This window comes from Chenopodium quinoa, unplaced genomic scaffold (assembly GCF_001683475.1).
Source record: "Chenopodium quinoa cultivar QQ74 unplaced genomic scaffold, ASM168347v1, whole genome shotgun sequence".
NCBI lineage: Eukaryota > Viridiplantae > Streptophyta > Magnoliopsida > Caryophyllales > Amaranthaceae > Chenopodium > Chenopodium quinoa.
The window spans coordinates 977667-1048218 of record NW_018743196.1 but is presented as its reverse complement, the minus strand read 5'-3'; the positions used below and the strand labels follow the sequence as shown (position 1 = coordinate 1048218).

Below are 70552 nucleotides of genomic sequence, written 5' to 3'. Positions count from 1 at the left end.
CTTGATTATATCTATCAGAACACTGGCGGTACGTTTTTTCCCAGGAGGAATAGTCGGCATTGGGGAAGAGGCGGCCCCAGGTCATGCGCTGGATTTGAGCAGAGTCTTCCATCATCTCCCGGACCAGCTCTTTCTTTTCTTGCTCGGCCTTTTCCGAGAGCTCCTGAGTAAGATTATTCTCCTGGGTCACCAGGCGTTCCTTTACGTGCGCCAAGGATTTCTCCAAGGTGTCGTATGAGGACATTTTTTGGCGAAGAGGTCTCAGCTCGGCCTTGAGATTGTTGATGGTCGCCTCCAGCTCGCTATTTTTCTTCTGGGCCGCCTCTAACTGAGCCCGGATGGCAGAAGTAGCCTGCGCCTGATAATAAAGAATGTCAATTGTCAGAACTTCATTTTGGGCAATTTGAAATATTGCCTTATCACAGTCAGAGGCGGCCATAGCTTTTGCAGCCTTTACCTCTTTGTTCTTCCTGTCAAGCGGCTTGCGGAGGCCGTTCACTCGGAGCAGGGCCTAAGTAAAAAGGGAACAGGCGTCAGTTTCCAAATAAAAAACAGGCGTCCTGGAATTCAAATAACCAAAAATATGCTAAGTATACCTCAGCAAGGACCCCTGCAATCCCGTCTAGGTCAAGGGTGCCGACACCCCTGACCGCCTCCCTTTCAGCTGGAGGAACGACCTTGATCATAGACTTGGCCACCTCGACCAAGTCAGGCTCCTGAGGGCCGGCTGCATCAACCATAAGAAAACGAGTTAGACCTAGTAAAGAAGGGAGCAAGTCTAAATTCACACAGACAGCTTCATACTTCTAGGCGGCCCAATTGGAGTTTTAGAAGGAGTGGCCGGCTGTTTCTCAGCCGCCGGCTGTTTCTCAGCCGCCGCATGTTTCCTGGCAGAACCAGGAGAGCTCGCAACAGTCGTCCTCCGGGTCTTGGAGTCCGGCTGTTGGGAAGAAGAAGCTCTTGGAGCACCCGTCTGAAAAAAAAAAAACAAACAAAAAAAAAAAAACAACATTCGGTCAGTATATGCATAAACCCAACTCCAAAAAGAGAGTGAAAGGTTCGAAGCTCACCAAGGGCGCCCCCTTGTTGGGGGAGTCGGTTGAGGACTGTTGCATGATGGAGGCCCGCAACATGGCCGCCGCAGTCTTGGAGGCGGTAATTTTGCTCATGGCGTCCGCTGCAAAAACAAATAGCAAAGTTAATAAAAAGTCATAACAGTAATGCATGGAAAAACAGAGTATTCGACAGGCCGGCTACTTCTTGAGCACCGACTGCTGAGGCCACAGGCGGCCAAAAAGTACTCGTCGTAGAGCCATTTGAAGCTCGGGACGCAGTGCAGGGGTACTTGCTCTCGTACCCCTGAAGTAGAGTCGACCCTCGACTCTACTTTAAAGAGTCCTTTATCCAGGATCTCTTTCTTAGCTTTGGGGGGAACAGGCGGCATGCTGCGGCCGCCTGCAAGAAGAGGCGGATTCCTGTTCCACCTGTTGAAGCGCTTGTTCAACTCTGTGTCTGAACTCTCAATGATAAGGAAGGTGCTTCGCCAGTCCTTCCACTTGTTTGCTTTACCTCTTGTCATGAGGTAGCCTCTGTGGCTTGTCAATTGATACCAGCCGGTACCGCCTGCTTTAGGGGTCCGGCTGAGGTAGTTCATGTGGGCGAAAGCCTCGAAGTTTGGCTCCACCCCGTGCAGTTCGCACCCGGCCACATAGCCGAGTACGTTGACCCAGGAGTTCGGGGCTAACTTCCATCACCCCAACTCATACCCATCCAAGATCCGCTGAACAGCCGGATGTAGTGGGAAGCGCAGCCCAGCCTTGATGGCCGCCTCGTAGCAGCCAAAGCAGGCGCCATCATAGCTAGTACCAACCGGCCAGACGACTGTGTCTTCTGGATCCGGCACGAACACTAAAAATCCGGGGCCCATTGTGTGGTTCGCAATAAAGCTCCCCACTTTCTCTTGCATGGCCGTGATCCGGCCCCGTGGGACAGTGCAGTAGTAGGGGGTATTTTGCTCTCGGTAAGAGGCGGATGGCTCCGCCCAATTGTCCCCCTTCTCAACTGCGTGAGAAAGCCTCGCCTCTTGTAGGCGACTGTTTTTCTCTTCTGTGTCCAGAGAAGCATGGCCAGAAGAGCTAGACTCGGATTCGTCCTCTGACGAGTCCGAAGAGGACGACTCCTCCCCTCTCCCAGAGGGGCCCGCCTCCTCTCCTTTAAAAGGAGCAGGAGAGAATGTAGACTTGTCAACTGTAAAATTGGAAGGGGTCACTTTGACTCCTCCCTCAGAACTGTCGGCTTTCAAGCCGCTTTGGTTCACTTCCACATCTGGCGCCTGGTCAGATGTTTCACTAATCGGCACCCTGTGGGAGGAGCCGTCTGAGTTCGAAATTCTAGCAGTTCTTTTCGTTCTGGCCATCATGTTCTGCATAGACACAGAGATAGTCGGACTTTGTATAAAGGGCAAAGATGGGTCCGGAAAAGGGCAGGCGGCACTCCTAGTCCTAGATTCAGCCGTCCCCGGTGACCGGCTGATCACTAACCTAGGTCGTGTCGTGTGCTTCCGTGGTGCCATTTCAAAAAAGAATAAAATAAAGAGAAAATTAAGAGTAAGAGAACCGACGGTTACCTGAACGAGTGACGTTGATGGAGATCTGAAAATCCTTTGCAGTCGGCTTGTCAGAGCAGGCGGTAGGCAGAAAGGGTCCAAAATGCCAGAGCAAGTTCAGGGGTCCGAATGTTCTCTCAAAAAGTTCTCAAGTGTGAAAATGACTGAAGTCAACACTCCCTTATATAGGCGAAGTGAAAAGGCGAAGGGTCACTTCCAGAATTCACAATTTGGGCGGGATATTCTCTCGGCCTTTCGCCGAGTGACACCTGTAGCAGGTCGTCGCCTGTTACAGTGCGACACCTGTCACAGGTAACACGTGACCAGTCACGTGCCACCTGTGAGGGGCAAATGATTAGGGGATTTTGCTCCCACCAATCGGAATGCGTCACGTGGGCCAATCAAGTCCTGCCAAGTGTCCCCCAGTTGGAACTATCAGGGCTTTCCACGTGGCACACGCTTATTCGTCCACCCTGGACCTATTATGTCATGACACGTGGCATACTCCATGCCTAATGGAGAAACCGGCCACCCAGGCCCAACTTCCGAGGGAAGCCCAATCAGCCCTAGGTTAACCTAAACCTAGGATTGGCACGTTTCCCAAGGTTATAAATACCTCCCTTAATCCTCATTAAAGGAGATTACGCACATTAAACACTCTCACCTAGAGAGACCCAATCACTTTAATTTCCACATTAATTACTCCTTAATCAAGTGCTAACTTGACCGTCGGAGGCGGATCTCCAATCATCCGGAGCATCCGTTTGTTTTGCAGGTACAGGCGTCCGGTTCCAGTCTCGGAATTGTAACTCTCCCGCAGGACATCAGAAAACCCCGAAACAATAACCATTGGAAAAATTGTATGTTTGCATGTGCTTTCATAGGCAATGAAAAAACAGAGTCGTTTGTGTGGTTGCTTGAAACCTTTAAAAAATCTATGGAGAATAGAATTCCAACCTCCATATTCACTAACCAAGACCAAGCTATGGCTACTGCAATTGAGCAGGTACTTCTTTTTCTATTACAATATCATATTCACTGATTCCACTCTCATTTTAAGTCATTTTTGTGTTCATAACTTTTATGAATATAAGTATCACTTTTGTGAGTATAAATGTTACTTTTGTGAGTAAAAATATCACTGTTGTGAGAATAAGTGTTCAAGTTTAGTGACATCACATTCTGAATGCAGGTATTGCCAGACATAAGGCATAGGCTATGCATATGGCACTTAGAACAAAATGAAATAACACGATTTGGAGCCCTTAAAAGGGATAATGAGTTCAAAAAAATATTCAACAAATGCTTGAAGGGATGTGTGACAGAAACATAATTTGAAGAAAGATGGAAAGAAATGATATAAAAATTTGATTTGGTTAATCATGCATGGTACCAAAGGGTGTACAATCTAAAGGAAAAGTGTTGTCCAGCATTTAGTAAAGAATTCTTCTCGGCAGGAATTCTTTCATCACAAAGAAGTGAAAGTACGAACCATGTAGTAGGATTCAGAGCTAATAAATCAACAACACTGACAAAATTCTATAGAATCTTTGTAAGAACCATAAAAAGATGGAGAAGTGATGAGAAGTATAATGAGTTTACCTGTAGCAAATCAATAGCCTTTACTTCATTGCCACTATCCAGAATGCTAAAGCATGCTGCTCAGGTAATTCTATATTCCTTTTGTTACATATATCTAAGAACTGAAAACAAACAATATAAGCAAATATAAAAATGATACATGCAAAGGAACATGACTGATAGTAAGCTAATTTATTTCTCTAATGTACAGGTTTACACATTGTCTCTATTTAGAGACTTTGAAGAGGAATTTGGCTACTCAATGGCGACCACAGTACAAATTCTAGGGAGAACTGAAGAAAACATTATTCTTTATGAAGTATCGCTAGAAGAAAAGCCATGGTCTTCCCAACAGGTAAGTTACATACATGAGAGCCAAACTATATGGTGCACTTGCAAGAATTTCGAAGCTTCTGGTTGGCTATGCTGTCACTGCCTCAGAATTTTACATCTACATTCTATTACAAGAATTCCAGAGAAGTACATTAGCAAAAGATGGACAAAGCTTGCAAAAACTGAAGTATGGAATAGAATGGAAAATAAGAATCCAAAACTCCCATATACACCATGGAGACATACAATGATGAGAAAATATTATAACTTAATCTTAAAGAGTCAAGAAAATGAAAAGGCAAGAGCATTCATGGAGGAAAACTTCAAAAACTGTATGAAGATGGTGGAAGACTTACTTGCGGCCGAAGCTTTTACAGAGGAGGTTGCTGCAAGTGATGACAATTCTAATGTGGCAGAGAGTGCTCAGAGTACCAATAATACTGCTTCTTCATCAACAAGTACAACCATACCCACTATATTAGACCCTAAGAGAGCTGTAACAAAGGGAAGAAGCAAGAGAGCAAAAGGAGCACTTGAAAAAGGGAAGAAATCAAAGAAAAAAGCATTACTAGATCCAAATTCAGAGTTTGGATCGAAGACACCTACTGTGCGACTTTTTTGAACTTGTAGTGAGTTTGGATGAAACACAATTGAATACTTTTTTGTAGTGATTTTATTTTTGTTTAATGCTACTGTTGACTTTCATACAAAATTTTGAATTGTGATATGGAATTGCTCATGAATTATGAACATTTATATAATATTACACTAATACTTAAAAAAGTAATGCATATACTGGCAAAAGTGATGCATATACTGGCAAAAGTGATGAATTTACTAACAAAAGTGACACTAACACTTACAAAAGTGATGCATTTACAGAAAAGTAACACTAATACTCGCAAAAGTAACAATAATGCTCACAAAAGTGATGCATCTTCTCACAAAAGTGTTACTTTTTACTCACAAAAGTATTGCATATTCACAAAAGAAATATGTCACTCACAAAAGTGATATTTATATTCACAAAAGTGACAATAATTATCACAAAAGTGTCCGTTTTTAAAATTAATAACATGGTAATATATATGTTAAACTTCAAGTTTTCATTTAAATCAACTATATCTATGTATGATGATATATGATACACTTATAAAATTATAATCAGAAATATAAATAAATAAAAATAAGAACAACAGATTACCAATATTTAATCATATATATATATATAAAATAAAATTTGTACAAACATTTTGAAAATATTAACACTAGTTTAAGTGTCGATATTTATCACTAGTTTCAACTTCCAAAAGTACTTAACTAATTACAACTTCCAAAAGTACTTAACTAATAACAACATCCAAAATTAGCTAAGATTTACAAGGAGTGTACTTCCGTGTAGCCTTTGTAGTTCGTTTTGATTTCGGAGCAGTGTCAACAGTAGGAGGAGCAGTTTCAGATTTCTTCTTTTTCTTCTCCGCTGCTGCAGCCTTCCTCCTTCCTTCAATTTCAGCAACATATGCAAGATCGCTCTTCTTCTCATTAAATTTTTCAACTTCTGCTATGACATCAGATCTTCATTCGTTCATGTCAGACAACACGAGTTTTGGACAAATCTTAGCACGTAAAAATTTCCTCCCAGCAGCCTCACAAAACATTAGAATAAACATAACAAATGAATTAATTCGGATCAGTTTCAAGATCACTCACTGTTCTAAGTTCATCTACAGAAAATGATGTATCACCAACAAAATGCTCCATATGACACATCATATACACACCACAGTCATTATTATCAACCTTACTCTTCCGCCACACTAAATCAGCAATTTTAAATTGTAAAAAGGGACTTTTTCACTCTTTGGATGATTTCTTCGTGCAAGAAAATCACCAAATTCAGAACACTAAAAAAAAAACAGAATATTAAAAATAACAAAAAAATAAGATTAATATAGAAACATACTTTAAAATAGACAATAACATACCAGATAAAAAGTCAAATTTTGAAAATATGTAATCATGTCATGACTCCAAATGATATTATCAACATAATGAACCAATTCATTGCCATGATCAATCACAAACATCACATAATGTTCATCAACAAGAATAGGAAAATAAACCTGAACAAAAATAGAACAAAAGTTAGCATAAAGCACATCCATCACACAGTTAATATATATTAAAAATTAAGATATATACCAAGTCTGCACCAATAACATCACAACAAGAATTTTCATATGTAACCCATTCATCCCAAATTTCATGCAAATCCGAGACAGCAGAACTAGCAGAACTATCTTCGTTCCCCTCTGATACTTGCAAAAAAGCAAACTAAAAGGAAAAAATAAATAATTGAAAAGAGTAAGAAAACAAATAACTCAAAACAGAAAGTTGCTTACACTTTGCCTCGCACCAAAAAAGAATCTTTTAGGACCACAAGTATCATAAAAACATGATTCATTTAGATAAATGCAGTAGCAATCAACTACTGACCAACGAACCAAATTAGGATGCACCAAAGACACCATATCCTCTCTTGGAATAAGAAAATGCAATCCATAAGTAACAAGATTCTCACTGCAAAGTCAAACAATATTATTAATATCAAAACAAAAAGAAAAAGAAAAAAAAAAGGTTTCAAAAAATATAACAATTAAAAAAGAACTTACTTATTTTTAAATAAGTGTTCCACCAGACAATAATCAAGAGCTTCTAAATATAATCGAGGTAATTTTTCACTAAAAGCACGAGAATTACTTTTCATAAATGGCGTAACAAACACTACACTCTGACCACCAATTTCACCACAGTCCAAAGAACACAAACTTTTATTCGTTCTTCTGACCGAACCACCTCTGTCACCACCATCTCCACCACCATCTCCACCACCTCCACCATCTCCACCATCTTGTAGGGTAGACTTTGATGAAGTACTTGCATCAACTTTAAGTAACTCATCCACTGACTTCATTTTTATAAACTCATCAATTAAGCCATCAATAAGCTTATGATAATGCGGGTTAGACAAAAGCTGTTGTGTTTGAGACAACTCAATAGAATCAGCATCCAAAGAAACAGAATGTTCAACAAAACGACTATGCACCAACCGTTGCAAAGCACTAAAACAATTGGAATTCACAGATGAAAATAGCTCCATGTTCCTTTTCATATAAAGAAACGCCTCATGCAAATCCTACACATTAACAAACAATTATATGAGACCAAGAACAAATGTTTTATTAAAGAAAAAAAAAACATACATCAGTTGCAGCACTTTTGATCTCAGAATCAGTTAATACTCCTTCAGGCAAATCGAAAGTCACACATCTTCTATCATCATCAATAGGAACCGAACAACCTTCACCCTTACTTAAGTTGTTAACATTCAAATCAACACACTTAGCAGAAACTGGATAAGTCAATTCATTCAAAACCCCCTGACCAAATCCACCAGCCTTCAACTCCAAGGACACCCTGTTCCTCACTTTTTTATCTGTCCAGTGTTGGATAAGAGGAATAGTGGAGTTCTCTACTACACCTTGGAAATTCAAACGATGAAAATACATAATCTTAAGCAACAACAAACATCCACTAATACTATCTTTAGCCTCAGAATTTTTGTAACTAACAACAGAATTCATCAACTTTCTCAAAACAAATGAACACCAATCAAGATTTTTAATCTGATCAACATCATCCACATCATTAACTAACCTAAAATTAACAGTCCTATTAGCGGTAGGAACAAGCATACTACTAAGAGCATGCATAACAAATAACCTCTTAAATTCATCACCTCCATCCACCAACTCCTTGATCCTAGTTTCTAATCTAGCCAAAGGTATCAACTCCTTAACACCAACATCAAAAGAAGCTCTCCATTTATTTTTTAATGCACTATCATCTTGAGATTGACCTTTGTAACTACCCTTCATTTCAGGAACCTCGCGACCTTCTACCTTAGGCAAACCAAAAACATCACACACATCATGCTTAGTCACAACAAACTCCTTACCATCAGCTACACAAAACATACAAGTATATCCATTAAAACTCTCAACAAGCCAAGGAAGTATACCTCCAACCATACTCTCCACATGTAAAGACAACAAACCACCAAATCCAACCTCTTCTACATCTTTTTTTTGAGTCGGAGAAAGCCCACTTATAACCTTAACTAATGAAGAAGGTCTACAACGACATGTAATTTTCCTATCAGGCCTGAAAAAACAAAAAAAAGATGCTTACCACTTATAACATACTTATATACTGAAATTTTAGTTATCATATAAAATTAAACATGAATTATGAACATTTATACAAATTTTTATACTTATTCTCACAAAAGTGACAATCATAATCACAAAAAATGATACTCATGAGAGTCATGACACTCATTACATGAATATAATATTCAAAAAAGTGATTATATCAAAATTTTCACAAAATGATACTTGCACTCACAAAAGTGACATTGATAAATACAAAAGTGAAAGATATACTCACAAAAGTAACACTTAATATATTGACACAAAAATCACATAAAAAACAGTCCTATTAATCAAAGTTACCTATATTCTTACAAAAGTCACAATTCCATTCACAAAAGTATAGCAAATATACAATATTCTAAAACATAAAATCTTACTCGTCATCCTCTTTTTCTTGCCTCTTCTTTTTATTTCCCTTGGATGTACTTCCTTCACCTTTCAACATCTTTTTTCTTCCTGCATCCATTTTATTTACCGCTTTTTGAGCTCTACTATAACGAAAACCTTTGATAGATCCTACCAATTAATTTTAAAAAAAAACATCACAATAGAAATTTTGACAAAATTTGACAAGATTGTACCAAGCAACACAAAAAGATAAACATATCCACCATGTTTGCCACACTAAAATCAAATGCAGCATTTAATTTATATATATTAAACTGTAAACGAAAATAGTAGAAAAATACCTAAAATTCATACACAAAATGCTTTCATCAATTTGATTGTACTACTATGAACATGCAATTTTTCATTTAGACATTTTTACAAACACCTAGCAAGCAATTCTCAAAATAAACCTAATCTAAGCAAAAGCAACTGATTAAAACGCACAACTAAACAAACATAGCACAAATTGTACAAAAAACAAAAAAAAAATTGCGAAAATGAGAACAAACACTAACCTACAGCAACATTATCATCACCAGAAACCTTCTTCTTCACCATTGCAAAAACTACAAAAATCCAAAACAACGAAACCCTAAAAATCGAAACACTTCAAAATTGAATAAAATGAAATAAAATTGAGAAAACAAACCTGAAATTAGCAACAATCAACTTCAAAGTGAAAAAATTAAAGATCGAAAAGAGAGAAATTCAAGTAGCAACGCCAAAAGCAAGAGAAGAAGAGAACGAGAGGAGAGAGAAAAAAAAACCAGAGAAAGAGAAACAGGAAAGAGAAGAAGAAAGAGAAAATAAGAAATTTTTTGGTTCTTTAAATTTACACGTATGAGCCCAAATTGAGCAGCCCAATTTGCACTTGTTTGCTGTGATTTTCAGTAAGTTAGTGAAAACCCGCTTTTATTAAAAGTTTGTCTAAACAATCCCCAAGTAATTTTACACCTAGTGCTTTTATCTATTTGTTATGTGTTGGTTGATATTTTACATCGTTTCCTTTTTTAACTCCCTTCAAAATCTACTTGTTTCCTAATGATAATAATATACTTTTCTACCAAGTAATGAAGTAATAAAATATGTTATTAATTAACACATTGTTTCTTAATTTAACCAAAAGTGTTATAAGATAAATAAATAAAGCTCCTTGTTCATCAAGCACTTCACATACCCCTTTCGTTCTATATACATGTACGTATATCTCCTTCACCATTTTAATTTGTATTCTCAATTCAACCTTCAACCTCAAACCTTCAACCTCGACCTTAACCTCAACCTCAATCTCGTCGAATTCGTTTCTACAAAAATGATGGTGAAATACGAGCCCGTGTGTATGGAGTTCAGTCTAGGAAGCCATAACCTAATCAAAAACAACGATCCATACGACGAAGAAACCATAACCATGATCATCCACGTCAAAGACAGACGAGCCGGAATACCCCCGTGTCACGGTACAAACGTTCAAGACTAATGCTCACACATTCAACAATACTAAAAATCCCGAAGATATCATAGAAAGTTAGCTTAAACAAATGGAACTGCTTCCTGAATTTTATCCAAACGCCATCGATTACATCCTTAGATGTTCTTCTTTTCAAGTACCTATGGGTTGGTCACTCAATATGTCTGTCTTTCTAGAGTATTCTGATTTTTCGGGCCCTTTCGACGAATGCCATAGGAAGGAGCAACCCGTGCTAATGAAGTGTCCTATGAGAGTTTCGTATTCGGACAATGTTGAAGAGTGCCAAAAAATTGTTGTGAATATATATTGTCAAGATAGTAGAGATCGGAGACTTTTTCGGTTTTCGAGGAAGATTGTGATGTCATGTTTCCGGTGTATGGAGGGAAGAAACCATTGGAGAAGGTGCATGAGTGGTTGGAGTTGATGGGTGTTGATCCTAATTGTTATTGGTATGCTATTGATACTATTTTCGAGTTTGCTCGAATTTCGTACAAAGTTTCTTGTGGTAGGTCTCTTGAGTTGGATGTTAATCTTAGAATCTCTGATGCAAGAGGAGGTTGTCCGGTGGAGGAGGACAACGAGGCTGAGGCCGAAGCCGAAGCCGAGGAGGAGATTGATCGTGTATGGGAGCTCATGTCAACTCTCAAGAAGTTTCATCATGGTGTGTAGTAGGGAGGTGTTAGGGAACAAACATGATCGTTTGTTTTTTGTTTTACAAAATTTAAGTAGCATGTGATTGATGAATATTTGCCAAGAAATACAAGTTGTTTGTTTGTTTAAGATTATTTTTAATTCTTATGTTTTACCGATTGAATTGAGTTGCTTACATTTAGTAAGAACAATGTATAACGGAGTATTTTTACCAATGCAATGCAATCTACTTTTACTTTTGAATATTCTGTTGATATTGTTAATACTTCGCTTAGTATTAAAAATCAAAAAGTTTCATTAATAAATTATGATGTTAACTGTTAGTAGTTAGATTATTAAGCTCGTCCGATGCACAATTTATCTCGAATTCTCGATCACGATTGGTTTGGAGAGCCATCAGCAAATTGATTAGACCAATTTCTAGTCGGATAGATTCAATTTTAGTATAGGAATGGCTTTGAGTCAATAAATTTCAGTAGTTTTTTGGACACGTACGCTAGTGTGCATCTCATTAGGGCCTGCGCAGCAGCTGTACTGTGTACGGTGTACCTCAAGTGTCAGCACTTGCACAGACCTCACTTGAGGGAGCATCATAGCACAAACACTCGTATGCAATCATGATGTCCCTGCACGTTGGGGTTTTATGCAGCTGTAACCTAAAAACGTCGATCAGATGGAATACAAAGATGTAGTAGAGCCAAATAAAGCAAGAGCCCATAGTTTGTTGGAGATCTGACAAGCTAATTTTTCATTCAAGCCATAGCCATAGTATATTCAAGAAGCAGTATCTAACATTGAACTGACAAAAAAGGAAAAAAAAAAAAAAAAAAAAACACAAAAACAAAAACAACAAAAAAACAAAACAGATCAAGAACCATTGAGCTAGAGCGGAAAGTTCTGATTTTTCAAAGATACCTACACAGCAAAATCCTACTGGCTACTATAATCTCACTGCTAATCCGAAGAAAAAAAAATCTCGTACTATATCATCATATATCATCCCTTCTGTTCAACTTTTTTTCAGCAGAGTTGGAAAGGAACAACATACAACAGACTAGATTTCTTCTAAGTCCCCCAACACAACCAAACAGCGAAAAAGTTTGAGAAGTTCACAAGTATTTGCATCTGTAGACTCTGCTAAAAAAACCCCGGAGAAGGAATTTCTGCAATGGAGAGCAGTAGAGCACAGCTGTTGAACTTAAAACAGGAAGAAAAAAAAAATTGTTTATAACTTCTGTTCAAGGGTCACATCCATAATGCCAATGGCGGATTTAGGTACATAATGATCATCAGTGTCCACCTCCTCAATTTCCTGAACATAGTCAAAAGTAATTACCAAGAGGTATAAGTAACAACATTTACCAAAAGGGGAAGAAGAAAATTTGTGTCTCCTTATAAGTAGATGAACACATCAGTTGGAAGAGAATATTTACCTGGACAACCTCCTCTCCCTTAGTAACTCTTCCAAATACAGTAATTTTTTCATTTAGATCGGGAATAGGTGCTGTTGTTATATAGAGCTCAAATCCTTTGCTATCATGCTTTGACTTGGAGGTTCCAAGCATAAAAGCCTCATGCTTAACACTGCATAGAAATGACATTTTGTATATAGCTGTGCAAAAACAACAATAACGAAAAACCCACAAACACACAGTGATGGATTTAATGCGAGTATACCTTCTATCAAGCTGGCTGTAGTGTTTCCCCTTGAGGGTCCATTGTTCAGCAGGTCCAATACTGTGGATATCCCCTGCCTGTATCACATAATGCTTTATCACACGGTGAAATTGCATCCCTTTGAAATGTCCTTTCTGACTGCAAAATAAAATTCATCAGATATGACCGTAATTAACACAAATCACGCCTAGTAGTAAAAAATTCTACCCGCTACCACTTTCCCCAAACAGGAAAAAGAAAAGACAAGAAAGTGAATGTGTATGAGTGCATGCTTTCATGTGACAGTGTGTGTGTGTGTGTGGCGAGAGAGAAAAAGATTGTAAGGCCACAGTCCCATTACTCACAAAAAGCATCAGAACAAAAAAAATTAAGTCAGTGGTCTAGGCATCATAGGGGCAGACTTTGAGATCAACTTCTTGATATTGCAGACTATAAGTCTCATGTATTTAACCTCTACAGGATCGAGGCATCAAAGCAGTCAAATAAACAGAGAAGGCCAACAAAACAAATCACTTAATTTTACTCCAGACTCTAGAGTAATTACTAACTAACTGAAAGTTCTGATCTTGTACTCACCATAACTCGATAAACTCATCAACAATTTCAGGAGATCCATCCTTAAACAGTTCCACAGCAATGGCGCCTTTTGATGTTTGAATAATCTAGCATAAGACAAAGATAAATAGCTCAGTAAAAAGAAACCAAGGTTTCATGAGGCTAAAGCAAGACCAAGCTGAGGAATATAGAGGAAGAAACTTGCAAATAACCACAAGATTCTCCCTATATCCAGCAATAATAGTCACATATTCCATTTCAGGTTGTCCTGAAACTCTTGTCAAATTTCCCAAGATAGAAGTAGATAATATTAAGTGTTCTCTGAGATAGGCCCAAAAGAATCATTTTAAAGTCATGGTGGAGAAAGGATGAGAAGAAGACAGCTACTGCAATGGGAGTTTTAATAATTCATGGTGAATACTTAGTTATGAGGGTTGGAAAAATATGACTAATTATACTGGACAAGGGGAAGAATATAACAAAGGAGTATCATAACCAAAATACTTTGAGACAAGTAAGAAGAGAAATAAAAGCAACACATACCGCATATTTTGGAACATCAATATTCTTCAATTCACCAACCTATTACATAGGGGAAAAATATAGGTTAAAAGAAATGAGGCATAATTGCATAAATGACCTGATGGCTTGCTTAGTCTGCAAGAGCTGGCAACTAGTTACCAATTGAACAAAAAAAATAAACATTGATCAACACTAGTGGTGTACATAGCATAAATATACTGAATTAATACTAACATTTTTACCTTACGACTAGTATAACGTACCGGTTCATCTGGGTTCACTGACCTAGCAGAGATTATCAACAAAAGAAAAGAAAAGAAAATCCTGTCAATAACCTATTATAGCAAGAAACATCTCTCAAAATATGCACTATCCCCAAAATTATCATGAATTCTGTAAATTACAGCACATTGATGCAGTAAATTACTAAAAAGATCTCATGAAATTAATTAGATTGAAAAAAAAAAAATGCACCAATATAATACACACTTGCACTCCCCCAAGTTGATCAGCTCTAGATTGATGTTAATCAAACTGAAACCCATTAAACAGAAGCAAACTATTTCTGAAGCTTCCCAAACTTAAACTCCAAATCAGAAACTAAATTGGGAATTGCATATTCAAGCTGAAATTTCTTTCGATTGAGCCAAGATCAGAGTGAAAACTGCCCCAACAACAAACACAATTGCTCCCCCCCAATCAAAGCAACACTAAATTGAGATTTTCAACTAAAATCCACAGAAAAAGACAAATTGAGCTCAAATTCTCCAAACTTAAATCTACTTTTTCTCCCTTTGCAAACCCAAATCACCATTCTCATATACATTTTTATTGAGCAAAAACAAAAATTTGCACCAATATTCAACCAATGATCCAAATTATACAACCCAAATCAAGTTTCTTTCTATTTTCCCTCAAAATTCCAGAACCTAAAATTAACTGAAAAAGGTATAAATTCTCCAAATTACAAAAAAAAAAAAAAAAAAAAAAAAAAATATTTAGAAAAAACATAAAAATTGAAAGATACCTGTGAGAAAAATGCCTATACGCAGAGAAGATGAAGAAGACAACCATGAAAACAATCAAGCTGAACAAAATTATAGTGGTGAGACTGATCCTACTTGGCGCCTTCTTCTTCTTGCTTTGCTGTAACAAAGCTTGGGGCTTTATTCTTGCCATATTTATTTATCTACCTTAAAAATTCTTCAAACCCAGAAAATAATTAGACCAAATTAGTCAATAAATCATCAAAATTAGATAATTTACCATAATTAGGGAAGAAATCAGAGATTTGAAGACATACCCAAATCGAAAATCAGAGGAATTTTTGTGGGGTATTGGAATCTGAATAACAGATGTGATGAATCTGCCAAGAAGTTTGATGTTTCTTTCTCTCTCAAAAAAAAAGAGAAGAAGAAGAATAGTTGTGTTGAGAAGTTTCTTTCTCTACAGAAGATATTAGTTGGCGAATGAATATAAATTGATTTTGGATGTATTTGTTTGTTCTGAAATTGGAGAACTTTGGAGGGTTTGGTTGGTTTGGGTGTATTTTTCAATATTCGAAATTTCAAAAGCTAAAAGAGTATGATAGAGTATGATTATACTAGTACATTTATTCCAAGGAAAGTTTCGTTTTACATCAATGATCAATTGACCAATTGAAATTTCAGAGTTTCTTATAATTAGATTAGGGCTACAAGAAGAGTTTGACCTTGTATAACACCACATGTACTCCGTACATTAAATGTTGGGATTAAGGATTCGTTTTCTTCAACTTTCAATAATGTTTTTTAACTTTACTAAGCTTATATTTCTTCACCTTTCATAAGTACATTAGACGTTGGAATTCATTTCTTCTGATTAATCTATCAAGTTCATATTGATTCAAGGTTAAAGAGAACGCACGGTTGATTAATAATTACTTAGGTAAAAATGCTCATCCTTGGTAAAGATTGCCCATTGAAGTTCCCAATTGAAGTGTCTTTAACTATATCTTGTATGTTGATGACTAGTAATTTGTCCCGTTTTTATGTTTCAAAATATTAAACACCGTATTGTTCAAAAATAAAATGAAGACTTTAAATAAAAGATCATAACATGCTTGATTACATTACATTGCTTTAAAAAAAAAAATGTTACATTGGCTTTGTTCCAAAAAATTAATACTTTCTAATTACGTAATTGGCTCGATCTCACTTCCCTCTAGTCTATGTGTATATCTCGACCATCTCACTTGAAAGAAATTTGTTAAAATGAGAAGAAAAAATATTTCCATTCACAATTGAAATCCAGTAGCACAGCTTAAATTCTAAAGCTGAGAGCCTGGAACTCGTTGCTCAGTTGAAAGTTGCACCAGAATTAAAGCATGAAGGCAAAAATCATAGGGATTCCACGTCTTCTTCTTGTCTTTCCAATACAATGGTAGCAAGAGCAAGTCTATATGCTGTAGATCTCAAATTTCTGACCAAGACAAATATCTCCTTCCTCCTCTTTTTTGCAGGCACCCAACTCCACTGTTCATATCTAAGATGAGCAAGTAACACAGCTTCACAGAAAGCCACAGCTCCTGGTTTCTTGCTGCATGTTCATATATGTAAAAAGCTAAAAACATTGTAGATATCAAGCAAAGTCATCTAATCAACAATCTTTCCACAACAAACATAGAATAAGTTTCATATACTGTATGAAATAGGGTGAATTAGACAGCTCCTACTCAGCTTACTCTAGAGACTACAGCACACAACAAATCTGTGATTGCTAAACAAATGAAAAACTAAGCCATAACATTAAGTAGCAAAGAGAAGAAGTATGTACCTTCCTCGAACAAATCCGGAGGTAACAAAGCCTATTGGTGGCCTATAAGCTTCCCTAGCAGCAGGGTCCATGGGCATCTGGAAATCCCACTTGCCGGAAGGTAATTTTTTGAAGTATGAGCCAACAAAAGCATGAGGCACTTGGAGGCCCTCGTTACCTTCTGGTCTGTAAGATTCATATTCACACCATGAATAACAAAGGACACAAAACTAAAAGAAGAGCCAATCCATCTTGACCAATTAACATCCACTATATATAAAGCATCATTTAAGCGTGAATTTGTTGCAAGAACCTTGATGGACCACTTAAACATATTTTCAAAACAATAAACTGAAACAGAAGAATACAAGGAGATTATAAGCAAAATTCAAGGCCGAGAACAATGATTAATTACCTGGATTTTAACAATGTTATATCTGATAAACAAGGAGCACAAACAACTGCTCCCTCATCAAAAACACCTTCCTTGAAAGCATGTAAGACAACTCGGAGAAAACACAATCTCCTGTCACACGTCAAGGTGGCCAGGTTTGAGGCACTGATCTTGGCTTCTTTCATCATTAAATGTGATAAAGTCGGTCTATCTTGCCCCTTGGGGAACAACAGCAAATTATCACTAGATAATTCTTTCATGATAGAAATCAGCATTCTGGAAGTCCTAGCTACTAATACTTTAGAATAACCACCATCACTAACAAGCAAATTATCACTAAGCTTGCCAACTGGATCTGCTGAACGGGTTACATTGCTAGAACAATCCATTCCGTTACCCTCTCCAGCTCCTCTGCTTGAAGAAAACCATTTGCTGTTCCAAGGAAGTTGTATAGGAATTTCAAAAGGTCTTGTAGCAGGTGGACACTTTTCCAAAGTTTTGTCAACTGCTGAGGCCTTTATTTCCGTTGAACGAGAATATGCATTGCAATCAGGGAAATCTGACGGAAAACAAGGCAAGCCAACCTGCAAGATATAAGGCTAGAGTCATAAAACAAACGATGGAACTTCCCATCGAGAGGTAAAGTGGATCGAGATGCACATACATCACAAGCAATCCAATGCTTCTCTCTTAAACCAATGGCATGAGCACCACCAGAAACCAGCGGAATCCAGAAAGCCTTAACCCAACTAATAGGGAGTATAATAGACCATCTGAAAGAAGAGTGAAAGTGGGACATTGTTAGGTATACCAACAAAGGCAAAATAGTTTTGTCAAGCCTAAGAAAATCCAACAGTTATAGAGCTGAAAATAGAAAGCCAACTTGTACTAGAAGTGGTAGCTATGTAAGTGATCAGATACCAAGCACAATTGCCTGTTGTGAGTCAAAGTAGCAATCAAACAAACCATAACGACAAACCACACAGAAACCACATTTTAAAACAGAACATTATCCTCTATTTCAACCTAGACTAGGTTGTTAGATGAGGTGACAAGCCTATTGAGGTAATAAGAATATTTCTGGGCTTATCATGTAGTACAATCTGCAATGCCCCCCACCAAAATAGACTTATCAGTCCCTAATCATCAGATCTTCCCCTCTTCTGCACCCCAACCAATGCCCTCCACTATAATAGACTGATCTCTCCTTCTCTTCACCCCCAATCCCCCCCCCAGGCCCCAACCCACCCACCCACTCTACAAGTCTGAAGATAAGATAAACTCAAGTATGGGGATTGTACACTGTGAAGTACTATCAAAACATCGGTTACAAAAACAAACATCCAGGCAAGAGGAGATACCCAGTAAAGTGGTCTGCCTCGTTGGCATTTCTCAGTAACAGAATTGGACAAAATCTTGAGAAGTGACCGTCAGCAGAAGCAAATTTTGTTGAAGATGTATCCTTCAGGCGAAAGAAATCCAAAGACTTTTGATGCTTCTCCAAACAGAGTTTATGCTCTTCCACAGGTGGATGAATCCCATTACTGGCATCCCACAAGTCCTTGCAGTTAGATAAAGAGGCATTGCTGTCATATTTTGACTGCAGGGTAGAAAATACATCTTCCTTCATTGGCAGGTTTCCTACATAGTTTTCTTCACTTTTATCTTCCATTGAGCCAAATTGTTCATTGGCTAAATTTGCAGCTGGAGCGGCCAAAGACTTTTTGTGACATGAGGAACGTGGATCGATAACAGTAAGTAATACTGCTGCACCAGAAGAAAAACAATCTTCATTTTCAAGGTAGTTCCTAGGCTGAATTTCACATCCATTTGTATAAGCTGTTGCTAAACCAGTGTTTAACTCAAAAGAATCCTCCACCGAACTGCCAGTAACAAGGGCCATATATATTCATCAGTACTAGCAAAATCAGGTCAAAACTGAAACACCAACAGCAAATGACTTACAGAGAAATAGGATGCAATATTTTTTGTAGAAGTCGGAATGCTCGAGATCCCATGACTTCTAATTTTGCAAGTTGTCCATCAAGGGGCACACAACCAATCATATTGCCTGTTTCATTCGTCTATAAACAGCTTAAGATATCTTACAAGTCTGAGTAAAGTAAGCAATTTATATCAGAAAACCACATGAATGGAAACTTGAGAAATATTCCTAAGTCGATAAATCTGATACTTGGACGTCTAAATGTCCAATCATTCATCCCAAAATTTTCTGGGAGGAAAATCAGACATAACTCCTCATAATCACACATCAGGATCTTTTATAAGTAACAGAATTATTTTTCAAAAAAAAAAAAAGTAACAGAATATTTACTGAAGGATGAGCAAAATCAAGATTAAACAGAAAGGATATTTCTGACTGAAAATTAAAAAGTGTCGCCAGGGAGTTACCATCTTTTGACAAGCGAGTTTTAGACAATCAAGTCCTTCACGAAAAGCTGAGGGATGCATCCATATCCAAAGCTGACGTAATTGAAAACTTGATTCAGTCTCCATATTCTCATCAGCTTCCTTATCCTTTTTGGCAACATTGCTATGCTGATGCAATGGCCGCCACATAAAGGTCACAGGGCAAATGGCATCAAAACCATCCTGCCTGGCATGGTGAAGCTGCAGAGGTGACAGGCCAATCAAAACCAATATCACAATATTCTATGCTAACCTTAAGTAATTAAAGCATACCAACCATCGCACATCCATATATATCCCCAGAAAGAAAGCGTTGGCAAATGTCTTCAGAATGATCAATCATGGAGGGAACCAGTAACATGCTTAGAATCGATGACAATGCTTCCTGGAAAATTATTGTACTATTATTAGGTAGATTTGTGAATATAAAGCCTAAGCTGAAAAGGTTGGCAGTTGTATCACTCAGCGGGCAATGATTCACTTAAGATTTAGTTCATATAGAGCTATGTGGTTCAAAAAGATGTGATAGTCTGATAGAGTGATAAATATGAGCATTATTCTGCTACTACTACAAAGAGCACTAGTTACCAATGAGGCCTTGGCCTAGTGGCAAAGATTGAGGGCTTAGGTATGATAAGTCACAAGTACAAATCACCCTAACCCCATGTGTAATTTGTAATGCCCTAGCAGCTCATTTGGACACCCAAAAAAAACAAGGAGCACTATCTAAGAGTAAGAAATATTCATCTCTACTTAGCTATTCCTTTCAATTTCCCATTAGGAATCATAGTCAATAGCTGAACACTATACTAAGAACTTCATTTTGTTCATTACTCATTCAAATGACATAAATACATAGACGTTAATTATTTCAGGTCAAAAGGAAATGAGAAATGCCTGCCTCTGAACCCTCCAACTGAACAGCACTGTAGTAGCTTGCATCATGCACAACAGCCCCTTGTTTGTACCACTTTAAAAGAGCTCTTGATCCCTTTCCACTGCATCACATAATAATCAATTTAGAGCTCCAAGATACTAATACAATTTCTCAAATAGATTTCTTATTAGCACAAACTTCTACGAAGTACTTCTATACAGCAAACACATGGTATTTTAAAGAACCAAAGTACCTATAATAAATGTGCACAATATCAACGCAGCAAAGCATGCCACCAAATATCCTAGCTAACCAAATCATGCAAATTTTGACAATTTGAAGCTTTAACTAGTAAACTTGATAATATCATACAAAGTAACTCATATTTCTGAGTCCATTAAATTCAAAAAATCCCTCCACTTCTTCCATTAAGTTACTCAAAAACCAAAAGACAGATCAAGTTGGTTACTTTACATGCTGCAAGAACTTGACTTCCTACCTCACAAACACATTACGATCCATTTCAAACTATGAAGTATTAGATATAACTCAATGCACAACCACAATCAAGTTCTAACCTTTTGAGGCAATTGGATTAAAAACCCATGAACTAATTCATTTCTACCCCAGTTAGAGGTCAATTAAGTACTAAACCACCTATCCCATTACAAATTCACAAATCAGGCAATGCAGTCTAGCTGACTACTACCAAATATTTGCTTCAAGCTGACTTTGCTATCAAACCACAACCAAAAACCTTTGCAACCAATAGAAACAGAACAAAACCCACACCACAAGCCCGTGGACCACACTCAAAAGAACTAAGTAATGCTTAGCAACAATTTAGTTCAAGAAAAAGTTCATTAACACAGAGCTAGTAAGTTCTAAAAAAATCAGCTTTTTAGATGGCTTGACCTGATTTTTCCATCAATAAGCCTGTATAATTCATAAGTTCACTATGATTCAAACAACAACAAAATCAACAACAATTAACAAACACAAAAGGAGAAAAACAGAGGGCATTTCGTCGAACACCTTCCATGCAATCCAACAGGAAGATAAAATCCCCAAAACTTGTCCATCGTAAACCGCTTAGCATGCCAAACATGAGTTCTCAACCTCTTAGTCCCATCTCCCGAAGCACTAAACCCTACTTCTGGATTCTTCTTCGTCAACTCAATCCTCCTACGAACTCTTCGCGGCAACTTCTTCTCATTCTCCTCCTTTTCAAAATCTTTGACCGCATTGCCGGAATTCCGGGGTTTCCGGCGGCGCTTGGAGTCGAATCCAGTGGTACGGCGGCGCTTGTTACGCTGAGAACGGAAGTCGTTGTTGAGGCGATTGGAGACGATTGAGTGGAGCGATTCCAACTCAGTGGCGCGTGAATCGGCGTACTTACGGACGTCTAGGGTTCGCGGTGGCGCCGCCGATGGTGGTTGGCGGCGTTGTTTGGTGGCGTCCGAAGCCATTGACAGAGGAAGGGAGAGTCTAGTTGAATTGATACTGCAATGAAGAGTGGAAGGAATAAGAATCAAGAATGTGGTTATTCCATTTGCGTATTGATTTGGAGTTACTTAGTCGAAGGTTATTCGGTCGCGTATTGATTTAGAGTTAGTCGGTCGGTTTGGAAGGGTTATTCGATTTTCGTATTAATTTGGAGTTACTTAGTCGAAGGTTACTTGGTCGCGTATTGATTTAGAGCTACTTAGTCAAGGGTTAGTCGGTCGGTTAAAGGTTACTCGATTGGGGTTACCCAATAAGTGTCTTGGTGTCTGTCAGCCGACCACACAAAAAATACATTAAATATAACTTCTCGTATTGGGGCACTTTGTATAATTGTATACGTAGTACATCAATTGACGAAGTATATTTCTATTTCTATACACGTAAACATCATAAAAACTTGAGATTAATATAATGTATAAATGTACAGTGAGACAAATTCAATAAGATCACACATGATGTTGCTCAATATGCGGCATGATGTTAATAAAATAAATTAAAAAAATATAGCTTTTTTGATAATTTCTCAATTTGTAAGGGGAAAAAAATTACTCGTATTTAAGTTTTAGGCCCTATTGAGCCCTTAATTTTTTTTTTTATTTTAGATCAAAATTAGCATAAACAAAATCTAGAAATGTATTGTTTTGTATGCTAATAAATGTCATGATTTACATGCTTGTTATTTTCGGGTTGAAAATTACACTCATTAAAGTTTTTGGAAGTCATTTTGACTTTTAACGTCCAATTTAGGGTTAAAATTGACAAAAGGTCTAATTTCTCATTTTGCATGCCAAAAAGTCTTGACATTTATGCCTTTACGGGTTGTTTGGCTAATTGTTATTTCATGACAAGAAATACTAGTTAAAAATCTAGGGATCATTTTGACCTTTAATAGACCAAAAAATTACTCAATGTCTCAAAAAGTCAAAATAATATCTATCTAACAATAAATTTTATATACGTAGTACGAATAATAAAAAGAAGTCAAATACGTCAATTTTTTATAGGTGAAAGACACCTAAATACCTAATGACCTAAATGGAGTGTTTATATACAGTATACACCAAAAAAAAATTTAAAAAAAAAAAAACAAAAAAATGTTAACCGAGGCAGCAAAATTGCAATACTTCCACTCAAATACACAAAAAAATAAAATAATAAAAATACGGAGTATAAATAAAATAAAAAAAAAACAAAAACATTGGGTTTCACTTTGACCATGAATGTCTGAACTAACCTAACAAATCCAAAGGATAGCCGAAGAAGTGAGTTAGTGAGTTTTGAGCTCAACTCAGCGAGTCAGCTTCCTACTCTGTTGACTCTCTTTCTCACCTCACATCACCTCATTTTCTCTCTCCTCTCCATATTTTCTCTCTCTTTCTGGCTTTCTTATCTTCTTCTTCTTCTTCTTCTTCTTCAACTTTCTCTCTCCTAAAAATGGCGTCTTCCACACCACCTCATTGCTCCATTACTGCACCTTCAAAACCCCACCAAATTTCAACCAATTCTTCCCACAAAACCCTTCAACATAATCAACAACACCCTCCTCATCTTCCTCGTCGTTTCACTTCCCACAAAGTCTCTGCTTCTCCTCTTCCTTCCAATTCTCTCTCTAAAGCTCCCACCTTTCTCTCTCCTCTTCCCACCCCCAAAAAAACCCACCTTTCCCCTGATTTTTCCGGCAAGAAATCCACCCGTTTTGTGTCCAAGCTCCATTTTAATCGCCAAAGATCGAATCTTTCTACCCGACATTCCCCTGTTGCTGAGGATGTTCTTGCTCAATCAGCCGCCGCCATTGATGAGGTTCAATTTCAGGTTATTTTGATGGGGTTTGAAGGGCGGCTTTCTGGCTCTGAGGATTACTGCTTTCTTCTTCGAGAGCTCGGAAATCGAGGCGAAAGTTCCAAAGCTGTTGCTTGCTATGAATTTTCTGTTCAAAGAGAGAGGAAGGTAAGTGAAAGAGGTAAATTGGCTAGTACTATGATTAGTGTAATGGGTAGATTAGGGAATGTTGATTCAGCTAGGTTTGTGTTTGATAATGCTGTTAATGGGGGTTATGGTAATACTGTTTATACTTATTCTGCTTTAATTAGTGCTTATGGAAGAAGTGGGTTGTGTAAGGAGGCAATTGGGGTTTTTGAGATGATGAAAACTCAAGGGTTGAGGCCTAATTTGGTGTCTTATAATGCTGTTATTGATTCTTGTGCGAAAGCTGGGGTTAAATTTGAGGTTGTCAATGATATTTATGATGATATGTTGAGTAATGGGGTTGACCCTGATCGAATTACATTCAATTCAATGCTTGCTGTTTGCAAAGGGGGTTTGTGGAAAGAGGCTATGAGGTTGGTTAGTGAGATGGGAATTAGAGGGATTGATCAAGATGTGTTTACTTATAATACCTTGTTGGATGTGATTTGTAAGGTAGGGAAGATGGATTTGGCTTTTGATATTATGTCCGAAATGACGGCCAAGAATATCATTCCTAATGTAGTTACTTATAGTACTGTGATTGACGGGTTTGCTAAAGCCGGTAGGCTAGAGGATGCACTAGGTATGTTCGAGGAGATGAAGTGTGCGGGAATTGCTTTAGATAGAGTTTGTTACAATGCCTTGTTGTCTATCTTTTTAAAGCTAGGTAGGTTCAAGGATGCTCTCAATGTTTGCAAGGAGATGGAGAGCTGTGGCATTAGAAAGGATGTGGTAACTTATAATGCATTGTTGGGTGGATTTGGTAAACAAGGCAAGTATGATGAAGTTAGACAAGTGTTTGACCAGATGAAAAAAGTACGTGTTTTACCCAATGTTCTGACGTACTCTACTCTGATTGATGTATATTCTAAAGGGGGTTTATATAGGGAGGCATTGGAGGTTTTTAAAGAGTTTAAACAAGCCGGTTTGAAGGCTGATGTTGTTCTTTACAGTGGCCTTATTGATACTTTGTGCAAAAATGGGTTTGTGAAATCAGCTGTGCTTTTGCTCGATGAGATGACAAAGGAAGGAATCCGACCAAATGTAGTCACATACAACACTATAATTGATGCCTTTGGTCGATCTGCCGCAGTGGATTACTTGGTTGATGCTATTGTTCCAGTGGATGAGAAGTCAGGGGGTAATACATCAATGATATTGACATGTAATTCTGCTGCACGCAATCTTGAAGGCAGTGAGCATAATAGAGTCATGAAGATCTTTGGGCAGCTAGCAGTTGATAAGTCTCGTAATTCCAAAGAATTTAATGAGAGCAGCCAAGAGCTCCTGTGCATCTTAGGACTCTTCCAGAAGATGCATGAGCTTGAGATAAAGCCGAATGTGGTGACCTTTTCAGCTATTCTAAATGCTTGCAGGTACATCCTCTATTTCACTGTAATTTGTCTATTATTTTAGTACATGAATGAAACTTTGAGGTGAATATGACTATAGGGTAAGTTGCATTTTAACAATTGAACTGACAAGGTAACATTTTGTTATATCTCTACATTGCTTGGGATTTGGGAAAGGGGCCAGGTTAATTATTGCACCACTTCTTGAAAAGAGCATTTTATTCTCTTCCGATATTTTGTTGCTCGATTTGCTATCGTATTGGTCTATTCCTCACAAACCCTCTGAACAAAGTGTATACTTTCAACTTCATGTTCACTTAAAAGGTTACCATGATACATTGATACTAATGTTTTTATAGAGGTTTAGATACCAGATAGTAGTTATATTCTCTTCTATTTAGGCTGTCAGCAAGTATCATTTTTGTCTTGATTCCTGCAGTATAAACTTCTTTGTCTAAAGAGTTTCCTTTGACACCCTCAATAAAAATGAGGATTTATATCTCTGATGAAGAGAGTTTTGTGGTTTTGGTCTAGATGAAGCTGTTTCCTATACACAGTGAAGGATACTCTTGGCATTTGTAGCTTGGATTTTATATAAGTTTGTGCTACATCTTGCCTTACTGGTCATAGACCTTTAATTTATGGTCATAAGGTTAACCAAGTTGATGAATGGAACCTGCAGCCGTTGTAACTCACTGGAAGATGCCTCTATGTTATTGGAAGAACTCCGCCTGTTTGATGATCGAGTCTATGGTGTTGCACATGGACTACTGATAGGTTCCAGGGATACAATCTGGATTCAAGCACTCTCCTTGTTTGATGAAGTTAAGCAGTTGGATATTTCAACTGCATCTGCCTTCTATAATGCTCTAACTGATGTGTTATGGCACTTTGGTCAAGTAAGTTCAACTCAACTCACTATGCATGTTCTTAAATTCATTTAAATTGCTAGGAAAGAGGGAGGATTACATTTGTTTGTGCAAACAAATTACTTACGGGATTTAGAACAGCGTTCTTGTTTGCCTTTGTAGTTTTCATGGTAGCAACTTCTTTGGTTTTGACCACCCTTAATTCTTGTGGAAAGGTAGGTTGTAGGTATATATTGGCATTTACAGATAAAGGGGAATGCTAAGGAGTCAATGTCTTCTATTTTCTCTACACATTTAGATCTCTGGTGTTGGTCCCCCACCCTCCCTTCTGCCTCTGACTTTTTTCTTTTTCTTTTATTTATTTATTTATTTATTTATTTTTGGGTAACTTATGCTACCCTTTTGTGGTATTGAATGATGGGCGTGACTGTAGAGCCTTCTCAACATTGATATTAATATTACCACAACCAGAAAATCTTGATGCTGGTCGTCAACAATTATGTAATATGAATACTTGTCGAGGTGTCTATCTGTTGTTCAAGAGTTTTTTTTCCGAAGTCTCCATGTTTTGAGCCGAAATCGGTGTCTTCATGTTTATGTATTGTAGTTGTACTTCTGTTTAAATATGAGTTCGATAAGAGGATTTGAAGACAAATGGATGGAAGTGAGAATGATGGATTCATTTTCTGTCAAAGAAATGCAGATTGGGAGAAGAGGGGGGGGGGGGGGGGGTGGGGAGGAAGGAATGGTCCTTTTCCCTTTCCCCTCTCCCTTTTAAAGAATGAAACCCTTCCAAGTTGGGGGAATTTAGAGAATAAACACAAGCTCACTTGTCCCTTCCCTCGTCTTCTTTACCATTGTTATCCAATCAATCTGTACGTATCCAATCTTGGCAGTGATACTTTAAACTGAAATGGTGAGTCCCATGTTATGCAGCGTGAGAGGTTACCATTTATTCAGTTTCTATTATTTGTGGTGTTTAACACAAGGTATGAGTCATGAAAGATTTTCATATCAACATGCATAATCTCCCAATAATTATCAGTCTTGCATGATAATTATTATCAGTAATTCCACAACTAATACAAAATTTCTTGTCTGATAGTGATTTATTGAATAAACATCTGATATTTTCTTTTGTTAACCTTCATTGTATCCTCAGAAACGAGGAGCTCAGCTAGTTGTGCTTGAAGGAAAGAATAGGAATGTGTGGGAAAATGTGTGGTCCACATCTTGCTTGGATTTACACTTGATGTCCTCTGGCGCTGCTCGGGCCATGGTACATGCTTGGTTGCTAAACATTCGCTCTGTTGTTTTAGAAGGACATGAGCTGCCAAAGCTGTTGAGGTAAGTAGAAGTGATTTTCTATATTTTTTTTTTTCCCAATCTTCTTTAAGCTTTCTCCATATTTATTATTTTTGTATCATACACAAGCCTCTAGCAAGTATTTCCATCTCATCACCCTTTTGTTTAATAATTAATACAAGTATTGTCCAAAAAATTAAAAAATAAAGATAGAAGACTCATAAGTATAACTCTTAATAATAAGAGATTAGGTAACTTTATTATGAGCAGTTTGCAGATGTCTTGTCGATGGAATTGATGGATTTTTGTAAAAATTAAACCAATGCAGTATTCGTGATAAAAATTGAATGTTTGAAATGCTTTGATTATTGGTGGCTTTGTGTAAATCAACAGAACTGTTACTATGTCAGAGAAAATTGAAACACAGTGACAGTATATAGTTTAAATGATAAAAAAAATTAATAGTGTTTAGGAATTGTATATCAAGTATATTATTATCAATTAACTATTGTGAACTTCAGCCTCAAACCTTCACTAAATAACTGATTATATATCCCTAGTTCAATATTCACCATCATACTAACGAGCTCCCTTTTGTATTTTCAATTGCTTACCAGTATTCTGACTGGTTGGGGAAAACACAGCAAAGTTGTTGGTGATGGAGCACTGAAGCGAGCCGTTGAAGGGCTGCTCAGTGGCATAGGTGCTCCTTTCCATTTGGCAGAGACCAACCTTGGGAGATTCATATCACAGGGAGCGGCTCTCACTACCTGGTTAAAGAAGTCTGCCACCCTTCAGGTGTTACTACTTCAGGATGTTAGAACTCAACCTGAAAACCGAAGATTGGATCAAAGGCCTAATTTGCAGCCCCTCCCTCTGTAGTAGCTTCTGAATCTGTATGCCGTGCATCTACTTCTGCCAATCTACGTTTTGTGCTCACCTATTTACTCCTTGATCCAGTGGTAACTCTGGTAAGAGCTTGGCTTTGTGACTGACAGTTCACAGGGAATTGGGGTGGACTTCCCTCAAGATTCCGGACTTTCACTGGTTTGCAGACTGCGGTAGACCTTTCCGCAGTTTCCAGGCTCGTCACATCTCCTTCCAAAAAAATATCTACTGTGTTTATACCCTGTAATTAATGTGATTTATCTAGGTATCGGCTAATGCTTTCACTCTCATTATCTTGCCCTTCCCGCTACATATATGGGCCAATTTTGTGCTACAATGTCGCCCATAACATGCAAACCTTTGGCTGCATAGACAGTTGCCTGGTGATATGGTTTTCGATCATTCCGAAAATTTTCAACTCCTAACTTCACCAGTAGCATGGTATGGTAGTCTTTGGAACTTCAAACACTGGTCAGTAATTAGATTTCATCTGGGGCTCTTTTATGTACGCGTGATTCATAAAAGGTAATATGTAATTGAATGAAACAGGAAAAATAAATGTAACAGTACACTGTTTCATTTATATGTACAGCAATGCTGGAGTATTACTGAGTAATGTAGATATTTTACCTTGTTCTTCATTTCTTCATCTCAATTTCAAGCAGTTTTGGTAAATCTTTAAAGCAGGCACAAATCTAAGCCACTTTTACGCTATATCTCAAGGTTACTAAGCACAACTTCTATGACGATTAATCCTAGAATTAACTCTATACTCTCTACTATCTGTACTAACTTGCTGAGTTTTCTAGAGCATATTATTCCATGCAAATAATAAGAAATTAGGCCTTATATTTTCTTGTAAAAAAAAAATAATATTGTATATCACAATGTTTTGTATTGGTGAAACACAAAGCCATAAATGTAACATAAACATTGTATTTAACACCATCAATACACTTAGGGTAATGCTATATGCAGCCCTTAGGGCTGCATATAAGCATTTAATATCTTTCCTTTTTAAGTACTAAATTGGGAATTTATCAACAATTCACGAGTAAATCGGTGTAATAATTGTATATTTATTGTCAATTCTTTTCACTTTTAGCTTCTTATATGCAGCCCTTAGGGCTGCATATATCTTTTTCCATACACTTAATAGGGTGACATCAACATCCAAATAATCAAGTAACTACAAATAGAAATCATATAACAATGATAATATCACTTTGATTAGGAAGCTATTTAAGTTTAACAATGTCAATTTGCCTAATTGCACATGCTCAATCACTATTAAGTTTCATTTCTGACCAAGTTGAACAATTAACTAACCAATTAAAGAAGGTGAGCTTTAGGTCAATCAAATCAATTAATTAAAGGATATTGAGTAAATTTTCTACTTGTACATGCAAGTATGTAGTAAATAATTAATTTACTGCCCCCTTAATTAGCAAAGACTTTACCTCGATAATTAATGGCATTGTTAATTTACACAAATACAAGAAATAATGGAGTAATATTAGGGACCAAGCTACTAATTAAGAGTATGATTAATATCTAATAGGGACAATTTAAATTAATTAGAAATCGACAAAATTGACAAAATTTGAATTACTTCTAAAAATAATTTACGTGGCATGCCAATATGAAGTTTGTTCGTATATCGTACCAAATATTACGTAGTTATATTTATGAAATATATGGGAAAAGGTTAGGTTGCAATTAAAATAATCTAAGTTTGAAAATTTGAGAGTGGAGGCAGTTGAAAGTTTAGATTTCTCTACCGCAAAATCTGTCACTCTTAATTATGAAGTTAATCTTTATTCTTTACGCGTCTTCCCTTTTCCTTTTAATTATTTAGTTGTCTTTAATGTCGGTTAATGTAAAATATATTGTAGCAAGTTGTACCTTTTTATTTTCGGATGATTTTATAGGGGTCTTTTAATTTGAAAAATGACTATTACATTATTTTAATGATAACATAAAAATATTTATCTTAAATTAAAATAAGCCAATTTCTTTGTAAGATAAAATCAAATTATACTACGTATTATAACGCGTTAGCTATAAATCTATACTGTAAACATGTTAGTTATCCCACATTAAGTAAAGAAAAAGGAAGAAAATTAATTACCTAATCTCAAACAAAGTAAGATTAAGCACAATCGACTAGCAAAAAATTGGAATAAGATTAAATTAAAATCAAATAAAATTAGATAGAATAAGACCAGAAAAAAAAAAAAAAAACAAATAAAGTTTGATGATAAAAATTAACACGTGGTATCCAAGTTTATTTGCAACTAAAATAAGAACTCTGTAAGTTGTAACATTAATGTCTATGTATTAATTTACGATTAGTTTTATGACAATTGATTTTAGGATGTAAATATTTTTGACAAGCTATATTTAGACACATGGTCCAAGTACTTCTCTTTCTTGGTAGTAGCTCATCTTGGATTTTCTCAAATCTAATAGTTACTCTAGTCTTTCATCGAATGTGGGCAACTAATAAAAGAAACTATGGGACACAATTCTTATTAATGAACATTATTGTCTATAATTCTGTATTATCTTTAAAGCATCATTATTATCTTCATGACTTAAACATTTAAAGGATTTTGTTGGTGGTTCAAAGTTATCAAACAAGGTATTCCATCATTTTTTTTTTTTTTTTTTGAGAGCAACAAGTTATTCCATCATGATTCAATTATTTCTTGGTAAAAAAATTCGTTACGTTGATACCGATACATAAATAGCCATATGAGTAACTTCAATTATTTCTTTTTTGAAAAAAAAAAAAATCCTAGTACCACAAATATTAATTGAACTTCTAATCTGTTGACAACAAAGTATCAAAAACAAGAATTACCACTATATTTTCCTCATCACAATCGCTATATATCAACTATCAAGACCGACAGAAGATGACAAGTGATATCAAAATCAAGATCAAAATTTTCCAATTTTTTTCAAAGATATAATAAAAGAATCACATGGAATTGGAAAACAACTCATTTATTCATGTCCATTTGTTTTCGTAAAAACGAATTTGATCATAAAATCTATTAAGATGTTAACATTTTTTTTTAAAAAAATCATGCATTATGAATGATCGTACGTAACATAGTAGTAGTTGATGGCAGATTGCTTCACTCTAATACTCATATGCATGTATGTATTAGTGGGTAGAAAGTTGGTGGTTGGTTAAATTTCTTAATCAAAATTCAATTAAAATAAGCACCGTCATTTAATGTTTTGATAACCCAAGGTCAAGCAACTTTGAAAAAACAACATTGCATGTTTGCCGCACACAATACCACGTATGCAATTAGCATAGTGTACTAACACTATCTTCTGCTATAGTCTTTACTATTCGTACTATACTACAACTAAGTGGGGAAATTGTGTCGTTTTTCTTAGCCTTATTTTCCTATAAATAGGCCATGCAACTTCACAGCTTACATTGCAATAATCATTTATTAGCAAAAACAAATTATTGAGTAAGAGTGTTAAAACTATGGGGAAGTTTTTGAGAGTTTTAGGATTGTCGGTTTTAGTGTTATCACTTGTAGTGGTGTTTGTAGGGTTAGCGGAGGGAAGACAATTGGAGGAGACAAATAATGTGGGTAAGGAGGATTTTGTAGGAGAGGAAAATGGTTTGGGTTATGGGGGTGGTAAAGGAGGCGGCATTGGTGGTGGATATGGAGGTGGTAAAGGTGGCGGCATTGGTGGTGGATATGGAGGTGGCGTTGGAGGAGGTCATGGAGCTGGCGGTGGCTTTGGAGGCGCCCATGGAGGTGGTTATGGAGGAGGCCATGGAGGTGGTGTTGCCGGTGGTTATGGAGGAGGTGTAGGAGGCGGTGTTGGTGGTGGCTTTGGAGGTGGAGTGGGTGGTGGTTATGGAGGGGGCAAAGGTGGAGGGGTTGGAGTTGGTGGTGGAGTTGGTGGTGGTTATGGAGGAGGTGTTGGAGGCGACCATGAAGGTGGTACGGGAGGTGGCGCAGGAGGTGGGTATGGATCATGAGGAGGCAAGGGTGGAGGCATCGGAGGTGGTCATGGAGGTGGAGTTGGTGGTGGTTATGGAGGAGGCAAAGGAGGAGGTGTTGGAGGTGGAGTAGGAGGCGGCCATGAAGGTGGTGTAGGAGGTGGCGCCGGTGGTGGATACGGTTCAGGAGGAGGTAAAGGTGGAGGCATTGGAGGTGGTGTCGGAGGTGGTCATGGAGGTGGAGTTGGTGGTGGCTATGGAGGAGGCAAAGGAGGAGGTGTTGGAGGTGGAGTAGGAGGTGGCCACGAAGGCGGTGTTGGTGGTGGATATGGATCAGGAGGAGGTAAAGGTGGAGGCATTGGAGGTGGTCATGGAGGTGGAGTTGGTGGTGGTTATGGAGGAGGAGTTGGAGGTGGAGTAGGAGGCGGTCATGAAGGTGGTGTTGGTGGCGGATACGGAGGAGGAGGAGGAAAGGGTGGAGGTGTTGGAGGTGGCTACGGAGGAAGCCAAGGAGGAGGAGTTGGTGGAGGTGTAGGAGGTGGTCATGGAGGAGGTGTCGGTGGTGGTTATGGAGGCGGCCATGGCGGCGGTGTTGGCGGAGGCCATGGAGGTGGTATCGGTGGTGGCTACGGAGGCGGTATTGGAGGAGGTTCTGGTGGAGGTGCCGGTGGTGGCATTGGAGGGGGTCACGGGGGTGGCTATGGAGGTGGAGCTGGAGGAGGCTATGGAGGCGGTGCTGGTGGAGGCCATGGTGGAGGATATGGAGGTGGTGGTTACTAAGGTACCACTTCATGAGGCGTTGTTCTTATAAGAAATGTTGCAACATGAAATCATCCATTTATTATTGGATCAATCATAGTAATTAGTTAGGTCGGTGGTATTGTAAAAGTAAGCTATCATGCATGCACATATGCATGCAGATGCATTATTAGTTCGTAAATTTATCTACGTAAGGCTAGCTAAAACTTAGGTATGAAAATAAAATATGTGGTAACTTATTCTACCATAAAGGTGCGTTTGCTTTTGAGAAAATGAGATTTACATTCAGCCTTTATCACTTCATAATGTACCAACCATGCATTATGCTCATGTTATCCTAAGCTCATGCTATTACACATACTTTCTCATTATTGTCTTATAAGCTTTCGATTTTTCATAAATATGCAAGGAGGTACATTATTTTAATTACAAAATTCATATATCCAAACCATAATAATAAAATTAAGACTACTCTAAACACTAGATATTGAAACTAGTGAGTTGCTAATTAAATTATTATTGTTATTGGCACGAGAGATTGCAATAATGACGTACTAATTAAACTGAAGTGAAACAGTTTAATTATCTTGCATTCGCTATAATTTAGGTACTCTATTTGATAATGGCTAGAGAGTTTGCAATGAAGCCAATGATGATTAATTAAATAAGCTAAGTATGTACTTAAAATGTTAGCAATTGATGAGGTACTACAATAATCCATCGGTTCCCCATTAAATTAAAGTTGCAAGCTAAGTTTACTGCGTGCTAGCAACTCAGAAAATGCTACCTAATTTTGATCAGGAGTTGGAAGATGATTATTGTCTCTCTCATTCTCTGTAAAATGACAATATAAGTCAAGAGAAACATGAAAAACTTTAATTTCTTGTTTTCATGCATGTTAACTAATAGAAATTTCACTGTAGTTAAATAAATACTACAGTGAGTAAAATAATTAATATGAGTACTGTATAAATTTTCAGTTATTGTGATGAAAGTATCATTAATGCCTTTTATTTTACAGATTACAGTTTATATCATTTTGGGTTTAGACCATATATGTCCTAATTGTGTCTCATCTTGCATAGATGCATTCCATAATAACATTGTTATGTTTTATTTAACACATCACCTACGGGCCAGGCTATGGCAATTATCATGTTACTCCAATCCATATACTTCCTCCGTACATATTTAGTTATAATGTTTGTTTTTATTTTCACACTTACTGCTATTTAGTACAATAACACTAAATGCAAACATATATATATATATATATATATATATATATATATATATTAATCAAGATAAAATTGATAAAATGTTGATGTTTTGAAAGTATATATTGAGACGGATCAAATAAATTTTCACATGACTATATTTTTACTTAATCATCAAAGATAATCATAGCATGGTTAGTGAATAGTGTAAAACTTATGAAGTATAACGATGCAACAAAAGAAAATCGAGAAAATATCGATAAAAGGTAAAAGGGGATCACGAGTGAGTATAATTGCTGACGTGACAATACTGTTTTGAAATATTATTGAGCTATTGACACTAAAGATTTGAAAGTATACCACTTATCTGCACAATTGGGCCTTTGTGATGATTTTGATCAATTCTTATTTTAGGTTGGCCCAAATTTTTGGTGTCAAACCTGGCTAGCACAAGGACTACCTTCTAGGAGTTCTAGCCATCTCAACAAGTTATAAATAAAATGTTTTAGAAAATAGAAACTATAACAGAATCGAAAACTAAAAGAAATAAAAGATAATTCAAGTTTATAAGTCTGATTTACAAATTTCGTAAATTAGAGGTATCAGGATCAGTTCATCCAAAAAACTTATTTTTTTAATTATTATTCCAGCATCCTAACTTTACATGTCTAATTGAGACCTTTGGGAGAATACTTCATAGATTTGATCCTAGACGTTGTGGTTGGGTTAAAGAGATTGGTTTTAGTGGGTTGTTGAGTATCTCTGGTGACTTGCTACTTCCTATGTAGATTGGCTATTGGTTGATGTCGCGCATAGATCCTATCTCTGGGAAATTAATTGGTTGTGATGGGAAAGAGTTCTTTTTTTCAAAGAATTAATGGGTCCTTGGTATACCCCATGGTGGTCTCCCTGTTCCTAGCTACAAAACAATGAATTTTAACGAAGGGTATAAAATGACCACCACAATTGATTCACAAGATTTTATCATAAGCATAAGTATATAAGCATGCAAATAAAAAGTACTACCTCCGATCCAAATTACTCGCAACTTTGGGGTATTATTTGTGAGATATAAAATATTCCAAAGTTGCGAGTAATTTGGACCGGAGGTAGTATAAAACCCTTATTTCCTTTTCAACCTTAAGCATTTCCATAGTTTATATCATATTGTATTTTTTTTAACTATGATTAGTGATATACAAATTATTAATTGCAAAGATAGTGTAATTAAACTCAGATCTTAATTCTTAGTCAAAAGTATTACTCATCACCTAAAATAGATGTTAAAACATTTTCCATAATCAAACATAAGTTGGAGTAACTTTTTCATCATGAAAAAGAGAAAAGAAACTATATATTATTAAAATAATAAGAGAAACAAATATATTCTAGCATTTTCATTGGCCAACTAAAATGTTCCAGATAAATCTATATGATCTACTTCCTTCCAACCTCCAATATTAAAATTAAACTTCGCTTAATACTATATTAATTAATTAATTAATTATATCCTAAAGATGAAAATGGTTGGAATGCAAAAGCAAAACTAAAATGTTCCAGATAAATCTATATGATCTACTTCCTTCCAACCTCCAATATTAAAATTAAACTTCGCTTAATACTATATTAATTAATTAATTAATTATATCCTAAAGATGAAAATGGTTGGAATGCAAAAGCTACGAGAGACGGATTTATATGGTGGCACATCCATATAAATCATGTATGCTATACTTTTAACTCAACTTGCATCTCTAGAATGTTTGTGGCCTGCCATTACTAATTAATTAAAGAATAAATCAATAAATATGAAAATTCTTATACGTATTATTATACAACGTACATATACAAATGTCTTAAAAGGAGACAAGGAGTATAAGTTATTGTACATAAACTAGCCAATTTGTACTAATTGTGGACTAATTTTATACTCCGTATAGTAACAACTTATGAAGGACGTTGTAAATTGTAATATACGTTTCCTTAATAATATGAGCACGATGTATAGACAAAAGTAATTACGAGTGACATTTAATTTTAGAATTATATGATGAATTTAGATACTTTGAGTTATATGAGCACTTAATATTTCTACTTAGAAGTTAACCACTACATACTTAAGTACTTAACTTGCATGCGGCTTCTATCAAGATGAGGGGTAAGGGAAAACCTATAAATTCAGAGGGGCTAACTGAAAATGTTTAGTTTGGTAGGTAAATTATTGACCAAATTTGACAAAATATATATTTGTTACGATTTTTGGTGAAAGAACATTTCTTTTTGTCTCATTTCAACTACTTTTATTTCATAAGAAGAATAAACCCCCTTTAATTTTACTTTCTTGTTTTTGTTTTATGTTGTTTTCTTGCCGTCCTAATTAAGATTAGATTAGATACTTAGATATATTGAAACATACAGTACGTGTCTTGTAATTCTAGTGAGAAGAACGTTCTAGTATATTTGATTGAATATAATGTTATTTAAATTAATAATTCCAAACATTGTAGTACAAGCTAAGTAGTAAGTATTTTCTTTTTTTTTATTTTATTTTATTTTTTTTTTTTTTTTTGGGACAAAGTATCAAGTATTTTCATTTACTATACAACATATTAAATATTTACATTTGCTTAGGTTTATAACTTATAAGTATAAATAACTTATATATAGTTTAGAAAATAATGGCAGTATCAAGAGGATGCTGGGAATTAAATATATACCAGTATTAGAATCGAGCTTTGTCTATATATAAATACATATCTTTACAATTAGAGATGGGACTATAAAACTTCCTTCACTTCTTTGAAAACCTTACAAAACGATTTTGGTTTAGGAGACAAGTTACTTGTAAACCTCAATTCGTAAGAAATTTATCTTTGAATGATCGAAAATACACCTCTTAGTTACCTTTGCATGATCAACTAATTAGATGAACATAAATTATTAGTCAATGTAGTTAGATACTAATTTGATCATAAATTGTCAACATACGTAGTTAGCTACTAATTTTATCATAAATTGAGCAATGTAGCTTTCAATTTTCTTTATTTAGACTGAAAAGAAAAGATTGAAAACTCAAAACTCACAACAATAATGGATAAACATAAATCATACAAGTATTACTATTGCCATTTATATTATGAAAACTTGTCTACATCGTACATTAAAAAGAAAACGTGTACAAAATCACTAACTAGCCAATATTAGCATTATCGAAAACTATCTAACTCTTGGCGGCATGAATAGATTTTTGTCTTCTCATGCAAGGAAGTTAATTAATCTTTACGTATTTGAATCTTGGGAAGGTAATTTTAATTACTTGTTAATCTCTTTTAATATTTTAATATAATATAATTATTTTGTAATCTTTTCATTCATGCATGTCAATTGACAAGTGTTTTTCTTTCACATCAAAAGATTTAGTCTTCCTCATATTCTCATTTTTTTGCCTTATATCCCCTATGCTGTAAACATCTATTTATGTATGGACACGATGATTGACATAGCAACATAGGCATACTTTTTCCGTTTCTTAAAATTGCAACAATTTAATGTTTATGTTAAATTGACATAGGTATACTTAGACCATTTTCATTAACATGTATAACGTATGTTATCTATTAATAAAATTAATAAGAGTTGTTAGTATGAAAATATAATTTGAGGATAATTAAATTACATACTTATATTTTCCTCAATAAAATAACATACGTAATACTGATATTACATATATATTTTACACTTAAAAAAAAAAGTACTCTATGCATAATAGGGTGTTATATTATTTATATCAGTATATACTTCTTTTTTACATAATACATACGTCAAACTAGTGCAATTCAAAGAAATAAAACGTATAATCTTATATACTCTGTATAGATGTCAGTCCAAATACTAAAATACATATAACATCATAGTAGTACTACGAGTAAATAAAAATATGAATTGTGATGATGCCACAGTACCATGCCCCTTCATTTGAATCATGTCACATCTATAGAATTTTCCTACAAAAAAGAACCAATATAAAACTGAAGTATTGAACCAATTTCTCTGAATAAATAAATATGATCTAGAAAATACTTATTCTTTGAATCCAATTAATTCGAGTTAAATATCCCATTATTGTCCTGAAATGGGTCCTACACAATATCATCTATTTATACATTGCATTAGCTTCCCACTTAATCAGCACAGAATTTCAATTTCATTATTTCTGTCTCCTCCAATTTTCCCTCTTTGTTACTTCACAAATTCTTTGCTTACCAGATCAAATTTACAGTAATTGTATATAAATACAATTATATTCAAAAATTAACCCATTTTAAAGCTTATTATTTCTTCCCACAATTTTATTTATTTTCTCTGTTTTCCCCTGTTTTCCTCTGTTTTTCTATCATTTATGGCTCCCCCAAATAACCCAATAGTACCAAAACTTAGCCTTACTAGAGCTGATTCTTTAGACCAATATTTCAGCTTATCTGATGATGGAAAATTCAGTGTAAAAGGTGTAACCTTGCTGTCTGAAATCCCTAGCAATGTCTCCTTCACTGAGTTCAACATAATCTGTAACTACTCTGAATCAGATGCTCCTTTTCCTCTCCTTCAACGTGTACAATCCACCTCTCATCGAGGCGGGTTCTTCGGGTTTGAAGTCGAAGAACCCGCTGATAGGGTGATAAACTCCCTAGGAAAATTTCATGACAGAAATTTCCTAAGCATATTTAGGTTCAAGACATGGTGGTCTACTCAATGGGTAGGAAAATGTGGGTCTGATTTACAAATGGAGACTTAATGGGTGTTGCTCGAAATACCCGAGGTTAAGACATTTGCTCTCATTGTGCCCTTGATTGAGGGTGGTTTTAGGGCTGCCCTTAACCCTGGGGATGATGATCATGTAATGCTTTGTGTCGAAAGCGGTTCGAGTAAGGTTAGGGAATCAACCTTTAAGGCCATACCTTATGTTCATGTTTGGGACAACCCTTATAATATAATGAAAGAGGCTTTTAGTGCTATAAGAGTACACCTTAACACATTTAGGGTCTTAGAAGAGAAGGGTACCCCTAGTATTTTAGACAAGTTTGGTTGGTGTACTTGGGATGCTTTTTACTTGTCTGTTGAGCCTAAGGGTGTGTTTCATGGAGTGGATGAGTTTTCTAAAGCCGGTCTTTCGGTCCGGGTTTTGATCATTGATGATGGGTGGCAAAGTGTTAATTGTGATGAGGATGATGATTTACATGAAGATAGGAAGAGTCTTGTTCTTGGTGGGGAGCAAATGACTGCAAGACTACATAGGTTTGAAGAAGGTGACAAGTTTAGGAAATACAAAGGTGGTTTGTTGTTAGGGCCTAATTCTCCACCTTACAATCCTATGAAGCCTAAAATGATCATCTCAAAAGCTATCGAAATCGAGCATGCTGAGAAGGAACGTAAGAGGGCTATTCAATCAGGTGACACTGATTTGTCTAGCCTTGATGACAAGATTCAAATGTTGAAGCAAGAGCTAGACGAGTTGATGGGAGGAGAAAATGAAAACGAACACGAAAATGAAGCAAGTGATCATAATAGTAGTAGTAATGAAGTTGAGGAATATGGTATGAAGGCTTTTACTAAAGATCTTAGGAAAAAGTTTAAGGGCTTGGATGATATTTGGGTATGGCATGCTCTTTGTGGCGCTTGGGGCGGTGTTCGGCCTGAAACAACACATCTTAATGCAAGTGTAATACCTTGTAAATTGTCACCTGGTTTGGCTGGAACAATGGATGATCTTGCTGTTGATAAAATTGTTGAAGGTGGAATTGGACTTGTTCATCCTGATCAAGCTGCTGAATTATATGATTCTATGCATTCCTACCTTGCTAGTGTTGGAATTACTGGTGTTAAAGTTGATGTTATTCAGGTAAGTTTTTTTTACATATTGTATTTTTCTCTAAACTTTTTGTAACATATACTTATATCTCCGTTTTACAATGTTCTTAACATTTCACTTTTTAACGTGTGTTAATTTGCTTTGATATATTTGTAGACACTTGAATATGTATCTGAGCAATTTGGAGGTAGAGTAGAGCTTGCAAAGAAATATTATGATGGATTGTCCAAATCTTTGGAGAAGAACTTCAATGGCACTAACCTTTCATCTAGCATGGAGCAATGCAATGACTTCCTATTGCTTGGAACCAAACAAATATCCATGGGAAGAGTCGGTATGAACATGGCTTCGTCTTTTCATCTAATTAAATTGCCTTACCTAATCTCATATGAACTTATTATTATAATTTATTTGAACTTATTAACGCTTATCTTTAAAAAATTATGTTTCTTGAAACATATCCTAGTGATTCTAAAATTTGTACTAACTTGGTTGATCTTAATGATGTATGATGTTGAAAACATCGAAAATAGGTGATGATTTTTGGTTCCAAGATCCAAATGGAGACCCAAATGGGGTGTTTTGGCTACAAGGTGTACATATGATCCATTGCTCGTATAACAGCTTATGGATGGGTCAGATATTCCACCCTGATTGGGACATGTTTCAAAGTGATCACGTCTGTGCTAAGTTTCATGCTGGCTCTCGCGCCATCTGTGGTGGACCGATCTATGTTAGCGACTCACTAGGAGGTCATGACTTTGATCTCCTTAAGAAGTTGGTTCATCCTGATGGAACCATCCCCAAATGTCAAAACTTTGCTCTGCCAACTAGGGATGTTCTGTTCAAGAACCCTCTCTTTGATCAAGAATCTATTCTTAAGATTTGGAACTTCAACAAGGTATAACATTTTTTTTTTCATAATTGGGTAATCTGAGGTATACTGTTGTACTGTTTAATAATTAGGTATGAGTCCGTTTTATCAGGTCTAGTCATATAAAATCTTATCAGTTTCATATTAAAGGTTACTTAATTTTTTGTACTACTAAGTATTAACCTAAAGATTTTGGGCTAATTCGGGTGTAATTTCTATGAAGTATGGAGCTGTAATTGGAGCATTTAACTGCCAAGGAGCAGGGTGGGACAGGCAGGAAAGAAGGATAAAGGGGTACAAGGAATGTTACAAAACTATGGAAGGTGCAATACATGTGAAGGACATAGAATGGGACCAAACATTGGAAGGTCTAGAAATGGGTTTTGCTGAAGAGTATGTTGTGTACCTTAACCAAGAAGACTCACTCCACTTGGTGACACTCGAATCTGACCCAATCCATGTCGTGCTAGACCCATCATCTTTCGAAATTTTCAGCTTTGTCCCGGTCAAGGTGCTAGGACAAGATGTCAAATTCGCGCCAATTGGTCTAACCAACATGTTCAATAGTGGAGGTACGATCCAAGAACTCGAGTTCATGGACTCGAGTGCTAGGATGAAGATCAAAGGAGAAGGGTGTTTGTTGGCCTATTCAAATGAGGAACCAAAGAAGTGCATTGTGAATGGTGAAGAAGTGGCATTTGAATGGTCTAATGATCAAAACAAGTTGGTGTTTGATTTGTCATGGATTGAAGAGGCTGATGGTGTTTCTGAAGTCATTGTTCAATATTGATGAAAAATTGTATTAATAATAATTCTTTATGTTTTGGTTCTTTTTAGTTTTTGTAATTTGGTTTTGTTCATATTTCATGAGTGAAGATTGTAACGAAAAAAAATATATATGAAAAGGGAATATTTATTGTATTATATATTTTTGACATTGCATAAACTTTTAATTACCTATTGATTGATCTAAATTTCAAGTTTTGATTTTAGTTTGAAACTTAACATCCGATTTCAGTTTGTATCACTCCAAACTCATAAATGTCAATATAAAAAAACTGCGAGTATTACAAGTAAATCTTTCAGGCCAAAGTATTTTCCTCGTGATGCTTGAATCTCCAAATGGATACAAATATCAATATTCATCAAATAATAGTCTTAACTAGTTGTAGAACTTGCAATGAAAATGTCGATTATCGTAGTCTTAGATGTTAAATTGTGCTATACTTCCTATGTCCGAAATTAAGTGTCAGGTCACGTCAATAATGTAATTTGAACTAGTAATGTGACACTGTCATAAAATGTAAATTTGTGATCCAAATTACTTCCGAAAAGATATTAGTTTAATAGTTCTTGCCAAAAAAATACTTGCTTGTATGTTCCGAGAGGATCTTTAGCTAGAATGTTCAAGGACCAACAATCTTTTAAAATATAAAAAACTAAGCACTCAAAGAGTCAAAGCCTTAACTTTAGGATGTCATTGAACCATACTGCAATTAATGTATAATGTCTTTGTGCTAAAGGAAGATCCATGATAGAAAGAGCATATAGAAATGTAGAATGGAGGGTCCTATGTTAACAGATGAAGACTCTAGAGAATGCTAGCTTACAACCATTAGCCGTTTCCCATGATCTTTTGAGCCAACAACTTTGATAAAAGTATGGTTATAAACTATTTACAAGTGCTATAGTATTATTATATATGCAAGATTAGAATATTAACTATTTACAAGTGCTATAGTATTATTATATATTTACAAGATGTAGCATCATGAGACCTCAACCTCAAGTTATATTAACCGATATATCACGAAAGTTCAAAAGATTAGGATGCATGTTCAATGTTATGTTTATCTCTATTTTATGATTTAGTTATTATTTACTTCGTATATACTTAGCTTGCTCGGATTAGATTATAAAAGGTTGTTTTTTGGAACCCACTTATCCCAACCCACAACGCCATAAAGCATAATTTCAAATTCCGAATATGCTAACTGACTTACTCTCAACTTCTCATCAAGTCCATGATGATGAAAGCGATCTAAAAAACTAATAATACATATTTATACATAAGACATACCTTTCTTGCATCCTCTCTTTAAGGCTTATTAGAAGATAACATGTGGATGTGGATAAACCTTGCAACTACCATTTCAACATCTAATTAACTAAACAAGTACCCTGGATTCCTAGCTAAAAGGACTTTGGGCATAGTTGTCAAATAGTAGATCAATCCAACACATTGACTTTTAAGAAGTGGTCAATTACATGAAGAATACTTATAACGTGTTAATTTCCAATTAGCAAGCTATGGTTTCTATGAAGCTTATACTAAATTTGACATATTGTACAATTAACAAGATAATGGTCGGTTTAATATGGCCTACTACTCTTGCTAAAAGACGTGAAGAAATGAACAAAATAATATAATGGTCTTGGACCGACCATATTTATCCACAACTTCTAACTAACTTAACCGCTTCACTAGAAGCAATATCTTAACTAACTAAACCTAAAAACTTTGAAATATATTGATATTGTTATGTTTGACTCTAAAATTATCAATTAGTGTGATAGCTAGTGTCAGATTGTCAATAGTCTTTGTCCATCTATGCATGCACATTCATATTCTTCAAAGTAGTTAAATAGTTAATTAATGATCATAATGATGCAAATTACTTAAAAATATAACATAATACACCATTATATTACTTCGTACATATACAGAGTAATACAGTGACAAGTACAGAGTAATACAGTGACAAGTACAGAGTATTAGACTAATAGAACACACTTTCTTATAAACTACACTAATTAGTTTTATATTGTACGACGTACAGTTTCTTATAACAATTTAAGTTAGCCGATCCCAAGTCATTTTAGGACTGAGGCTTTGCTGTTGTTGATTCTTTAGCTTTTTAAGCCCTGTTCTTTTGAGCTGTATTGTTCTACCCTACTCTAATGAAATATGCTTTGCTCAATTGAAATCTGCTCTGCTTTGCCCGTAAACTCAAAAGAACAGGGCTTTAAGTTTATGAAAGGCCGAATCTTTGCAAGTGATCAATCCAACTATTGTTATACGAACTAATTCAAATAATTATCAGTTTATTAATATATCAGAAAGCTGGAATAGCTCAGTTGGTTAGAGCGTGTGGCTGTTAACCACAAGGTCGGAGGTTCGACCCCTCCTTCTAGCGTTATCACAATTTTTTTTTTTTTAATTTCCCCAAAAACCCTTAATTTTGGCAAATATCATCGTCTATACTACGAATATACCAGTACTAGTGTTCTCTCTCGTTCTTCTCTTTCAACCTACACTTGTTACATTCTTCAAGCTTTACTCATTTTGGAAATTCCCCTGTTACAGAACACAGATTCAGCAACTAAGAGCTATTCTCAATTACAAATTCAGCAACTAAGAGGTTAATTTTTAATCCCTATTTTTTTCGGGTTTAATTTCATTTACATATGAATAAAGTTTGTGTATTTGTTGATTATTGATAGTAGAAACCTCAGTTGTCTAAGTTAGGGTATTGGGTTTTTGGAATTGGAGATTGCATAATATAATTTCTGAATAAAAATGTCAGCTTTACTGATTTTTATTTAATTTTAATTTATTATTCTTTGTGGATATGTCTGTAATCTGTATACATTGATAGTTACAAATCACGTTGAACTAGAAATGTCATTGAGATGAATGCGTAATTTGAACTAGAAATGTGACAACTAAATCCGGATGTAATTAGTAGGGATTACTCGGTTATGTTTAATTGTTTTTTGAGATGAAAGTAAATGACAAGAATTTGAGATGATGGAAGTTTTTCTAAAATCAGTCTTGAAGTACAAATGGCATTTACGTTGGATTTTATACGAATTGCTAGTTAATTTTGCTTGATAAGTTCATTTGACCTTTAGGCTTTATTTAGAATGTCTTCTTAGAGTAAAGATATTGAACTTGTTTAGCTAATCTACTCTTTCTGGTGTTGAGGTTGTTAGGTTGTATGCAGTGCTATTTGCAGGCTTGTCCAGATGATAAACACATCACTCTTGTCACACAATGTAAGCATTATTTGTTATTGAGTTCCCATATTGTGCTTATTGTGCAGTCAGTGGTCTTGAAAAAGATATTGTGTACATAAATGAATCGGTATTCTGGAGAAGGATATTGTGTACATAACTGAAGTGTTTTGATCAATTTTTAATACAATTTGTGCTTTTGTTTGGTTTTTAAGGAACTAGATTGTTTTCCATTCAATATTATGTTATCAATTGCCAGATTGCCCTATACTGTATTTTGTATTAAAGTAGACAATTATACTACACGTCTGTCTTCTGGAACCTTAGTATTGTCTAATGACTGTTCAAAGATGTGGAATCTAGAGGAACATGTAACTTACATTATTTGTTACTCCTGTGTCAAAGTGTTGTAGTTTTCGTGAAAGTTAAAGAAATCATCTTAGCATTTCAAAACTAATAATTAGACAGTGTTCATAAAGTAATTTATTTGGCAGGCCAGCTGAGAAAACCTTTGAAGTCTTGAACTTGTGTTCTATTTCTTGTGCATTTTATTTGAAGTCAATGGCTTATGATCACTGCTGCTTCATATGTGGTAAAACATGTCAATGCTTGTCTAAAATCTGTCAAAGATGCATGTTCTTAATCATTGAGACCTACCCATCCAGCATCTTATTTTGATCTTGAAATTCTTGTCCTCGTTGTGTTTCAAATTTTTTTTGCTAACAAAACTTATGATCTTTGTTCTATTTAGGCATCAATTTTGCCTATTCCAAGGATTAAAAGGTTTAACAATATAAATGTCAAAGCAGTAAAGATGGAACTGACTCTGACACGCCCTGATGATTGGCATCTTCATCTCCGTGATGGAGATCTTCTTGCCGCGGTTGCTCCATATAGGTAAGGCTTAAGACAAACATATGGTTTTTCTTTTTTTTTTTTTTTTTTTTTTTTTTGTATGTATTGTACTTCTGAGGATTTTTGTAAAGTGTGCTGTATCCTTTTGTAATTCAGTGCAAAAAATTTTGGAAGGGCAATTGTTATGCCTAATCTAAGGCCTCCTATTACCACTACAGTTGCTGCTGTTGCATATCGAGAGTCTATTATGGATGTACTTCCTGCTGATAGCAACTTCAATCCTCTCATGACACTCTATTTAACTGATAAAACCAGCCCTAACGAGATAAAGCTTGCCAGTAAGTTCCGAAATTTACTTTGAGCTTTAAAATGTTGTTCAAATTGCAACTTCCTAAATCCTATAGCTAATTGTGATTTGTAATCAGTGTAGTGCAAAAGAAACTTATGTCAGAATATGCCTGTGTGTGTACTTGCTTTACTTCTTCTTTTCTTTTTCTTTCTTTCTTTTTTTTTTTTTTTTTTTTTTTTTTTGGTGGGTGGGTGGGTGGGTGGGGGACCTGGGGAGGAATGGAAGAGAAAAACCAGCTATGAATTTAATCCCAGTCTTTTAGCAGAGTCTTTTTCTAGTTTGGCATAAATGTTTTTCCCTCCACATATAGTTCTCCTCACTGTCCATACCAAGTCTGATGCTGCAGGCACTGCCCAGACATGGCACCAAGGCCTAGGCACTGCTGCTACTTCCCAAGCCAAGGCATGCCAAGGCATGAGGGCTGCTGCCCAAGTCATGGCAAGCCATGGCCTAAGCAAGGGCAATGACACTCCTATTTCTGGCAATTGAGGGTAGAGTTTGGCTTGCCTTAGGCCAAAGGCAAGACTATGCAAGGCCAAGGGCAAGGCAAGCAACACAAAGCCAAATCAAGGAAACACAAGGCATCTTAAGACATGATATTGATTAACGAGGGGTGGGCCAAGGCACGAAGAAATGGTTCCGGGCACCAAGTAGACCTCGTAAGGCCCTTTGTAACCCTAAGAAGTGACTTGATGCATAACCTTGTTGAATGCATAATAATTCTTAGGTGGCTAAATTTAAAGGATATAATACTGAAAAATGGCTCAGAGATTGTGGAACCTAGTGTCGTAAACACAATTAATGGTAGGGGAGGCATATGGGGGCATGTTATGTTATTTGGAACCATATAAAGCCACTAATCGGTCACATAAAGGCACGTATGTGGTTACCTTATTTTAATGAAGGGAGGCGTGTACGTTATTAGCTAAATTAATAATTTAAAAGCAAAGTGGATGGTTCCAAGCATTCATATGGTCTCTTAGGGTATCGTAGGGTTTATGGGAAGCACCCCAACCTCTTTCCAACTTAGGTCCAAAAATGTTGAAAATTGTCCAAAAATGAAAGGCTATAATCCATGCTTTTGGATCAATTTTGATAAATTTTTCCAAAATTAAACAGAATGTGTGGGGTGTTCCCTGAGGTTGTAAAAGTTGGTTTGAAACCATAAAATCCTACTAATAGGTCTTTAAAGTCCTTAAAAAGAATTTGCTCCAACTATATGGCTATTTTGAAATTTTGTTGTGTTGGTAATGGTTCCAATCACCAATATGATATTTTGAGGGTCTGGTGAGTTGTCAAGGAATATTCATTAGGTTTGGCATAATATGTTTTTCCCTTGTTGTTAAGTATCTTCGTCATAACCTTGCACATGTGCTCCCACCTAAGACCTAAGCGACTAGGTGCAGCTTCCACGTTAAGACATGGGGGCTAGGGCGTTGCTACAAGTCAAGGCATGCCATGGATTAAGCAAGGGGTACGAGCATGACGACAAGGCATAAAAATACCTAATTCTTAAAAAAAAAACCACCATTTTGTAGCACTTAAGGTAGTGTCTATATTTGCCTTAGGGGGCGAAGGCCAAACCTACAAGACAAGACATCTTAAGACATGATGATGAGGGGTGGACCAATATATAATGAGATTGTTCCACGCACCAAATGGGCCTCTTGAGGCTATTTGGCATCTAATAAGATTGTTGGGTCGAAAGATGCTATTTGCAGCAAAACGGGAAATGTTTAAGGATTTCAGGTTTCCTCAAAAACTGAAGTGATGGTATGGGAGAGTAGGAGACATCTGAGGTTATATAATGTTGTTTGAAACCATATGCAACCACTATTTGGTCACATAAAGACTCGTGGTGACCTTGAGTTAATGTAGGGAAGCATGTAGGCCTAATTTGCAATTCAAAGGCAAAGTGGATGGTTCCACCCACCCAAATGGCCTCTTGAAGTCTCGTGGGGTATGTGGAAAGCAACTAGACCTCTTTCCTTTCAGATAAGTTGAAAATTGTCCAAAACTAAGGGTATAAGACGTGAATTTGTTGTCCCCCAAAGTCATAAAAGCTGGTTTTGAAACCGTTAGAGTCTATTTATATGTTTATAGTCCCGAAAAAAAGTTTGCTTCTATTATACAGCTATTTTGAAATTTTGAGAAACACTGGCTACGAATTTGATCCAAGTCTTTTAGCAGAGTCTTTTTCTAGTTTGGCATAAATGTCCCCCCCCCCCACATATATTTCTCCTTAGTGCCCATGCCAGGTCTGATGCTGTAGTCACTACCAGCCAAGGCACCAAGGCCTAGGCGCTGCTACTTTCCAAGCCAAGGCACGCCAAGGCCATGAGCGTTTCATCCGAAGTCATGGCACGCCATAGCCTTAGCAAGGTCAATGACACTCCTATTAGTGGCAGTTGAGGGTAGCGTCTTGGCTTGCCTTAGGTGAAAGGCGAGACTACACAAGGCCAAGGGTAAGGCAAGCAACACAAACCCAATCATGGCAACACAAGGCATCTTAAGACAGTTATATCAATTAACGAGGGGTAGGCCAAGAGATGAAGAGATGGTTCCGGGCACCAGTAGACCTTGTAAGGCCCGTTGGAACCCAAGAAGTGACTGGATGCATAACCTTGTTGAATGCATTATTATTCTTAGGTGGCCAAGTTTAAAGGATGGATATAATACTGAAAAATAGATTAGAGATTATGGAACCTAGGGTTGAAAACACAATTAATGGTAGGGGAGGCATCTGGGTTCATGTTATGTTATTTGGAACCATATAAAGCCACTAATTGGTCACATAAAGGCACGTTTGTGGTTACCTTAAGTTAATTAAGAGAGGTGTGTACGTTATTAGCTAAATTAAGAGTTTAAATGCAAAGTGGATGGTTGCAAGCATTCTTTTGGCCTTTCGGGGTGTCGTGGGGTGTATGGGAAGCATCCCAACCTTTTTCTAACTTGGGTCCAAAAAAGATTAAAATTGTCCAAAAATGAAGGCTATAATCCATGCTTTTGGACCAATTTTTAGATATTTTCCAAAATTAAACATAATGCACGGGGTGTTCCCTAAGGTTGTAAAAGTTGGTTTGAAACCATAAAAATCCTACTAACAGGCCTTTAAAGTCCCTAAAAAGAATTTGCTCTAATTATATGGCTATTTTAAAATTTTGTTGTGTTTGTAGTCAAAACTTGTAAGAAATGGTTCCAATCACCAACATGATATCTTGAGGGTCCTGGTGAGTTGTCAGGAATTATTCATTTGGTTAACAAACCCAATGTCACCCATTCATTACTTATTATTACGTTGATGATTTAATTAAAGATGTGTTTTTTTTTTTCCTTTCTTTTTTTGCATAGCCTTATTCTAGTTTGGCATAATATGTTTTTTTACTTAAGTATCTTCGTTGTTGACTTGTACATGTGCTACCACCCAAGAACTAAGCGAGTAGGCGTAGCTGCCACGCTAAGGCATGGGGGCTAGGGTGTTGCTAATAGTCAAGGCATATCATGGCTTAAGCAAGGGGTACCAGCATAACGACAAGGCATATAGTTACCTAATCCTTAAAAATACCACCATTTTGTAGCACTTAAAGATAGTGTCTAGGTTTGCCTTAGGGCAAAGGCCAAACCAAGGCAAGACAAGAAATCTTAAGACATAATGACGAGGGGTTAGGGGTGAACCAATACAAAATGAGATTGGTTTGCGCATCAAGTGGGCCTCTTGAGGCTCTTTGGCATCCTGATGCATAAACTTGTTGGGTCGAAAGATACAATTTGGAGCAATGCCAGAAAACACGAAATGTTTAGGGTTTTCAGGTTTCCTCAAAAATTAAAGTGATGTTATGGGAGAGTAGAAGATAGGGGTGAAAGTTCGGTGTTCGGTTTGGATTATGGCCCAAACCGAAGCGAAACCGAAATAATTCGGTTTTACATTTTTCAATCCAAATCCACACCGAATTTTAATTCGGTCCAAACCAAACCGAACCGAATTTCTGATTAGCAAACCGAAACCGATCCATAAACCGAATTTTTTACCAGATGCAAATTGAAGTATAAGAAAACTAAGCAATCTTTATAATTATAAACATAAAATTACACAAACTAAACTGAGAATTAATTACATACAATCAACCATTATAAATTTGTCCACCGATTAAAAAAGAAACTAAATAAATAAATCAGATCTTCTGCTTCATGCATTCCTTCAATAATTTGGCTCAAAACCTCAGATCTATTCATTTCCTAATATAATTTCCTTTGAGTTATAAAAAAAATTAAATAGAAAAATAAAATCTTCTGCTTCTGCACCTCTTTACTAATATCATTTCCTTTGAGTGACTGACCAGAGAGGTGGTGGTGAGGAGACGTGGTGGTGGTCGGCGGTGAAGTGGTGGTGATATGAGGGAAAACGAATAATGAAACACGAGCGGCCAGCGAACAACTTTGAGATACGTTGAGAGCACAAACACCGAAACAAGAACTGGTGGTGAGATACCTTAAGTGGACTTCTAGAGTGGTCGGCGGTGAAGTGGTGGTGATATGAGGGAAAACGAACAATGAAACACGAGCGGCCAGCGAACAACTTTGAGATACGTTGAGAGCACAAACACCGAAACAAGAACTGGTGGTGAGATACCTTAAGTGGACTTCTAGAGTGGTGGTGGACGGACAGATTGAGGTGGTGAGGGAGAAAAGTGGGGAAATCTAGGGATTTGGTGAGGAAGGTGCCGAGAGAAAGTGAAAGGGAAATGGGAAAAGAGGGGAACAGTTTAGGGTTTTGGATTTACATATGTAGGAAAATGGGCTGGGATTAGTGGGCTTAATAAACTTCGGTTTGGTTTTCGGTTTTTCGAATCCCAAAACCGAATCCAAACCGATATATTTCGATTTCCATTTTTTCAAACCGATCCAAACCGAAAACCGAAAAAAACCGAACCGAATTGCTTATTCGGTTTGGTTTGGTTCGGTTTTCGGTTTTTATCCAATTTACTTTCACCCCTAGTAGAAGATATTTGAGGTTATATAATGTTTCAAACCATATGCTGCCACTAGTTGGTCACATAAAGACTCGTACTGGCATTAAGTTAATGGATGGAAGTGGAGCTGTCAAAAGTTGACCCGACCCGTAACACCGACTCAAACCCGATTATTAACCTACCCATTTGAACCCGAAAAAATGGTGACCCAAACCTGACCTGACCCGACCTGAAACCAACCCTAGACTCGAGTTGACCCGAGTATGTGAGATCCGAACCCAAACATGAACTGACTTGGAGATGACCTGACCCAAAAATTCAACCCAACCCGACTCGATATCAACACGACTTGTTATTGACCCAACCTAAATTCAACCCAAATTGTTCCTGACCCGATTTCAAATCACCTTAAATGCAATTTAGACCACCTTATTATTGTTGATCAAAGCATGTCTAGGGAGACCAAGTCGGTACATGCCAGCAAAAGAAAGGAGCATCATCCTCAAATTTAAGAGTTAAATATAGTATATATTTGTTGTATGGTCAAAAGAGATAATTATCTTCCAAAATTATACACTATAGTTCCCTAATATATTGCCATATATATTATAGTCAAAGGAAATAATTAGCTTGATAAAAATGATAATTACTCCCTCCGTCCCCAATTGATAGTCACTTTTGCCATTTTTGGTGACTCGAAATGTTAGTCACATTTGCTTTTTTGAAGTACCATTAATATTAGTTTTTTACCAAAATTCTCTAACATTTGCAAAAATATTTGTGCAAATTTAACTTTTCATGTAAATTTTACTTTCCCATGTACTTTAATTACTTTCTCTCTCTACTTTTTTGCATATCCAATGTAAATTTACTTTCCTATGTAAATTTTACTTTCCCATGTACTTTAATTACTTTCTCTCTCTACTTTTTTACATACCCAATATAAATTTACTTTTTCAATGTACTTTCTTTAATTCTTCTTAATTCCCGTGATTTTTCTTCAAAAGCGACTATAAATCGGGGATGGAGGACGTATCTATTTATAGTTAGTTGAACCCGAATATGACCTCACTTGGAAATGACCCGATCTGATTGTAACCTGCAAATTATTGACTTAAACATAACCCGACTTGAATCCGAGAATGACCCGACTTGAAAATGAACCAACATGATTATAACATGCAAATTATTGACTTGAACCGAACCCGACTTAAACCTGAGAATGACCCGACTTGAAAATTACCCAACCTGATAATAACCCGCAAATTTTTGACTTGAACCGAACCCGACTCAAACCCGAGAATGACCCGACCTGATTATAACCCGCAAAATATTGACTTGAACCAAACCCGACATAAACCCGGAATTACCCTAACCCGTTTTAACCCGTGAAAACCCGAATTAAACCCGACCTATTGTTCACCCGACCTGAATGTAACCTGTTATTAATCTGACCAAAACCCGATAAGAAGTATGACTTGACATGACCCGACTAAAGCATGACCCAACACAAACCCGACCCGCATAGGTTACGTAGTTAATCCGAATTTACCCGACCCGCATAGGTTATGGAATTAATCCGAATTGACCCGACCCACTCTTAGCAACCCAAACCCTACCCCTTTACCCGAATTGATAGCTCTACCCGAAACCTCCAAAATTTCTCAAAAAGCGTGGATATTAGTATTCAATTTTGGAATTTTTTGACTTTTTTTCACCCGGAAATAAAATTGCAGAAATGTTTATAATGATCCCCAATACCCTCCAAGAGTCCAATTGGCTGGGTGGAACCATCCAATTTGCCTTTAAATGACCAATTTCCCGGTTTACAACTAGCACCGATTTCATTAACTCAAGTCTACCACGAACATTTATGACAATATTTAATGATTACATATGATAACAAACGACATTATATGACCCCGACATGTATTCAGAGCTTTTCGACATCTGGCCTCAAAATCTCCAAAAATTCTTAAAAAGCGTGGATATTAGCCTTCAGTTTTGGAATTTTTCGACTTTTTTTCGCCCGAAAACAAAAATTGCCAAAATGTTTACCATGGTCACTAATACTCTCCGGGAGTCCAATTGGGTGGGTGGAACCATCCAATTTGCTTTTAAACGGCCAATTTACCAATTTACAACTTGCACCGATTTCATTAATTCAAGCCTACCACAAACATTTATGACAACATATAATGATCATATATGGCTCCAAACGTCATTATATGACCCCGAGATGTATTCCCTAAAATCTCAAGGCCTTTCGACATCGTGGTCTGAAACCTCTAAAATTTCATCAAAAAACGTGGATATACGCCTTCAATTTTTGAATTTATTAACTTTTTTTCGCCCGCAAATAAAAATTGCCGAAATGTTTATCATGGTCCCTATTATCCTCCGCGAGTCCTATTGGGTGGGGGGAACCCTCCAATTTGCCTTTAAACGACCAATTTACCGGTTTATAATTTGCACTGATTTCGTTAACTCAAGCCTACCACGAACATTTATGACAACAAATAATGATCATAAATGGTTCCAAACGACATTATACGAACCTAAGATGTATTACCTAGAATATCATGGCATTTCGATACTGGCCCTTTAATTTCAAAAATTTCTCAACAAGAGTGATATTAACCTTTATTTTTGGAATTTTTAGACTTTTTGCCTGGTAATAAAAATTGCCGAAATGTTTACCATGGTCCCTAACCCTTCGGGATCTAATTGTGTGGGTGGAAGCATCCAATTTGCCTTTAAACGGCCTACTTGTTTATAACTTGCATCGTTTCATTAAATCAAGCCTACCACGAACATTTATGACAACATATAATGATCATATATGGTTCCAAACGTCTATATATGACCCCGAAATGCATTTCATGAAATCTCAAGGCTTTTCGACACCGTATCCCGAAACTTCCAAAATTTCTAAAAAAGCCTGGATATAAGTTTTCAATTTTGGAATTTTTTTTTCTTTTTTCGCCCGGAAATAAAAATATCTGAAATTTATAGCATGGTCTCTAATACCCTCTGGGAGTCCAATTGGGTGGGTGTAACCATCCAATTTGCCTTTAAAAGGTCAATTTACTGATTTACAACTTGCACCGATTTCATTAATTCAAGTTTACCACGAACATTTATGACAACATATAATGATCATAAATGGCTCCAAACGGCATGATATGACCCCGAGATGTATTCCCTTGAATTTCAAGGTTTTTCGACAACGTGTCCCGAATCCTCAAAAATTTCTAAAAAAGCGTGGATATTAGCCTTCAATTTTGGAATTTTCGACTTTTTTTCGCCCGGAAATAAAAATTGCCGAAATTTATACACGCTCTTATACCATCCGGGAATCCAATTGGGTGGGTGGAATTATCCCATTTGCCTTAAAAAGGCTAATTTACTGGTTTACAACTTGTAGCGATTTCATTAACTCAAGTAGACCACGAACATTTATGACAACATATAATGATAAAAAACGACTCCAAACGGCATTATATGACCCCGAGTTGTATTCCCTAGAATTTCAAAACTTTTCGACACCGGGCACATAATCCTAAAAAATTTCTCAAAAAGCGTGGATATTAGCCTTTAATTTTGAAATTTTTTGAGTTTTTTTCGCCCGGAAATTAAAATTGCCGAAACTTATATCCTCCGGGAGTCCAATTGGGTGGGTGGAACCATGCAGTTTGTCTTAAAAAGGCCAGTTTACTAGTTTACAACTTCCGTCGATTTCATTAACTCAAGTCTACCACGAACATTTATGACAACATATAATGATCATAAATGGCTCCAAACGGCATTATATGACCTCGAGATGTATTCCCTAGAATTTCAACACTTTTCGACACCGGGCCCCGAATCCTTAAAAATTTCTCAAAAAGCGTGGATATTAGCCTTCAATTTGGAATTTTTTGACTTTTTTTCATCTAAAAACAAAAATTGCCGAAATGTTTACCATGGTCACTAATATCCTTCGGGAGTCCAATTGGGTGGGTGGAACCATCCAATTTGCCTTTAAAAATCCAATTTACTAATTTACAACTTGCACCAATTTCATTAACTCAATTCTACCATGAACATTTATGATAACATATAATGATCATAAATGTCTCCGAACGACATTATATGACCCCGAGATGTATTCCCTAGAATTTCAAGACTTTTCGACACCGGGCCCCAAATCCTCAAAAATTTCTGAAAAAGCATGGATATTAACCTTAAATTTTGGAATTTTTCGACTATTTTTTGCTCGAAAACAAAAATAGCCGAAATGTTTACCATGGTCACTAATACCCACCAGGAGTTGGTGTTACCGATTTACAACTTGAACCGATTTCATTAATTCAAGTCTACCACGAACATTTATGACAACATATAATGATCATAAATGTCTCCAAACGGCATTATATAACCCCGAGATGTATTTCCTATAATTTCAAGACTTTTCGACACCGTGTCGCGAATACTCAAAATTTTCTCAAAAAACGTGAATATTAGCCTTTTATTTTGTAAATTTTACTTTTTTTCGCCCGTATATAAAAAATGCCGAAATGTATACCATGATCCTTAATACCGTCTGGGAGTCCCATTGGGTGGGTGGAACCATCCAATTTGCCTTTAACGACCAATTTACCGGTTTACAACTTGCACCGATTTCATTAACTCAATCATATTATGAACATTTATGACAACATATAATTATCATATATGGTTTCAAACGACATTATATGACTCCGAGATGTATACCCTAAAATTTAAAGGTTTTTCGACACTAGGCCTCGAAACCTGCAAAGTTTCTCAAAAACGTAGATCTTAGCCTTTAATTTTGGATTTTATTTTACTTTTTTCGCCCGAAAACATAAATTGCCGAAATGTTTACCTTGGTCCTATTACGCTCCCGAAGTCCAATTGGGTGGGTGGAACCATCCAATTTGCCTTTAAACGCTCAATTTACCGGTTTAAAATTTGCACCGATTTCATTAACTCAAGCCTAACACGAACATTTATGACAACAAAGAAACACATAAAAAGGAATTTGTCCCCGAACTCAAACTAGTCACATAAAATAGACTTTTCTTAATAAAATATATAGATAGAGTACTTAAATAATAGGGGTATTACATACTATCCCCTTTAAAAAGGAGTTTGTCCCCGAATTCAAACTAGTCACATAAAAAGAAACACATTACAAACACAAATTGAGGAACACAACTGAAACGGCTTAGCCAATGCCAATTTTAATCCTAGTTCTTTATTAATAGGTTTATTCCTAAACCAAAACACGCAGGGAGGATCCCTGCGTAAATCCAACGAGCGGTTAGGCTCTGAATACCATTTTGTAACACCCCCAATTTACTAACTAATAATAAACAAGAATTAAAGGAAAAATAAACAACCTTTAAATAAAATTGCGGAAGCATACACCTAAATCGGAGGTATTACCGCCACACTCAACAACCTGTCAAGTGTTAAGGCTTACAAAATCCCAATAATTACAACCCAATAAACTAAGTGAGCTATTTATACAACTTTACAAACTTGTTATAACAAACTAATCGAAACACTTGAGCTCCTTTAGCTACAACCACTTGATCAACCTATTTAGACAAACTTGACTGCTCACCATTAAATACAAATTCCAATATAGATCGTCGCAGGGCCACCATAAAAAAAAAAAAAAAAGACATGGCCGTAAACACAAGTAGCAAAACAGAATAACACACACGTTAATGCTGAGTAATCACCACATATCAGAATATAGAGTATAATTAAATAATTGACAATACTAGCTCATTTAAACAATTTAGTTCAAAACTACATCACCCATTGTACTATGAAAAATAACCTTTATCAACTCATCCTCGAATAATAATACAATCCTTTACTCAACTCATCCGTCCCATAAATATGCCACGCTCTTTGTTTTATAACTAGTCTTGGACATAGGTAATTCGAATAACAAACCAACAAGTATCAAAACTTGAATACTATCAATAACCAGAAAACACCTTGAACCAGACCACATACGAGCCAATTCCTACTGTAAAGGACCATAGAAAAAAAATATATAAATAAAGATTGTACCTCATTCATAATTCATGATCATTATCTCATTACCAACATGCCAAGGACTAAGGTATATAACGCTGAGCCTCAAACCAAGAACAAAACAATAATTTCTCAACCTTTTGATCTCGTACTTGATCAAATAATTATTCATAAACAATCTCAACAATGGCACATGTTTCCAAAAAACATAACAATTCAATTAAAAAACATCTCAACTCTTAGGGAAATAATACTAGTTCCCAAATATAATCAAATCTTAACCCAAAAATAATACTCTGCATTAGCAACCCTAAAACCTCGATAAAACAATACTCCGTATAACAACATTTAAAACTCTAGAAAAATTATAATACAATCAATCAATAAAATACAATAAAATAATAAAACAATTAAATCATACATCATCATAAATTAACCATATGTTTCTGAAACATAATCATAAGAATAACATTCATGAAACTTCACATAATAATATAAATACAATCAATAAATAAATTATAACCAAACATGTCCAATACATTTACACATAATAATAATACAACCACATTAATATCAAACAAATTCAAAGGATCGATAGTGTGATTACCTTTGGATAAATTACAACAGAAGTAATAAAAGATCGAGCAACGTTGAAATGCACAACGTTTGATCATTATACAAAACATATTATGGTGGGGCTTCTTCATAGAATAATAAAAAAATGGAGATTAGAGAATAAAAACTAAACTTTTTACAAGAATCAATTGTGGGTTTAATTAATAAATCCCACGCAAAAGAAATAGGAATAGTGATTTTTTTTTTTTCTATCTATAATACAATAACTTTATTAGGGTTTAAGATAATTTATAGTTCATAAATAAGAGTTTTACTAGACATAAAATAGGAATTAAAATTACTTTATTAATTTTCTTCTATAAAATATATTATATAAAAATGTAAAATATCCGGGTATTACACCCTAAGATACATTCCATAGAATCGCAAGGATTTTCGATGCCAGGCCCTGAAATTTTCAAAATTTCTCAGAAAGCGTGGATATTAGCTTTTGTTATTGGAATTTTTAGACTGTTTCGCCCATAAATAATAATTGTTGAAATGTTTATGATGGTCCCTCATACCCGTTGGGATTCCAATTAGGTGGGTGGAACCATCCAATCTGCCTTTAAATGGCCTATTTACCGGTTTATAACTTGCACCGATTTCTTTAAATCAAGCCTACCAGTAACATTTATGACAACATATAACGATCATATATGGTTCCAAACGTCATTATATGAACCTGAAATGTATTCCCTAAAAGCTCAAGGCTTTTCGACACCGTGGTCTAAAACTTCCAAAAATTCTCAAAAAGCGTGGATATTAGCTTTCAATTTTGGATTTTTTTGACTTTTTTTTCGCCCGGAAATAAAAATTGCCGAAATTTAGACCATGGTCTCTAATACCCTCTGGGAGTCTAATTAGGTGGGTGGAACCATCCAATTTGCCTTTAAAAGGCCAATTTACCAGTTTACAACTTGCGCCGATTTCATTAACTTAAGTCTACCACGAACATTTATGACAACATATAATGATCTTAAATGGATCCAAACGGCATTATATGACCCCGCAATGTATTCCCTAGAATTTAAAGAGTTTTTGACACCGAGCCCCGAATCTTTAAAATTTTCTCAAAAGGCGTGGATATTAGCCTTCAATTTTGGAATTTTTCGACTATTTTTCGCTTGAAAACAAAAATCGCCGAAGTTTATACCATGGTCTCTAATGCCCTCCGAGAGTCCAATTGGGTGGGTGGAACCATCCAATTTAGCTTTAAAAGGCCAATTTATCGATTTACAATTTGCACCGATTTCATTAACTCAAGTCTTCCACGAACATTTATGACAACATATAATGATCATAAATGGCTCCAAACGACATTATATAACCCCGAGATGTATTTCCTAGAATTTAAAGACTTTTTGACACCGGGCCGCGAATCCTCAAAAATTTCTCAAAAAGCGTGGATATTAGCCTTTAATTTTTGTATTTTTCGGCTTTTTTTCGCCCGAAAACAAAAATTATCGAAATTTATACGATGATCTCTAATACCCGCCGAGAGTCCAATTGGGTGGGTGGAACCATCAAATTTGCCTTTAAAAGGCCAATTTGCCGATTTAAAACTTGCACCGATTTCATTAACTCAAGTCTACCACGAACATTTATGACAACATATAATTATCATAAATGGCTCCAAACGACATTATATTAACCTGGGATGTATTTTCGACACCGGGCCCTGAATCGTCAAAAATTTCTCAAAAAGCATGGATATTAGCCTTTAATTTTGGAATTTTTTGACTTTTTTTCGCCCCAAAACGAAAATTGCCGAAATGTTTACCATGGTTACTAATACCCTCTAGGAGTCCAATTGGGTGGGTGGAACCATCCAATTTGTCTTTAATAGGCCAATTTACCGATTTACAATTTGCACCGATTTCATTAACTCTAGTCTACCACAAACATTTATGACAACATATAATGATCATAAATGGCTCCAAACGGCATTATATAACCCCGAGATGTATTTCCTATAATTTAAAGACTTTTCGACACCGGGCCGCGAATCCTCAAAAATTTCTCAAAAAAAGTGGATATTAGCCTTCAATTTTGTAAATTGACTTTTTCCGCCCGTATATAAAAATTGCCGAAATGTTTACCATGATCCTTAATATCCTCCGGTAGTCCAATTGGGTGGGTGGAACCATCCAATTTGCCTTTAAACAGTCAATTTACCGGTTTACAATTTGCACCGATTTCATTAACAAATAATGTTCATGTATGGTTCCAAACGACATTATATGACCCTATGATGCATTCCCTAGAATCCCAATGCTTTTCGATACCGGGCCCTGGAATTTTCATAATTTCTCAAAAAACATGGTTATTAGCCCTTTATTTTTGGAATTTTTAGACTTTTTTGCCCGGAAATAATAATTGTCGAAATGATTACAATGGTTCTTAATACCCGTCGGGATTGATGGGTGGAACCATCCAATTTGACTTTAAACGACCTATTTACCGGTTTATAACTTGCACCGATTTCTTTAACTCAAGCCTACCAACAACATTTGTGACAAATAATGATCATATATGGTTCCAAACGTCATTATATGACCCCCGAGATGTATTCCCTAAAATCTCAAGGCTTTTCGACACTGTGTCCTAAAACTTCCAAAATTTCTCGAAAAGCGTGGATATAAGACTTCAATTTTGGAATGTTTTGACTTTTTTTTGCCCGGAAATTAAAATTGTCGAAATGTTTACCATGGTAACTAATATTCTCCTGGGATTCCAATTGGATGGGTGGAACCATCCAATTTGTCTTTAGAAGGCCAGTTTACCGATTTACTACTTAAACCGATTTCATTAACTTAAGTCTGCCACGAACATTTATGACAACATATAATGACATAAATGGCTCCAAACGACATTATATGACCCCGAGATGTATTCCCTAAAATTTCAATACTTTTCGACACTGAGTCTGAATCCTTTAAAATTTCTCAAAAAACGTGGATAATTAGCCTTCAATTTTGGAACTTTTCGACTTTTTTTCGCCTGAAAACAAAAATTGCCGATATTTATACCATGGTCTCTAATACCCTCCGGGAGTCCAATTGGGTGGGTGGAACCATCCAATTTGCCTTAAAAAGGCCAATTTGCCGATTTACAACTTGCACAGATTTCATTAACTTAATCATATTATGAACATTTATGACAACAAATAATAATCATATATGGTTCCAAACGACATTGTATGACCCTGATATGTATCCCCTAGAATTTCAAGACTTTGCGACCCCGGGGGCCTGAACCTGCAAAATTTCTCAAAATTGTGGATATTAGTCTTCAATTTTGTAATTTTTTGACTTTTTTCGCCCGGAAATAAAAATTGCTGAAATGTTTACCATGGTTCCTAATATCCTTCGGGATTCCAATTGGGTTGGTAGAACCATCCAATTTGCCTTTAACAACCAATTTACTGGTTTATAATTTGCACGGATTTCATTAACTCAATCATACAATGAACATTTATGACAACATATAATGATCATATATGGTTCCAAGCGGCATTATATGACCCCGAAATGTATCCCCTAAAATTTAAAGGCTTTTTGACACCGGGTTTCGAAACCTGCAAAATTTTTCAAAAACGTTTATCTTAGCCTTCAATTTTGGATTTTTTTTAACTTTTTTCGCCCAAAAACAAAAATTGCTGAAATGTTTACCTTGTTCCCTATTATCCTCCGGAAGTCCAATTGTGTGGGTGGAACCATCCATTATATGACCCCGAAATGTTTACCGGTTTACAATTTGCACCGATTTCATTAACTCAAGCCCACCGCAAACATTTATGACAACAAATAATGATCAAATATGGTTCCAAACAACATTATATGACCCTAAGATGCATTCCCTAGAATCTCTAGGCTTATCGATACCGGGTCCTGAAATTTTCAAAATTTCTCAAAAAGCGTGGATATTAGCCTTTATTTTTTAAATTTTTAGACTTTTTCGCCCGGAAATAATAATTGACGAAATTTTAACCATGGTCTCTAATACCCGTCGGGATTCCAATTGGGTGGGTGGAACCATCCAATCTGCCTTTAAACGACCTATTTACCGGTTAACTTGCAATGATTTCTTTAAATCAAGCTTACCACAAACATTTATGATAACATATAATGATCATATATGGTTCCAAACGTCATTATATGACCCCGAGATGTATTCTCTAAAATCTCAAGGCTTTTCGACACCGTGTCCTTAAACTTCCAAAATATCTCAAAAAGCGTGGATACAAGCCTTCAACTTTGGAATTTTTTGACTTTTTTCCCCCGAAAATAAAAGTTTCCGTAGTTTTTATCGTGATCTCTTATATCCTCCGTGAGTCCAATTGGGGTGGGTGGAACCATCCAATTTGCCTTTAACAGGCCAATTTACCGGTTTACAACTTACGCCGATTTCATTAACTCAAGTCTACCACCAACATGTATGACAACATATAATGATCATAAATGGCTCCAAACGGCATTATATGACCCCGAGATGTATCCCCTAAAATTTCAAGAATTTTCGACACCGAGCCCTGAATCCTAAAAAATTTCTCCAAAAGCGTGGATATTAGCCTTTAATTTTGGAATTTTTTGATTTTTTTCGCCCGAAAACAAAACTTAACGAAATGTTTACCATGGTCTCTAATACCCTCCGGGAGTCCAATTGGGTGGGTGGAACCATCCAATTTTCCTTTAAACAGCCAATCTAACGATTTAGAACTCGCACCGATTTCATTAATTCAAGCCTAGCACGAACATTTATGACAACATATAATGATCATATATGGTTCCAAACTTCATTATATGACCCTGAGATGTATTCCCTAAAATCTCATGGCCTTTCAGTGATCCGAAACCTCCAAAATTTCTAAAAAAAACGTGGATATAAGCCTTCAATTTTTTTTTTACTTTTTTTCGCCCACAAGTAAAAATTGCCGAAATTGCCGAAATTTTATCCAATTTGCCTTTAAACGGCTAATACACCGGTTTAAATCTAGCACTGATTTCATTAAATGAAGCCCACCACGATTATTTATTACTACATATAATGATCATAAATGGTTCCAAACGGCAACACAAGGCATCTTAAGATATGATATTGTTTAACGAAGGGTGGTCCTAGGCATGAAGAGATGGTTTCAGGCACCATCTGGAAGTGACTTGATGCATAACCTTGTTGAATGTAAACTTATTCTTAGGTGGCCAAATTTAAAGTATATAATATTAAAAAATTGGATAAGAGTTTATGGAACGTAGTGTCAAAAACACAATTACTGGTAGGGGAGGCACCTGGGGTCATGTTATGTTATTTGTAATCATATGAAGTCACTAATCTGTCACATAAAGGCACGTAAGTGGTTACCTTAATTAAATGAAGAGAGACATGTACATTATTAGCTAACTTAACAGTTTAAAAGCAAAGTGGATGGTTCCAAGCATTCATATGGCCTCTTAGGGTATTGTAGGGTTTATGGGAAGCACCCTAACCTTTTTCATCTTGGGTCCAAAAAAGTTGAAAATTATCCAAAAATGAAGGCTACAATCTACGCTTTTGGACCAATTTTGAGATACTTGCCAAAATTAAACAGAATGTGCGGGGTGTTCCCTAAGGTTGAAAAAGTTAGTTTGAAACCATAAAAATCCTACCAATATGTCTTTAAAGTCCCCGAAAAGAATTTGTTCCAACTCTATGGCTATTTTGAAATTTTGTTGTGATGGAAGTCAAAACTTGTAAGAGATGGTTCTAATCACCAACATCTTTACAGGAATTATTCATTAGGTTAACAAACCCAATGTCACCCATTCATTACTTATTATTACGTTGATGATTTAATTAGAGATGTGCTTTTTTGCTTCTTTTTTTTTTTTTTTTTGCATAGCCTTATTCTAGTTTGGCATAATATGTTATTTCCCTTGTTTAGTATCTTCGACGTTGCCTTGCATATGTGCTCCCAGCGAAGATCTAAGCGAGTAGGCGCAGTTGCCACGCTAAGGCATGGGGTTAGGGCGTTGTTACCAGTCAAGGCATACAATGGCCTAAGCAAGGGTAGGAGCTTGACGACAAGGCTTGAGGAAATGAAATGGTATTCATGAAGTTGGATCATTTTCGAAGATTTGGAACCAAGTGTCGGAAAATCAATTGATGGTTGAGAAGGCATATGGGACGTATAATGTTGTTTGAAATGTATAACAACAATTGAGTTAATGAAGGCAAAGTGGATGATTCCGACGGCCCAAATGACCACTTAGGGTTTCATGGGGTCCATGGAAAACATCCAACCTCATTCCATTCCGGGTCTAGAAAAGTCAAAAATCTTCAAAATTGAAGGCTATAATCCATGCATCATGCCTTTTTTTTTTTTTTTTTTTTTACAAATGTCACTATTTTTTTTTTCCAAAATTGGAGGGAATGTATAGGGTGTCTCCTAAGGTTATAAAAGGTTGTTTGGAACCATAAAAGGCCTACTAATAGGTTTATAAAGTCCCAAAAATGACTTTGCTTCAATTATATGGCTATTTATAATTTAGTTACATCGTAGTCAAGAGTGGTGAAAGATGGTTCCAATCACCAATTTGGCATCTGGGGTCTTATCTGGTTGTTGGGTTACCAAATCTAAAGCCACCCGTTCATTACTGACCGCCATGCTGTTGCATCATGCATTACATGAAATTTCTTGTTCACTTTGTACTCCCTAATTCCCTATGGATTTTAATTCCCTTTCCATATTTTCACTGTCCCAAGTGTTGGTTAGATTTTAACACATATGCCCATATTTTCACTGTTCTCATTTCATGATGGAGCATTGCTTATTTATCAGATTGGGTTCTTGGTGTAGAGTCATGGTAGTCTAGGATTGTGTTTTTGCAATTACTGTTACTATCCTTAGCTAGAGTCTTTGACAGGATACTCGGATTGTTGAATGCAATTCTGTTTTTTGATTAGCAGTGGCTGATTCTTTTAACAGGAGAAAGTGAGGTGGTTTATGCTGTAAAGCTGTACCCTGCTGGTGCAACAACTAATTCACAGGATGGTGTCACTGATCTGTTTGGAAAGTGTTTGCCAGTGCTCCAAGAGATGGCTGAGCAAAATATGCCTCTATTGGTAAGTTGTCTTTATAAAATACAAAATCTACTAAAATGAGTTGGTGGAGAGAAACAAAAATTTCCATTCCATTTTGAAATTTCTAATTTCCACTTAATGAACTGGTAAGATAAAAGAATTATAATGTTAAACTTAATAAAACCTTTTATTTGTTTCCTCTCTCTTCATAATGCCACATCATGCTATGGAGTCCATAATGACAAACATTAGGCCCAACTGCAACATCATGCTCTAGAATCCATTGGGTAGTGCTCAGTTCATATTCTTCCTTTCCTTTTCCTGGTTTCTTAATTTGGGTATGGATCGAATATGGGAAAGAAGACCCTGGCATATCATTTTTTGGGGCAAACATTGAATCGTAGGTGGTTGGCTTAGTAAGCAAATGAAGAAATTCATTGTTAATGTTAAATTATTGATTTAGGTTTTAGGTTGGGAGCTAACAAAAGTTTTCCTGAAAGATTATATACAATAGTTGTTGATTTATAAAATCAAAGTGAATTTAGGAAACTGTCAAACTTTAAAGCCAAATTATTCAGGGAACAACAATTGTGGGATCTGGAATTCTGGACAGTATAAGTCTATTGAAGACACTATCTGAATAGGCTTGTTACTGTCCAGTTTAAGAGAACTTTCAATGATTTTCTGTATGGCTTATAGCTCATAATACATGAAAACCAGACCATTAAAAATCCTGGAACTTTCTGATGCTACTTGGTTAACGGAATTATGCTTTAATGGTACAACAATGAATGACAGTTTATCATCTGTTTAACTCTGCACATGTGAAAAGGTAGAAGCTGTCCTTTATTAACTATGGCAATTTGTATTAGGTCCATGGAGAGGTTACGGATCCTGACGTAGATATATTTGATCGTGAAAAAGTTTTTATCGACACGGTTTTAAGACCTTTAATTCAGAAACTACCACAATTAAAAGTTGTAATGGAGCATATCACTACAGCAGATGCTGTGAAGTTTATTGAATCATGCAATACAGGTAGGATTATGGTTTTGTTATTTTAACAATGTCTATCTCTTAGATATTTTTTTTCAGTTATTCAATTTAATATAATTTAATTTTCTTTCAGTCTGCAATTTGATTTGCCATTATCTTGCTCCATTATGCTAATCAGGAAATGTAGCAGCTACCGTGACTCCACAGCACATCATTTTGAATAGAAACTCCCTTTTCCAAGGAGGGTTGCAACCACATAACTATTGTCTTCCAGTGCTCAAAAGAGAAATCCATAGTATGTATTGTTTCATAGGCATTATAAACATCCATATTTTGTATATTATGTGTATGTGAAAGAATTTAGGCTGATTTTTTTACCTTAATAGCTTCAACTATAGAAGAAGATACTGTGAAATTCTGTCAGTTATGTCTTGACATGAGTTTTTGTCCATTTTTTTGCTATCTGCATGCTCTGATTGTACCTTTTAATTGCTTGTGTAGGGCAGACAATTTTTTCAGCAGTAACCAGTGGGAGTAAGCAATATTTTCTTGGGACTGATAGTGCTCCTCATGAGAGGCAAAGGAAAGAGAGCTCCTGTGGGTGTGCTGGAATCTTTAATTCCCCTGTTGCTCTATCGCTATATGCCAAAGTTTTTGAAGAGGTATAGCTCATATAACACCCGTAACTTATGTGCTGGAATCTTCCTCTTGCAAAGAATGCAAGGAAAGAATGCATGTCCATTCTAGGGTCATCTCGAACTAGAAGCACAATAATGTGGAAATTGTTAAACTTTTTTTGTATGTAGTTCGATTAGCAATTGCTGAAAGTTAAATTTGCTGCTTCATTTATCTTTTCAGGCAGGTGCCCTTGACAAATTAGAGGCATTTACAAGCTTCAATGGACCTGATTTCTATGGTCTTCCAAGGAATACATCAAAGATCAAGTTGAAAAAAGAACCATGGAAAGTCCCAGACCATATACCTTTTTCTTCCAGAGAAATTATCCCTATGTTTGCCGGACAAATGCTGGACTGGAAGCCATCTTTTTGATACAGTATGACTCCTCATCTATCTTGAACTTCTACGAGTAATACTCTCTGTTTCAATTTTCCCAGTCATAATATCTGTTAGCTTAGTCCTTCAAAAACTTCAGGCTTCTGAATGTGTTTGCTTCACATTCATGAGAAATACTATGGCTGCTGAAATCTGATAAGGGCAGTCTTGTAAGAGCTCCCTTGCCCCTTACATGAGAAATAAGAAATGACACACAATAGAGGCTTCTGTTTTAGTTGATCTTAGGACAAAGATTACGAACAACTTTAAATTTTGATACATATCTGTAATCTGAGAACAGTGTAACCTGATTTCTTAATGCTACATTCATTTGAGAAGGATGCTTTTCATCATTCTTTCCCACTTTATCCTTTTATTGTTAGCTTTGTTTGTTCTTGTACTGCTCAAACTTCTGATTGTTTTCATTTTTGCGTAAACTCTTCCATTTGTGGTTGTATTCATCCTGATATATATGATTGTTTTACAGCTTACTACTTGTATCCGATCGGGTTGCTCAATCATATCCGCTCCATCTCAATGAGTAAATTGCCTTAAATCAGTAATTTTGTTCTTTGATTAGGTAGTACAATTAACCGCATTTTCAGAACTTATAAATAAAAATATATTTGAAAAAAAAAAACGCCTTAGCAAGTCATTTAAGCTTAAGCCCACGATATCCGGTGCATATCTTCATTATACATAGTGTTGTCAAAAGTTGACCCAACCCGAAATTCCGACTCAAATCCGATTATTAACCGACCCATTTGAACCCGAAAAAATGGTGAACCAAACCCGACCTGACCCGAATTGAAACCAACCCTAAACCCGAGTTGACCCGAGTATGTGAGACTCGAACCCGAACATGAACTGATCAGGAGATGACCCGACCTGAATGTAACCCGTAAATTATTGACCTGAACCGAACCCGATTTGAACCGAAATTGACCTAAGCCCGTTTTAACCCGTCCAAACCCGAATTTAACCCAATTTGTTACTAACATGACCAGAATTTAACACGACTCGATCTTAACCTGACCCGAATTTAGCCCAACCTGTTACAAACCCAACCCGAAATCAACCCGACTTGTTATTGACCTGACCCAAATTCAACCCGACTTGTTATTGACCCGACCGAATTTCACCAGACATAATACTAACCCGACTCGAAATCAACACGACTTGTTATTGACCCGACCTAAATTCAACCCAAATTGTTCCTGATCCGATTTTAAATCACCTTAAATGCAATTTAGACCATCTTATTATATTATTGTTGATCAAATCATTTTGTCTAGGGAGACTAAGTCGGTCCAGGCCAGCAAAAAAAAGGAGCATCATCCTCAAATTTAAGAGTTAAATATAGTATATATTTGTTGTATGGTCAAAGGAGATAATTATCTTCCTAAATTATAGACTATAGTTCCCTAGTATATTGTCATATATATTATAGTCAAAGGAAATAATTAGCTTGATAAAAATGATAATTATCTATTTATAGTTAGTGGAACCCGAATATGACCTGACTTGGAATGACCCAACCTGATTGTATCCTGCAAATTATTGACTTGAACATAACCCGACTTGAATTCGGGAATGACCCGACTTGTAAATGACCCAACCTGATTGTAACCCGCAAATTATTGGCTTAAACCGAACCCGACTTGAACCCGAGAATGACCCGACTTGAAAATGACTCGACTTGATTATAATCTGCAAATTATTGACTTGAATCGAACCCGGCTCAAAATCGAGAATGACCCGACCTGATTCTAACCCGCAAATTATTGACTTGAACCGAACCCGAGAATTACCCTAACCTGTTTTAACCCGTGAAAACCCGAATTAAACCCGACCTATTGCTCACCCCACCTGAATGTAACCCTACCTTTTATTAACACGACCCAAACCTGATAAGAAGTATGACTCGACGTGACCTGACTAAAGCATTACCCAACCCAAACCTGACCAGCGTAGCTTATTATGGAATTAATCCGAATTGACACGACCCGCGTAGGTTATGGAATTCATCCGAATTGACTCGACTCGAGTTGACCCGACCCACTCTTACCGACCCAAACCTGACCCGTTAACCCGAGTTGACAGCTCTACCCGAAACCTCCTAAATTTCTCAAAAAACGTGGATATTAGTCTTTAATTTTGGAGTTTTTGACTTTTTTTTCACCCGGAAATAAAAAATGCCGAAATGTTAACCATGATCCCTAATACACTCCGTGCGTCCAATTGGCTGGGTGGGACCATCCAATTTGCCTTTAAAGGATCAATTTATCGGTTTACAACTTGCACCGGTTTCATTAACTTAAGCCTACCACGAACATTTATGACAATATATAATGATCATATATGGTTCCAAACGACATTATATGACCCCGAAATGTATCCCCTAAAATTTCAATGCTCTTCGACACCGGGACTCGAAACATTCGAAATCTCTCAAAAAAGCGTGGATAATAGCCTTCAATTTATGAATTTTTTGACTTCTTTTCGCCTGCATAAAAAAATTGCCAAAATGTTTACCATAGACCCTAACATCCTCTGAGAATCCAATTGGGTGGGTGGAACCATCCAATTTGCCTTTAAACGACCAATTTATCGGCTTACAACTTGCACCGCTTAATCGGGTCTCGAAATTAATTCTAGCCTACCACGAACATTTATTCTAGCCTTTAAACGACCAATTAATTCTAGCCTACCACCCAATTTGCCTTTAAACGACCAATTAATTCTAGCCTACCACGAACATTTATTACAACAAATAATGATCATATATGCTCCAAACGACATTATATGACCCCTAGATATATTCCCAAGTGATTAGGGGATTTTTATCCACCAAGCACCGTTTGACAAGTGGACCAACCAGGTTCCGCCACGCGTCCTCCATGGACCACTTAAGACACGCCACGTGTCCACCCATGCCAAATGGGACAACCGGCCATCAAGGCCCATTTCAGTCTAGAAGCCCGTTCGGCCCTAGGTTTACCTTAAACCTAGAGAGTTGCACGCTTCCCAAGGCTATAAATACTCGATTAATCCTCATTAATCAAGGGACCGAATACATTACGGAACACATTAATAACCGGCTGATCTCGCTAGCAAAGCAGATTACCTACATTAAATACTCTCACCTAGAGAGACCTTATTACTTTAATTTCTGTATTAATTACTCCTTAATCAGGTACTAACTTGACCGTTGGAGGCGGAGCTCTCAGGAGTCTCCGTTATTTTGCAGGTACAGGCGTCCGGTTCCAGTCTCGGAATTGTAACTCTCCCGCAGGACATCAGAAAACCCCGAAACATTTGGCGCCGTCTGTGGGGAGAGTACTTCAGAGATGGCATCCAAGTCTGTACCGACCCCAGAAGAGAGGCGTCCCCTAGACGACCCTCAAGTTCAGTCGGACCATGATACCGAAAGTGAATTTGAAGT

At 36.3% G+C, this 70552-nt stretch overlaps 9 protein-coding genes and 1 non-coding gene across 12 annotated transcripts; 8 read left to right on the top strand and 2 right to left on the bottom strand.

Annotated features, from left to right (window-relative positions):
• The first annotated feature begins 3542 nt into the window (after positions 1-3542).
• On the top strand, positions 3543-5141 carry LOC110732920 (protein FAR-RED IMPAIRED RESPONSE 1-like). The gene is made up of 4 exons (XM_021912905.1): positions 3543-3611; positions 3798-3886; positions 4004-4271; positions 4398-5141. The coding sequence occupies exons 1-4, from the start codon at positions 3543-3545 to the stop codon at positions 5139-5141; spliced, it is 1170 nt and encodes a 389-aa protein (XP_021768597.1).
• Positions 5142-12022: 6881 nt separating this feature from the next.
• LOC110733018 (peptidyl-prolyl cis-trans isomerase CYP21-4-like) lies at positions 12023-15635 on the bottom strand. 3 transcript variants are annotated; one of them, XM_021913025.1, is made up of 8 exons: positions 15360-15635; positions 15084-15249; positions 14299-14341; positions 14078-14116; positions 13556-13641; positions 12980-13117; positions 12736-12886; positions 12023-12614 (listed from the first exon to the last, which is right to left on the bottom strand). In XM_021913025.1, the coding sequence occupies exons 2-8, from the start codon at positions 15233-15235 to the stop codon at positions 12528-12530; spliced, it is 696 nt and encodes a 231-aa protein (XP_021768717.1). In that variant the 5' UTR covers positions 15236-15249; positions 15360-15635; the 3' UTR covers positions 12023-12527. The 3 variants fall into 3 exon arrangements, with proteins under 3 accessions (XP_021768717.1, XP_021768718.1, XP_021768716.1); XM_021913026.1 differs by having other exon boundaries at positions 14320-14341; positions 15084-15259; positions 15360-15634; XM_021913024.1 differs by having other exon boundaries at positions 15084-15259; positions 15360-15633.
• Positions 15636-16080: 445 nt separating this feature from the next.
• Positions 16081-22121, bottom strand: LOC110733017. Its single transcript, XM_021913023.1, has 10 exons — positions 21586-22121; positions 20575-20671; positions 19951-20058; positions 19656-19874; positions 19209-19327; positions 18605-19126; positions 17908-18016; positions 17265-17827; positions 16871-17035; positions 16081-16633 (listed from the first exon to the last, which is right to left on the bottom strand). The coding sequence occupies exons 1-10, from the start codon at positions 22017-22019 to the stop codon at positions 16435-16437; spliced, it is 2535 nt and encodes an 844-aa protein (XP_021768715.1). The 5' UTR covers positions 22020-22121; the 3' UTR covers positions 16081-16434.
• Positions 22122-23230: 1109 nt separating this feature from the next.
• Positions 23231-29076, top strand: LOC110733016 (pentatricopeptide repeat-containing protein At2g31400, chloroplastic-like). The gene is made up of 4 exons (XM_021913021.1): positions 23231-25397; positions 26056-26272; positions 27405-27589; positions 28165-29076. The coding sequence occupies exons 1-4, from the start codon at positions 23491-23493 to the stop codon at positions 28427-28429; spliced, it is 2574 nt and encodes an 857-aa protein (XP_021768713.1). The 5' UTR covers positions 23231-23490; the 3' UTR covers positions 28430-29076.
• A 2824-nt stretch (positions 29077-31900) lies between these two features.
• LOC110733015 (glycine-rich cell wall structural protein-like) lies at positions 31901-33490 on the top strand. The gene is made up of 2 exons (XM_021913020.1): positions 31901-32643; positions 32782-33490. The coding sequence occupies exon 1, from the start codon at positions 31950-31952 to the stop codon at positions 32454-32456; it is 507 nt and encodes a 168-aa protein (XP_021768712.1). The 5' UTR covers positions 31901-31949; the 3' UTR covers positions 32457-32643; positions 32782-33490.
• On the top strand, positions 32488-33197 carry LOC110732919 (glycine-rich cell wall structural protein-like). Its single transcript, XM_021912904.1, has 3 exons — positions 32488-32498; positions 32542-32546; positions 32605-33197. The coding sequence occupies exons 1-3, from the start codon at positions 32488-32490 to the stop codon at positions 33195-33197; spliced, it is 609 nt and encodes a 202-aa protein (XP_021768596.1).
• Positions 33491-38781: 5291 nt separating the features above from the next.
• Positions 38782-39221, top strand: LOC110733014 (stachyose synthase-like). Its single transcript, XM_021913019.1, has one exon. It carries the CDS (start codon positions 38793-38795, stop codon positions 39183-39185), a length of 393 nt encoding a protein of 130 aa, XP_021768711.1. The 5' UTR covers positions 38782-38792; the 3' UTR covers positions 39186-39221.
• Positions 38793-42038, top strand: LOC110733012 (stachyose synthase-like). Its single transcript, XM_021913018.1, has 4 exons — positions 38793-40289; positions 40416-40593; positions 40793-41160; positions 41357-42038. The coding sequence occupies exons 1-4, from the start codon at positions 39291-39293 to the stop codon at positions 41921-41923; spliced, it is 2112 nt and encodes a 703-aa protein (XP_021768710.1). The 5' UTR covers positions 38793-39290; the 3' UTR covers positions 41924-42038.
• A 2218-nt stretch (positions 42039-44256) lies between these two features.
• On the top strand, positions 44257-44330 carry TRNAN-GUU. Its single transcript has one exon. It is a non-coding gene; the product is annotated as a tRNA-Asn (tRNA).
• On the top strand, positions 44264-67460 carry LOC110733011 (dihydroorotase, mitochondrial-like). The gene is made up of 9 exons (XM_021913017.1): positions 44264-44555; positions 45130-45192; positions 45902-46047; positions 46162-46343; positions 64964-65100; positions 65931-66096; positions 66233-66349; positions 66556-66716; positions 66913-67460. Exons 2-9 carry the CDS (start codon positions 45163-45165, stop codon positions 67102-67104), a joined length of 1131 nt encoding a protein of 376 aa, XP_021768709.1. The 5' UTR covers positions 44264-44555; positions 45130-45162; the 3' UTR covers positions 67105-67460.
• Positions 67461-70552: the final 3092 nt, after the last annotated feature.

Coding starts and splice junctions, on each gene's coding strand:
- LOC110732920 (XM_021912905.1), top strand. CDS start 3,543: ATGGAGAATAGAATTCCAACCTCCATATTCACTAACCAAGACCAAGCT. Junction 3,612..3,797: donor TGGCTACTGCAATTGAGCAG/GTACTTCTTTTT, acceptor TTCTGAATGCAG/GTATTGCCAGACATAAGGCA. Junction 3,887..4,003: donor GCCCTTAAAAGGGATAATGA/GTTCAAAAAAAT, acceptor ATGGTACCAAAG/GGTGTACAATCTAAAGGAAA.
- LOC110733012 (XM_021913018.1), top strand. CDS start 39,291: ATGCTTTGTGTCGAAAGCGGTTCGAGTAAGGTTAGGGAATCAACCTTT. Junction 40,290..40,415: donor TTAAAGTTGATGTTATTCAG/GTAAGTTTTTTT, acceptor ATATATTTGTAG/ACACTTGAATATGTATCTGA. Junction 41,161..41,356: donor AGATTTGGAACTTCAACAAG/GTATAACATTTT, acceptor ATTTCTATGAAG/TATGGAGCTGTAATTGGAGC.
- LOC110733015 (XM_021913020.1), top strand. CDS start 31,950: ATGGGGAAGTTTTTGAGAGTTTTAGGATTGTCGGTTTTAGTGTTATCA.
- LOC110733016 (XM_021913021.1), top strand. CDS start 23,491: ATGGCGTCTTCCACACCACCTCATTGCTCCATTACTGCACCTTCAAAA. Junction 25,398..26,055: donor GCTATTCTAAATGCTTGCAG/GTACATCCTCTA, acceptor TGGAACCTGCAG/CCGTTGTAACTCACTGGAAG. Junction 27,590..28,164: donor GAGCTGCCAAAGCTGTTGAG/GTAAGTAGAAGT, acceptor ATTGCTTACCAG/TATTCTGACTGGTTGGGGAA.
- LOC110733011 (XM_021913017.1), top strand. CDS start 45,163: ATGATAAACACATCACTCTTGTCACACAAT. Junction 65,101..65,930: donor AGCAAAATATGCCTCTATTG/GTAAGTTGTCTT, acceptor AATTTGTATTAG/GTCCATGGAGAGGTTACGGA. Junction 66,350..66,555: donor GCTCAAAAGAGAAATCCATA/GTATGTATTGTT, acceptor TTGCTTGTGTAG/GGCAGACAATTTTTTCAGCA.
- LOC110733018 (XM_021913025.1), bottom strand. CDS start 15,235: ATGGCAAGAATAAAGCCCCAAGCTTTGTTACAGCAAAGCAAGAAGAAG. Junction 13,642..14,077: donor TTGATGTTCCAAAATATGCG/GTATGTGTTGCT, acceptor GTCTTATGCTAG/ATTATTCAAACATCAAAAGG. Junction 12,887..12,979: donor TACAGCCAGCTTGATAGAAG/GTATACTCGCAT, acceptor ATTTCTATGCAG/TGTTAAGCATGAGGCTTTTA.
- LOC110733014 (XM_021913019.1), top strand. CDS start 38,793: ATGGCTCCCCCAAATAACCCAATAGTACCAAAACTTAGCCTTACTAGA.
- LOC110733017 (XM_021913023.1), bottom strand. CDS start 22,019: ATGGCTTCGGACGCCACCAAACAACGCCGCCAACCACCATCGGCGGCG. Junction 20,059..20,574: donor TTCAGTTGGAGGGTTCAGAG/GCAGGCATTTCT, acceptor ATAATTTTCCAG/GAAGCATTGTCATCGATTCT. Junction 16,634..16,870: donor TCCGGATTTGTTCGAGGAAG/GTACATACTTCT, acceptor ATGAACATGCAG/CAAGAAACCAGGAGCTGTGG.